This window comes from Rutidosis leptorrhynchoides, unplaced genomic scaffold (assembly GCF_046630445.1).
Source record: "Rutidosis leptorrhynchoides isolate AG116_Rl617_1_P2 unplaced genomic scaffold, CSIRO_AGI_Rlap_v1 contig202, whole genome shotgun sequence".
In the NCBI taxonomy this organism is placed as follows: Eukaryota; Viridiplantae; Streptophyta; class Magnoliopsida; order Asterales; family Asteraceae; genus Rutidosis; species Rutidosis leptorrhynchoides.
The window spans coordinates 1,280-73,368 of record NW_027266451.1 but is presented as its reverse complement, the minus strand read 5'-3'; the positions used below and the strand labels follow the sequence as shown (position 1 = coordinate 73,368).

Sequence of the window (72,089 nt, the reverse complement as noted above, 5' to 3'; positions counted from 1 at the left end):
TTCGTGATACATTGGATTTTGAACAAGAGCAATAGCTGATTGATTGTCAAAGGAATAGGAAGAGAAGGTGGTAAACGGAATTTACTAAGAAGATTGACAAGCCACATTATTTCACAAGCAGTTATCGTTAAGGCTCGATATTCCGCCTCGGCTAAAGAACAACTCACTATGGTTTTCTTTTTAGCACGCCAACTAATCAAACTACCACCAAGAAGCAAAAAATAACCGGAAATCGAGCGACGATCTTGATGACAACCTGTCCAATCACTGTCACAAAAAACACGAATAGGAGGCAAACCTGAGTGTGGTAAGGACGAAGCTGGATAAAAAATTCCAATTCCAGGGATCCCTTTGATGTATCGTAAAACTCTGTGTGCTGCTTACAAGTGAGTTTGAGTTGGGCAGTCCAAAAATTGAGATAGCTGTTGGGCCATAAAAGTATATCGGGCTTGGTTGCATTGAGATAAAAGAGACGACCCACAAGCCTTCTAAAGGAAGAAGCAGTCCGTGAATCAAGACGAGGTTCGCCCGACTTGGGGCGGTGAAGCTTCAGTGTGGTTTCCATCAGAAAAGTGACCGACGCTCAGCCCAAATAGCCGGCGTCGTCGAGTATTTCGAGAGCGTACTTCCGCTGGCAGAGGAAGATTCATTTATGAGAGTGCGCAACTTCAATCCCTAAGAAATACTTCAGCTCGCCAAGATCTTTGATGGTGGAGTGGAGATAGAGCTTGATGGCATCGATTTGAGGAAGAGAAGACCTGGCCAAGATGATATCATCAACATAGAAGAATAAAAAAATTGTCGAACTATCTCTTATTTGAACGAAGATGGACTGATCGAAATGGAGGCGCCGAAATCCCTACCGAAAAAGAGATGATGTGAGCTTTGAAAACCATTGTCGAGAAGCTTGTTTGAGGCCGTATATGCTTTTTAATAAACGGCAAGCAGAGTTAGGAGGAGCGGGAATGCTAGGAGGAACTTTCATGTAAATGGCTTCGTTTAGGCCGTCGTGCAAGAAAGCATTGTTCACTTGATGAAGATGCCAACCATAGTGAGCAGATAATGCAATGACTAAGCGGATGGAAGCAATATTTGCAACCGGAGAGAAGGTATCGAAATAATCGACTCCTTGTTTTTGAGTGTATCCTTTTGCGGCTAATCGCGCTTTGTAACGTTCGATAGTCCCGTTAGCATGAAATTTCAATTTGTATATCCATTGACAACTGATTGGTTTCTTTCCAGGAGGTAAAGGAACAATTTTCCATCTATTATTGGCTTCGAGAGCTGCAAGTTTAGTAGCCATAGCTGAACGCCAGTGAGGATTGTCGAGAGCCTGTATATAAGTTTTGGGTTCCTGAATGGAAGAAATATTGAGAACAAAGGGCCTGTATTTAGGAGAGAGCCTGCTATAATTCAGGTAATCCGAAATTGAATATTTCCCTTTTGATCCTTCACAATCAACATTAGTATAATTCAAATGATAACTTGTCAAATAAGATGGTTGTTGTTTTTGTCTAGTAGATCTCCGGAGGTGGGTTGGTTCATCAATCAGGGGGTGTGACGATTGAATAGGAGCTGGTGGACTCGATTTGTAGTGGAGGTGATGGTGATATTTGAGGTGTTGATGGGATTGGATGACTAGCAGGACTTGATGAGAAGGAGGGTGAATGAGGTACTGGTGGGTTGATGAGGAGAGGTGAGTCGACTTCACTTGCTGGAATTGGCAAGACAATGTTTGAACGAGGTGTGTGATCAAGGAAAGGGTCGACGGGGGAGACATTGGTGTTGTAAAAAGGAAAGAAATGCTCCATAAGGTAACATCCCTTGAGACTATATATTACTTTGAAATGAGATTGAACAATGTCTATCCCTATGATTGTGAGGAATAACCAAGAAACACACATGGGGAAGCTCTCAGATCAAATTTTGAACGATTCCGAGAGAGGATAGATACATAACTAAGACAATAAAAAATTCTTAACTTAGAATAATTTGGTGGAGTGCGAAATAGAATTTCATATGGTGTCTTATTTCCTAATACAGCAGAAGGCATACGATTAATTAAATGACATGCAGTAAGTATAGAAATTCTATTTCGCACTCCAAAATTCAATAGGTAAGCAAGAGTGAAACATGAGTGCACGTGCCACTTGGAATAAATGCTGATGTTTTCTTTCCATCCTTGCGTTTTGTTGGGGAGTTTCGACACAAGATAGTTGATGAATAATACCTAATGTGTGATATATATCCTTAAGAATAAATTCAAGTCCATTGTCAGTTCTAATATATTTAATTTTTGCATTAAACTGAGTGTGAACCATATGAATAAAATGTTTGACATGAAAAGAGACTTCTGACTTATTTTTCATCATGTATATCCAAATAAGTCTAGAGTGATCATCAACTATAGTGAGAAAGAATCGAAATCCTCATGTATTGGAAACTTTATACGGACCCCAAATGTCCATATGTAAGAGTTGAAAAATCTTAAAAGCTTTACTATCACTAAGGGAGAAAGGTGGACGTTTTTATTTTGCTAAAGGGCAAATAGTACAAACTAAACAAAGATTTTTATTATTGAGAAATGAAAATTTTGAATTTATTACACGTAATTTTTCATGAAAAAGATGTCATAATCTACTGTGCCATAAAAATACAGGTGACACGTTTGGTAATGGAATTGAATTAGGAATACGAAACGAAACTGTGAGGGCTATGATGGCGGAAGCTGATGGATCAAGAGGAAGAGGACGATTTTTAAAATGACACTGAAATAGAAAGAGTCCTCTTTGGAGTCTAGCAGTGCCAATCATCCGACCCGATTGGTCCTGAATGAAACACAAACAACCAAAAAGAATGAGACGAAGTGAATTTTCGATAAGTAATTTACTTACAGAAAGATGATTAAATTTGAATGTAGGAACATTCTGGTAGGTGATGAGAGAGCCTCTGATAGGTGATGAGAGAGCCTGTGGTTTCAGGAGAGATAGAGTTGAGAAGCCAAGATTTCACTATGGAATTGGCACGACGCCAGTCCTGGAAGGTGGAGTTGGTTGTGGTGATGGTATTTCACCATTGACGAGACCAAGTTCAATTTTGATTTCAAGGCTGTGGTCATGAAAATTATCCATAAATGATAGTTAAATTTGTGAGAAGCTCACTGACAAGGTTTTAATTTGGTGATTCAATTGATGCGACAAATAAAGGATTGGCAGGAGCATGTGAGATTTCGGAAGAAGAATCTTTCGTCGTGTTGGGAAAAGTTGACGATCGAGTTTAGACTGATATCATTTAAAGTAATAAATGAGTTGATCTGAAGATCTTAATATTTATTGATGAGATACTTTATAATATACATGTAATTTAGACAGAAAACTAACAACTAAATAATCCTAGTTTTAAGCATACAAGAATAAACTAGTAATTAGTGGAGTAGTGTAGTACTCGTGTAAGTATCTCTGTGTAGGACTCGTGTAAATATCACGTATTATCTATATCTAAATATCATCATAAAAGTGCGCCAAATAATAATAATACATCATAAGAATATTGTATATAAAATACGTACATTCTATATGATCTTTAATAATGATTATATTTATTATTTTCAAGTATAGACAAATATTATTAGCCTCATTTGATCAAATTGTTGTATTTATTTATCACGAATAATTAACTATAATATATGAGCGAGAGAGAAAATAGTAGATGTAATGGAATTACAAAAGAGATAAAATTATAAAGCTGAGAAAATTGTAAAATAGGAAAGGGAATATCCAGAACATCAAGTCCAATCAGAATCCGATTAAAATAGATCACGTTATTAAATTTTTGAGTGACGAATCAGACAAGATTCATCTATAAATACATCACAACTTTTCACATAAAATTTTGTCATAGACAATATTCTTTGAGAGAAAATTAGAGAGAGAAAGAAATTTTCCGTTCGGATCTCTGTTTGTTGTCATAAATTCATCGGCTCAAAAAGTTGAGAACATAAAGTCGAGAGTATTGGCCGGTCCTGTTAAGTAGAATATGAATTCTAGAATAGGTAGTTGATCTAAGTCTAACTTTATTAGGAATTAGAAGTTAATGATACTAGTGTGCAAACGGGATAAATTTGTCACTAGATAATTCAGAGGCTTTCTCCCTTTATTGTAAGAACTTCTGTTCGGTTTCATTACCTGCAGGATAGGTGTTTGTTAACACACCGAATTACGATATAAATAAAAGACGAAAAGTGTTTGCATTGAAATATCTCGTGTCAATCTCTAGTTATCTTTTATTGCGTTGAATCTAGTTTTGAGCCAACAAAACCCACAACGTTTATATGCTACAACAATTTAACAATTGAAATCAAATCATTAGCACAGATTGTTTTGACACAGTTATGCAATAAGAATACTGATAGAATACATATTCGACTCAAGATTGTTTCATCACCTCAATTACATTTTTGGAATACTGATCGAATCCATATTTGACTCAGGATTGATCCATCACATCAATTACTTTTTTGCAATATTGATCGAATCCATATTTGACTCAGGATTGTTTTCATAATCCATCGGTGTAACCACTGGACGAGTTGTTCCTCGCTTCAAAGCTACAGTTGTTATTCGAATCAAATTTAACTCATCCACCGCAATATCATTAAGATTGATTCACACTCATAAGTTTCAAATCTAATATCTCAATATCTAATATCATTAAATTGACATAATGTTTATGTATGTCAGTACTTCATCATCAATTGAGTTAATTTAACTCCGACATAATTATTATTGATTCAATCTCAACTCTCAACTCAAACTCGCATTTTTAGTAGACAATTACATCACAAATAATTTATTACACAAATAGTTCACCAGATCGCAAACTATTCTTGATATTACTGGTTCAGTATCAACTAAATTGTATCGAATCAGCCGACACTAGTTCAGCATCATCAACTACACTTAATCAAATCAGCTGCCACTAATTTAGTATCAAATCAACTGAAGTAGTTCATTACAGTCCCACGCTAAGTCTCGATTTCTATCACAATCCAATTTACCTCACACAAGAGTAGCATCAGATCATAAACTATCGCCGTAAGTTTTAGTTCAGTAAGGTATTGAGAGCAATTTATTTATTATTTATATCTCTAAATAGAAAAATATTAGAATAATGATTTAATATAAAAACTAATCTAATGACTCATAATATGCGATATGTGAAATAAAAAATCTTGAATTTTGAATCACTATATTAATTTTCATATTAAATCACTATCCAAAACATTATTCTTCTAAATATGTATTCATTGTATTATCAGCTTTATAATGGAAATGGACAAATTAAATAAATATAAGCCTAAACAATAACCATTTGCGTTTCTTTCCAATTAAATGGATGGAGTATATAGGAAATTAGAGAAAATTAGTGTTATGAATTTATTTATTTTTATTTATTATATATATTGTAATTAAAGATTTTTTTTATAGTGTATAGATTATTTTAAAAAAGAAATAAAATTAATTGTCTTAAAATAAATTTAAAATTAACGTTAATGCAACCACACTACTTAACCACTTTATAAAAACTCTTCTTCCTCCTAAATAAATAAAATTTATATATTTTCCCTCTAAATTTTTTTCCTACGTGAAGTAAGACTTTCCAGCATACTAATAATAATCCATTTTTATTATTCTTTTTTTTTGTTACTTGCAATATATTAGCAGCTTCCAAAAATAATTTAATTTTTTGCACATTCAATCACTATGGTAGAGAGGGGTCAACGTATGAAACCAAAAAACTTTAGAGGAAAATTATGGAGATTTTAGAGGGAAGTATGAGAAAGGAAAAAAATATTGAGGCTGAAGATTTGGTTAACGTAGAAAAAAAATTAGAGAAAAAATAAATAAATTTTATTTATGTTTTATTAGGAGGGAAGAAGAGTTTTTGTAATGGTTAAGTAGTGTGGTTATAGAGTTAATTTTAGATTTATTTTAAGACAATTAATTTTATTTTCTTTTTAAAATAGTCTATTTAATTTTTATTGTGTGTAGTTTTGCACACTATAGAAAAACTTTTTTACTAAATTGATTCAATACAAAATGAATCATGAAATTCGCAAGTTAAACACATTGAATTTTTTTCTTCTTGAAGTAAAACACTTAAGAGTTGAATGATGAATCATGCGTCCAAGTATTTGTTACTTGAAACTTAAAAAAAATTAAAAAAAAGTGTTTGTTACTTGTGTATATTAATTATTATCGTCCAAAGCTCTATAAATACATATAATAGAAAACATCAACACACATGACACACCCAAAGAAACAACAATAATATTTCCATTCACAATAGAATCCCCGCCGGCTACAAAAACACCAACAATGGTGACGGAAATAAGTTCTTCTGATCAGTCCCAATCAAAACGGTGGTCGTTTTGGTTCAAGAAAACAGGTCATTCGACCACATGCTCGGCTGGTTCAAGAAACTAAACCCAGAAATAAATGGCGTCACAGAAAATCAGTATTCTAATCAAATATCCACTTCGGATGCAAACTCAAACCGTTTATTCTTTGGGGACTCCTCTGGCTATGTTGTACCTGACCCCGGACACTCAATCCAGGACATATACGAGCAAGTGTTTGGAATTCCGTGGAGCGACTCGAACTCAAAAGCGGTCGAACCGACCATGAATGGGTTCGTACAAAATGGGGAGAGGAGAGAAAAGGACATGGCCGAGACGGTCATGAATGGGTTTAGACCGGAGAAAATCCCGGTTTATAAGGAGTTGGCATCGGAATTCGGGATTTGTGATAGGTGGTTCGCTTCCGTCCTGCTTCGACTCAGCCGAACCGGTTATTCGTACACTCGGCTACTTCGCATGGCTCACGAGCAATGATACGAAAAAATTGGAACAAGGATTGCCACAAAAGACTATTTTCGATTCATTGGACGAGAGTGGGTTCAGCTTCGGGATTTATTATCAGTATCCTCCAAGTACTTTGTTCTACAGGTATGTAGCCATTTTGGTTCTTGATTTTCAATTTTTATGGTCTTTTGATTGATCAATTTATTTATGATTGAGTACATGCACTAATCATGTCAACATTCATTTGAAATAAACTTTCTATGATGGAGATTGGGAAAAGAAGAAAGACAAAACTTAACTCATGCGTTGACAAAAGATTATACAACCGTCCGCCATTAAAATTTGACATTTATTAATTTTTAATTTTATGCATTTGATTTAGAATTTGTTTAATTTTCTTCCACTAACATTCACTAATCCATCTTATACATTAGTACAGAATAAAATATATAATATTAATAAAACATATTAAAAAATCATATACTAAACACGTCACTAACAGAAAAAAGTTTAAAAATCGACAAATACCCCATGTCAAAAAATTTAAATGGATATTGGTTTTTTCCCAAGAAGAAAAGACTAGATAACATTTTTGAATTTATAATTATATTTTTATTTACAAGGACACTTGAAAGAGGACATTCTTCTACCAAATTGTAAAATCATCTATTATGGAGCTAAAAATCTTTATAGGGAAATGGATTTTTAGTTATTAGTATTAGTTTTATTTTTTGGAAAAATCTACTTCTACCTGTTCACCTAAAGTTTTTTCTTTATCACTTTGGCACTTTCAAAGTCTTAAAAAATTTTATAATAAAAGAATAATTATATTTATTTATTTAATTATTTGGCAAAAATTAGCCTCCAGCTGTATTAGCATCCCTATTTTATTCTAGGGAGCTGATTCTCATTTATTTTCATTCTAACAGACAATTTTGTATTTCCATTCATTGTATATAATTCGAATCGGTTGTCAAATTATAAATTGATGAGAGTTTGAAATATGGGTTTTGTTATGATAACTATCTATGATCCATTATTTATGCAAATTAGTATAGTAATTTGAAATCTTATCTAGGAATAAGTTTTAGGTTATTGGCTGTAGTTCACTGATACGTAAGAAAGAGGATATATATGTCCAAGCCTATTGCACGCAAGTAGTACAAATATTATGGGTTGGTTGGTATTAATGATCTATCTGCCTCGTTAGGAATATCAATTATCAAGAGATGCATTGTACCTTCCATTTCTATTTAACATTTCATATTAAATAATGATTAAAACTAAGAAACTAGCCTAAAGAAAAAACAAAGGAATTGCATTAAGTAATTGCACTAGCTCTTCTTGAAATAAAGATCTAACTAATTTATTTGTTTGGTTAATTAGGAACTTGAGGAAATTGAAATACGTGAAAAACTTCCACCAATTTGATCTAGACTTCAAGAATCACTGCAAGGAAGGAAAGTTACCAAACTATGTGGTAGTAGAACAAAGATGGTTCGACTTGTTGAAGATTCCGGCCAACGACGACCATCCTTCTCATGATGTCGGCGAAGGCCAAAAATTTGTGAAAGAAGTGTACGAGGCATTAAGAGCAAGCCCTCAATGGAATGAAATGTTGTTCGTGATTATCTATGATGAACATGGTGGCTTCTACGATCATGTTCCTACTCCGGTTAATGGAGTCCCCAGTCCTGACGATAACATCGGTCCGGCTCCCTACAACTTTAAATTTGATCGACTTGGTGTTAGGGTTCCTGCTTTCCTAATTTCTCCTTGGATCGAACGAGGGACTTGTAAGTTACGCAAATTTTCTTTCTTTTGTGTACTTTTAGGAGGTTTCCTAATACTATTTTTCAACTATACCATTTTTTTAATTATATATTACTAATATAATTCTATCTTTAAATCTCTAATATTCTGTCCCCAAAAATCGTACTCACAATCTCCCAAAAGAGTAAATGTCGAACGGTGGACCACTGCCTTGATCGCAACTATACCAATTTTAACTAACCATGTTTTGATAATTTTTTATTTTTTTAATTACGTAGTGTTACATGGGCCATCAGGCCCCTATCCAACATCAGAGTTCGAGCACTCTTCAATTCCTGCAACTGTAAAAAAGATTTTCAATCTCAAAGATTTCCTAACAAAGCGTGATGCTTGGGCTGGCACATTCGAGACTGTCCTCAATAGAAGTACCCCGAGAATGGATTGTCCAGGTATGTACATGAATATCGCTAATGTTAATCGTATCAAATTTAGAATGATTCGCCAACCACGACATGTTCGATTGGCTAAGGCGTCCGCCTTCTCTCTTAAGGTTGAAAGTTCGAATTTCATTGGGAATATATATATATACACATGCACATATATATAATAGAATGATTCCATATAAGATATTGACGAATACATAGGTGTAAGTTCCACAATTATAATGTTACCTATGATTTCTTATGTTGCGTCGATGTGAGTGATTGTTTACATTTAAGTATACCGTACAGCGACATTACCAGAGCCAGTGAAAATGCGAGACGTGGAGCCGAAAGAAGATGTGAAGTTGAGTGAGTTTCAAGAAGAGCTAGTGCAATTATCGGCAACGTTAAAGGGAGACCACAAGAAGGAAAGATATCCGGAAAGATTGGTAAAGAACATGACAGTGGCAGAAGCTGCGAAATATTGTGAAAATGCTTTTAAGAAATTTCATTATCACTGTGAAAGAGCCAAAGCCAGTGGAGTTGACGAAGAAGTGATTGTTTCTGTTCCTTGCTCACCTGATAATCATCAAAATGTAATAATTTGGCCAGAAGTTAACCAGCAGATCAAGCCGAAATCCAAATCATGGGTTCATAAGATATTTTCTTGTGCGGTCTGTGCCAACTTAAATTAGTAATTACATTTTAAGGATTTGCATGTATGTTATGGTAGCTATATATTACTCCTAGTTTGCATGGAAATATTATATTGCGTGGGTACTTGTATTGTTTAATAACAATTTATATACTTTTAACTTGTTCCATTAATGAAATAATCAGTGGTGGAGCCTTAGACGTAGTGGTTATCGTATCTATTAACACCAGGGAAAGGCCCCCGACTTAATTAACTTTAAAAGCCTTCCCATCTGTTGGGATTTAATTTTATAATTAATGACAAAAGATGGACTGTTTTGCGGATGAAGAAAACAGAAGGACCAAAGCTTCAAAAGTTTAATTTTGCATGGACCTGTATGAAAATGCTGGAAACATTGCTGCAATCAGTAGATGGATGGCTGGAGATTCTTGAGTGGTTGTGGCCAAGGAACTTATTTGCATATATTAAATAAAATAAAAAATTAGAATTTGGTGATCGATTCTTTAAAAAGGAGAAAGCGTGATTTTTTTTATAAGTACAAGCTTGTAATCGAAAATCAATCAATGAAAAAATTTGGACTTTTTATTTTCTTCAAGATGTAGACTCTTAAAACTTTTATTTTATGTTTTAGTTATGAATAAATTTGAATTAGTAGTAGTAACTAGCTTTATCTTTATGTTTTAATCAAAATTTATGTTTTTCTTCTCTATAGTCAAATCATAACACCACTACAACATCTCAAAGTCTCTGTTTTTGTTTTGTAAAACCCAAAAAACGTGTTTCCTGGGTAAAGGTTCACTGAATTTTCGAAGGAGATGAAATTCATGTCCAAAACTCTTCAAAATTACCTTTAAATCCCTGTTTTATTGCAAAACATAACCTTTGGACATAAAAATCGATTTATGGGTTTTAGGAAGATAAAAACAGAAGCCTTTGAAGAGATTGTCATGGAACCTCTAACAATGATAAAGGATGAGATTTGATTGAAAATTTAACATAAACTCATACTACACTACACTAAACATTATTCAATTTAAAGCTTAATTAAAAAAAAGAATTTGAAATTTAAATCTACAGTTTTCCAGATTTCAAAGCATCGATATTTTTTATTAAAATCAAGAATTAAGTATTATAAGCTAAAAAGATGACTTTTATGGTTAAAATGACTAAATCCTCACTTTTTTAAAGGAACCAATAGCAAACAAGGTGTATTTCTAGTTCCAGGATTTTGTTTGGGCATCACATATTAATTCTCAGCTGTCCATCACGAATTGCACCTGTTTTCCTGCGTTTTTGACCTTTTAGTCCCTGCAAAGCTGCAGATTTTCAGTTTGGTCCTCAAATTCTTCTTTTCTTCATAACAGCCACACTTTCGTCTTTAATCACAAAATTAAATCCAACAATTCTCTCCTAATTTTGTGATTAAATCATCAATGAAGTCCTAAAACCTTTCTGCAGTATGTACCATAAGGTCCTTGACAAAATCAAAATTTTCAATTTGGTCCTCAAAATCTTCTTCTATTCAAAACAGCCCCCCTAGACGAATTTTTTTCCTTAATCACAAAATTAATCCTAACAGTTGTCCCCTAATTTTGTGATTAAAGTACCAATCTTCCTTAAAATTCTAAAATGAAAAAAATTATCAAAATAATGAATAAAGCTAATCATTCTTCTCTTTTCTCTATACTAATTTTCTTTGACTTTCTTGCATTACACTACTTCTTGAAAATAAAACTACACTAACAAAAAGAAAAACTTTCAAACTCTTTCTCAAAACTCTCAATTTTTTATTTTATGGAAGCTTGATTTTTGCTCTTGTTTAGTTCCTAGGATTAATCCAAGACTTTATATACCTCTATAAGAAACCTTAGAAACTCAAAATCCTAAGAAAAGAAGAGCAATGGATTTCTGCATAAAGTTATCAAAAATAATAGTTTGGTTCCTGATTTTACGAAGAAGATAAAGTTCGTGGAGAAAACTTTTAAAAGTTACATTTAGACCCCTATTTCAAAATAAAAACAGAACCTCATGAAACATGATTTATGGGTTTTACAAAACAAAAACAGAGACTTTGAGATGTTGTAGTGGTATTGTGATTCGACTATAGAGAAGAAAAGAATGGATTTTGATTAAAAATATAGAGATAAAGCTAGCTACTACTATTAATTCGAATTTATTCATAACTAAAACATAAAATAAAAACTTTAAAGCTTTAAGAGTCTACATCTTGAAAGAAATAAAAAGCCTAGATTTTTTCATTGATTGATTTCCGATTACAAACTTGTATTTATAGGAAACAAATCACACTTTCTCTTTTTTAAAGAGCCAATCACAAAATTCTAATTTTCTATTTTACTTAATAGATGCAAATAAGTTCCTTGGTCACCTCAAGAATCTCTATCCGTCCATCTATTGATTGCAGCAAAGTTTCCAGCATTTTTCATACAGGTCCCTGCAAAATTAATTTTTTGAAGCTTTGGTCCTTCTATTTTCTTCGTCTGCAAAACAGTCCCTCTTTCGTCATTAATCACAAAATTAAATCCCAACAGTTCTCCCCTAATTTTGTGATTAATGTACCATGAAGTCCTTGAGAGTTTCCTGCATTTGTACCATTGAGTCCTTGAAAAAATCCAAATTTTCAGTTTGATTCTTGAAATCTTCTTCTCTTCAAAACAGTCCCTCGTAGACGAATTTTTTCTTAATCACAAAATTAATTCTAACACCATCCAGTGTATGTGTACGCGGCAGCATGTGGCTTTCTTTGTTGACATACCGGGCAATCTCTCGGCATTTGACATGGTCTTCTCTATAAGTGTAGCTAATTAAGACTTCATCCATTTTGACTTCACCCCATAATCTTCAGCTGATCAAAATCACTTCATAAGCTTAGCTACCTGTAGGTTATTAATGGATATCTGCTTATGCTTTAAAACTGTCGGATATTGTTTTTTTACTTTTAACAACATTCCTCCATACCAAACTATATAAAAACTACTTTCCTTTATTAAAATAAACTTCACACCGAGATCAATTTTTTTTAACACAAAACCATGAAATGAGTGAATCCAAAATTATTACGTACTTACTGTAAACTCGATGCAACAACACAACTGAGTGATTTAAACACAAATTAATGAAACTGAGAAAAGAAAAACTAAGTTACTGTTCAGTTAGTGGCTGAGAGAGAGTAAAGCAAGATCAAAATATACGCAAGCAGCCTGATCATACCACGTGCAAAAATGGAGCACACATTCATAATTAAGAATCACTAAATTTCCAGTTAACATCTACAAATTTAAAACCAATATAATAATATACGCAATGCCCTATATTTCTTTAAGAAAATATGGATGGTTGGATTGTATTGATCGGCTTTGAATGCTTGTTTATAAATAGTGGTTTCTCCTATTTGCAAGTTGCACAATTGAATTGAGTTAGAGAGTCTTTCTGACTCAGATTTTCGAAAATTGGGATTGCGCCACGTTAAAGATATTTACGGTTCAAAAAATCTGATGTAAAATTATTTATGGTCACGATTTTATAAGTATGGGAACGTTTTTTTCACGACTGAAAAATCGTGGCGTAAGATATTTTTCGCCATATTTTTTTGACAACGATAAAAATATATGGTGTAAAAATACAATACACCATGATTTGGAAGACGTGCATAGTGTTTTTGTCTCCACGGTTCCAAAACCGTGGCAATAGGGATGAACAAGATTAATTAACTTTTCAGGTTCCCCATATCATCTTGAAAATACAGGAAATCCACAGTTAAATCATCTCGACCACAACTCTCTCTTTTCACTTCTGAAACCCTAATCCTCTCAAATCCCCTCTTTCTCTCACAAAATTCACTTACTAGAAGCGATGGTTTTCTTCCACAAAGCTCTACTTTTCGTTCAAAGATACGATTTGGCTCTAAACTTGTCTGTTAATTTCATGTTTTTTTTTTTCATTTAAAGTGTTGTGGATGAATGATTTGATGACAGTTTATTCTTTTGCATGATTTTGATGAGTAAATAGAACTTTTGCATATAGTTTCTATTTAAAGAATGGAAAAAGATCTCTTTCCGGTTAGTGTAATAATTGACATTTTTAGAAGTATTTTGATAATTTGATTTACTGTCATGTTGTTTGATTTGGATCGAAGATTACTCTATTATTAACTGTTGTTGGTATAAGTCCTCTGCATTTATTCTCAATAAGCTCTGTTTTGCTATCGATAGTGTATTAATTCGTGTGCTTATGCGCTGTTACTCATGAATCATAAACATATGTTGGTAATTGGTAGTTGTAGTTGCTATATCTTTATGATCTGTTGGTTTACTCTATTTTCATATCACAAAATGGTACACCATTTTGAGATGACCATTTCACATTACCAAAAAATATCTGTCTCAACAAAGATGCTGTAGTAAGATGAATATAATTTCATCACCATTTCAGTTGTTACACTTATATAATTTATATAGAACCTTTTACTTATGTTTTGTATTATCTCATTGTATTTCAGTTATTGCCAAGGGGCTTGGCTAACTAAAATTCTAGGCAGTGAAGCTGCAACACGTATTCTCCTCAGTTTACCATGTCGATGACCCTATCCTATCCATTTATGTCATCTTCAAAGCACTGAAGGGATGAGTACTAGATTACCCACTACAAAATTCTCAGAATTCGTCAACGGACATGGGTTGAAGGCGTGTTTCAGCTTTTGGTTCGATTTTTTGGCTGTGAAGAGTACAATTTAATTGCTCGTGTTACAATATTTGAAACGAGTATTAATAAATTTTTGGAGACTCCTTGGCGAATGGGTCATCCAGAATGATTTTGACCTGAACTCTATTAAGAGAGATCTTGACGGTAATCTGTCGCGGTTTTCGATTAAGGCTTTGAAGGATCTCTTCTTCGATGTTGATGTGACCCAAAGACATGTTATAGAACAAGAACCATTGGTATGTTCTTAACATCTTTTGCATGAGTGATTATATGATCTGTTACGTATATATACCATAGATATTTGTTTAATATTTCTATTTGTTTCTCTTTTCAGGTGCTCCGACCTAGAGTGCTCCAACGATTAGGACTTACTTTTGATCAGGTCTTTTAAGTTCGACTTCTTTCCAGGTCGAAGGTTTATTGATGTGAGCTGAAGGTCGGCATGGAGGACAATCTTTCCAGCAATATGTCACGCCATGAGTGGGGATTAATTTGTAAGGACGAGGCAATAGCAGTAAGGGACAGATTTAAATTGCTATGGATTGGAATGACCTTAGATCCGTACATGGTCTTCTTCGCTAAGGTTATAAGAGTAGGTCAGTAGGCCGTTTTCCAGTATGTCCATCAAGAAAATTAGCTTTTTTTTTAATGGAGGCAGCAGTCGCTACCTCAATTCCATTTAAGTGCAGAGGCATTGGGGTAGGGTAAATTAGGAAAAAGGATGGGAATATAGTTGATCAAAAAATTGATCCAAAGGTTGGATCAATAGTCATCAGCGCATTCCTAGTTACCACAAATAGCCACCGAGTGAAAAGTCATTAGGGAAAGGTACAGGAGACCTCTATCCACTTTTCCAGGAGAGGCAGCTACTCCTTGCCTGTTACCCCCAAATAGTCATAGAATTCAGTGCAAAGATGGTGGATATCTGACTCTGTGTGACTTTAACTAAGTACCAACATTCTGAATTTCGAATTTTATTTTTATTTTTGAAGCCCTTGAGGTTATTTTTGTTTCATTATAATGTTTTAATTGAGTTCCATCTCTGATTCACATTTCTTGGTACCGACCTTCGCATTTTTCTTTCATTTGCAGCCATGCACTCGCCATTGCTAAGGTCAATTTCAGTCGTTGAAGCTGTTAGATCGTTCAAGGCTAGCCATCCAGTTGGTTTTGATATTGTATTTACAGCTAAATCTAACTATATTGTACCATATTTGGTAAGTGATTAATACTGCTTTCTTATTTTTCATTATAATATTTTCATTTTTCTATCATCGCAACCATGCGAAAGCAACGATATCGTGGAAATATCAAACCGAATAGGTCAATTATGCTAAGAGAAGGTATGGCGATGGGTGGTAAAGGGTGCAGAGGACAAGTGAAGTATTGGCGTACATTTGGAGACATCGTCCCAATTTACGGTACTTCACATTTCGAATCAGTAAACTATGTGATGTTTCCAAATGTACGTCAATACTCCATTCCGGTCCCTGCGTTCTTTACCATTCATCCCAATATCTTCCATCGCGTAATTGGCCTAATCGAGAAAGTTTGCATCATACGTCTTCAGTTTCTTCATTGCCGTTGGCCAAATGTACTCTAATATTTCACTCGATTATAACAGGCCCATGCCGTTTGTAGGTATTCTTGTACGCCAGTGTTTAGGTTCTCCACAACCAGAAGGGGTCAATTATACACGTTGATCCTTGTCTTGTTAAGGATCGATGAGCTTAACTCCTTCGTCTTCCAACAAAAGGATGAATGGGATGAACATGAGGTCTTAGATTAGCTGGAATCAGCTGTAAGTTTACACCTTCATCCCCACATGTGTTTTTCCAGTATCCTTTAAAATAAAAGGATGAATGGAAGGAATGAGTAGGAAGCAACACAGGTCATGGAGTCTGAAGGAAACAACCCAGATTCTGAGAGAATGAAGACTAACTTTGGTGGGGTGTAATTTTGGTTCTCCACCAAAGAAACGAGCTTGGTCTGATGAAGGTGTATCAGAAGTTTCTGATACATTGGTTTCTTCCCAGACTTGTCGAATAAACGATGAAGAATAATGAAGGAAGATCCCAGAATTATGGAAGAAACGTTGAAGAAATATAATAAAAGGAGAAGATCCCAGAATTTTCGAAGAAACGATAAAGATATATAATGATGAACTACATGTAGTTTTTATAACCATCAATAGTCATCAACTCTTTTCCAGTTACCCCAAATAAACTTTTTTATCTTATGTAACCATCAATAATATTAGTATATTGAAAGAAGATCACAATTGTCTTTTAATATAATGAAAGGATTTGAGGTGTTCTAAATTTTGGATTTCTGTTCTGAATTTGTGTCCCTTTATGATATTTTATTATTGGAATTGAAATCAAATTGTCTATGCATGTGAAGGATAATCTAATGTAGGTTGGCTTCGAGATGGAAACTCGATCGATTTTTCTGTGCACCATATGGCCACAGGTTAAAAACCGTAGAGAAACTGTAACAAACCGTAGGGTATATTTTCAAAAAACCATGACGTTTGAACAAAAAAAACCATGATAGATATTTTCAAAAAATTTTCCTAACTTAAAATGTGTCACGCACGCCAATCAACAATCCCTTTTCAATATTAATTTAAACTTCTTTTTTATTCAAAAAAATAATTCATTTCTCTCACAAGTTGGTACAAATATTTCTATGAAGAATGAATATTTTTCCTTTAAAGTTAGCAATGATTTATGTATTTTAATTGTTAAGGTAATTTTCCTACTTTGTACGTAGTATGTACTAAACATTTGGTGATCTCTGTGTTAGGCTAGTTTTTATTACTTCCCGTCTCTCTCTTAGACTTCGATACTCTTCTCATTCATTAATATGGAGCGCAAACTTGGCCTAAGATTCCATCCAACTATTGACGAGTTGATAGATCACTACCTAAGAAATAGAGCCATCGTGAACCATTCGAATGAGCTCGACCAAAAAATGGTCACCATTGAAGATTGTAACAAGCTTGAATCGTGGGATTTACCCGGTTAGTGAGTTAATAATTTTGTTCCATATATGTATTTGGTGATCATTTTTGGAATAGTTTTGCATTAATTCATTATTTTCTTCTTAAATATGTATATATATTCAGGTCTTTCAGTTGAAATATCGTTGGAGAACCACTGGTTCTTCATTTGTGAGCTGTAAAAAGATGTAAAATTTCGTGACAATTTTAAAAGGACTATCTCTGGAGGTTATTGGAAAGTCACTAATAAATATAAAAATTTCAGAACTCGAGGAGGTGTTACAGGTGTAAGGAAGATATTATCTTACCATTCACCAAGAATTTCTTTCAAGAGTATCCAAATTCAAATGCGAACTCAAATCAGAGACTCAATCTCCATAGATCGTCCACGAGTACATAGCAGAGTTTGAACCCTATATGTATGGTGATGCATGGCTATACATATTAATTTTATTCTTAATTCTACTTAATAAATATATATAACTATATATATGTATGTACTCTGTAGAAGAATTATGTTGTTTGGAACCTGCTGAAGAAGGAAGGGAATGGAGCTAGAACGAGAAACTCTGAAACTGCAGCCAATATTCAATATGATCATGGGAGAAGAAGATCCAATTCCAATTGAGTGAATATTATATTAGAAATTTGATTATTCTATATAGAGTCTAAAATCATATAGCATATAGTTTGTATAAGTATTATTGTTGAATTATTATCTAGCCAGATTAAAGACACAACCTAGTGGATTAATTGTTTTACATGATTTGCATAAGACATTTCGATTTTGTGATAAGCTTTACTAGGTAGCTTCTACTTGGAAATCACATATCTAATTGTTTGTTTTTGCAGGTACAAGAATTGACAATTGATCTTAATTTGTGAGCTGAGAATACATGGATTAACCTTTTGTACATGATAAGGTTTACTAGCTTATACTCCATGTGATTGCACATTTTGTGATTAATCTTTTGTGATAAAGATTTACATTAATAAATTAATTAAAGATATGTAAATTATTTTATTTTTATTTATATTTTTATTATTTCTATTAAATTGTGTTTTGGATTTAATAGTTATGAATTTATTTTTGATAGAATAGTTCTACAGAAAAATGTGAAACAAAGGTGGCTTCGGAATCGGGACCATAATTCTGTGGCTCGAATATACTATCACATTTTAAAACCGTGGTAAATATTTCTGCAAAACCGTGACGTATCTTGGGCATGGTTAAAAAACCGTAACAATCTAAAATCACAGCCAGAAAAACCGTGACATAAAAGAGGATGGGGAGTTAACTTGATGGATCATTTTATGCTACGGTTTCTTAGAACCGTGGCAGAAAAGGAAAAAAAATCACAACAGCAAATTTCACGGTTCAAAACTGTGACTTATTTTTTTTACCACGATCTTTTGGCATTAGACCACGTTTATCGGGCCGTAGACGTATCGAAATTTTCTACTAATGTTCATTTCATTCTAAGAATTTCATTGTATAAACAATTATTTCTAAAACTAAGCAATAGTCAAGGACAATAAAACGGTGCATCTTAATTTTTTTTAACAGAACATTTGTTATGTTTGTAATAGTATAGGGTTTTTCAATTTTATTGTGAAATCATTCAGTACACAATGATGTTAAATGGATTTTTTCTCATTTTTTTTAATAAAAAGATGAAAGGTAATTGGGCCTACTCAAAATGTGAGGACGTTTCATAACTTTGTAAAGAATGATGCTCTGTATTTAATTTGAGAGCGAATAAAAATCGAATCACATCAATCAAATCAATCGATAAATTTAAAATTCCAAAACGAATCAAATCGAGCTTTGTAAACCTATTTGAAAAATTCTTATTGAAACTTCGAACAATTTTTTTTTTGCAACTAGCGTCATTTAAGAGTGGTGGCGCTGTATCTAATGATATTATATCAATGGGAATCAGCATTGAAATAGAGGAGAAACAAGATTGCATTGTTTACGGTGAAGAAAGCATGCCAAAAAATTCGAATGTTCATGAGATTGACGATTTACCAAAAAAAAGATATTTCCATAACACATCTCTACTTTTTATTCTAAATTTTATGGCTATAGATTGATATGTAAGATGTTGACCCAATTGATTGATATGCTTCCTTAGCATTTCTAAAGAGGACTCCCCAGCCCTAGTATCTCCTCCCAATTGAATTCTTTTTCTTTCCTCATGTTCATATTTACTCCACCTCCTTGAAATATATATAATGGCTAATCCTATAACATGTATATATGATGCTTGCGGCCTTAGATCATCTACACATGGGCATTCATTTACTCCCAGATCCCTCAGCCAGTAATGGTCGCATTTCATAATATCCATTGCCAGGTTTAATAAGACAATAAACCTCCCTTATTTATGATTCCGATCTTTTTCCTCTCTCAAAACTCCATTGACATTGTTTACCGATTCAAAACCATGCACCATATATACTTGAGAACTTGGAGTTTTTTTTTTCTTTTTTCAAATAGAATTAATTAGTTAGATCTATGTCTATGCATGGTGAAATGGTATAAAAATTTCAACATAGATGTTAGTTAGAATTAGACTATTAACGCTTCCAAATGTTCCAATACATAAACCTCTCCCCACATCCACATATCTCTATTATATATCTTCATCTCTAATCTTGTTTATATATAAATCTCCACAAACTCTCATCCTCGATTTAAGGTTCACACAAAATAAAAAACAATAATGACGTTGATTCAAGATACATTACTCTCATCTTCATGAATCATGCTATACATCAAAATTCTTCTTCTCTAGGCTGCAATATGCAGCCAAACGTTTGATTTCCATCTTCTTTTTTAAAAAAGTTTGTTAACGAGCAAGTTGAATGTAAGTAATAATCTATGTTTGTGGGTCTACGTTTGGCGTAGATACTTGATTATTGAAAAAACAATATCGGTCACGATGTTGTTGCTTCTTATAGTCTTGATTCGGACCTTAACTCCTAGAGAGAGTCCATTCGTTCACCTCGGCATTTCTATCTATGAAACCATAATCTTGAGCTCTTGATTTATAGGACAACATTCGCTCGCATATAGAATAACGGTCTCACTATTATTTTATAGGTCATATTTTTTAGTTGACTCAACATATACTGATACCAGTACCGCTTCTCCATGTGGGTATGAAGTAGTATTATTTTTTTTTAGAAAAAAATCTTACTCCTACGCATACACCATGTACACATATTTGTGTGCACATGTAGTCACGCTGCTACTTTTCATGTTTGGAATATTAAAACTGTCAATTTTGAAACCTTAACTTCGTTTAAAAAAACGTCGTTTGTACATTATTCTCCAAAAAAAAAAAACTTCGTTTGTACATTCATTAAAACAATGGCGGAGTTAGAAAAAATAATTTGTGGAGTCAAGATTATATTAGTAAAATTGTTAAAAAATATGACGGAAATTTTTCATATATTTACAATTTAATTTATCTCATTTTTCGTCAATTCAATTAAAATATTGATATATTGCATGAGTCTCAAATTTAAATAATTAATTGTTCTCTAAAAAATAGATATATTGGACTTTTTTATAAGAAAATATATTTAGTTGTTTAAAATTTTTACTCAAAACTAATTATTATTAATTAAAACTATCTATTTAATATGGATTTATATATAAATAATTAGGGGACTAAATCATTTTTTCCCAAAATTTTGGGGGTCAATTCATACACATAGCTCCTCCAGTGCATTAAAAAAAACTTTGTTTGTAGGGGTCCGTTTGTTTCCGTCTTTTATATTGTTGTATCTTTTATTTTTTGTGTAAAGTACCTTTGACTCTCTAGTTAACCATCCCCTTGAAATTTCATTAATTATATTAAGCTTTTGAAAAGTACTGGATTAATTTATTTGCTCCTAATGCTAATAAGTCATAATCGATCATCATACAGAAACTAGTCAGGATCAAGGCAAAACATGCCAGGGAATGGACCGATTTTTCATTCAGTTGATGCAGAAATAGAAAATCATGAAAATGTGACTTGGTCTCACCTGAAAATATCGGGAGTACTTTCGGCTGGCTGAGGAGTTCAGAAGGCTTTTAAGGAGTCATAGAGCGAAAGAAGAGAAATTAGAAGTAATTCTCTGTTCCAGTACAGATAAAGAATAAGCTTATCTAATGAAATTCTCTATTGCTCTGGATGGAACATTATCGATACACTATTCCCGTTACCAAATAGCATTATCCACTACCTGGCCGAAGAATCCCTTAGGATCCTGAAAGTGCTGAATTGTAAGAAACCGGATGTCATGGAAATTCCCTTGCTACATTCTTTGTATAAATGGATATTTCTCTAGCATTCTTCGAGGAAAATTGGTCAATTATCATTGCCCGGATTGACAATATAATGTACACCATTTACCGAAGAGTACTTCCAGATATCAATGCGAGAGCAGTCCAGTTGATTGGAATCCATCCGCCTAGTGATGAAGAACACAAGAAGATGGTGTCCGTGACGTATGCAAAGGGGAACCGTACGTGTATCAACCTATGCATTGGTCGACTACTTTTATGCGAAGTATAGAAGCTATAGCATTGACACTACCAGGTTTGGACTAATCTTTATGCTAAGTTCGTGTTTTGCATAGTTATCTGATAAAAAGAATTGTCTTAGCAAGACTCGGCTTATCCGGTGAAATTCTTTAGTCCACAGATAAAAAAGAACGATTAATTACATAAATAATGTTGTTTCTTGAGACGTAGACCGAATATGTGGTTGAACAGAAAAGGTAGACCAAAAATACATTTATCGAGTTTTCAAAACTCGATCTCCTGTTAATCACTTGAGTTTGGCTGTAATTAGGCTTATGGAAAACAAAATCAAGTTTTCTTTTCCCAAACTTAATCATTAAAACATAAATTAGTGTCATGATTGGGTCGTGATTTTTTGATGAATACAAGTTCGGGTTTTTGAAAATCGATCATCCAAAATCGTGTACCAGAAACACGATCTTGCTTTTGTCATGACGACTTAAACACATGTCGTTCAAGGGTGTTGTGGTGGATTGCATGGAGATGAGAAATCTGCAAATTCGAAAACTAGGAACCCGAACTTGCTTTGGGAAAAACGTTCACCTGCAAACTCGCAAACCTGAAACTCGAACTTGCATTTTTTTACACGAGCTCGACACTTGTCTATCCCCTGGTGAGTTGGCGGATTATATTGAGATAAGAATCCGAGTATATAGAACCCGATCTTGCATATTCGTGTACTTTCATTCCATTCCATTGCCTTCCTTCCCACATCTCTCTCTTTTCTGTCTCACCGAAATCAAGTCTTTCTCCCTCACGTCTCTCTCATTTCATCTCAATTTATAACTCTCTCAAAACAATCTCTCTCATCGAAAACTCTCACTCTCTCAAAGCTTCCTCCCTCTCAAATTTTTTTTCATCTCTTCATTTTATCTCATCACACTCTTGTTCTTCTTTTTTTTTTTCTTCTACATCATTATTAGTAATTTGTAAATAGATTTTACATGTTATACTATTTAAAATTAAAAATGAAATTAATTTAATTTTTATATTTTTTTTTATCAAATGATGTTGTGTATGGTGTTACATATTACGAAAAATTCTTATGAATTAATTGGTTAATTCTAAATAAAATATTAGTTCAGAAGTCTTTCTACATATCTCAGAATTGTAAAATGAGGAGTATATATATTTAAGTCAAAAATCTCTTTTGATATATATGTAAATCACCTATTTATTTATTTATTTACTAATTTGGTACGTATAATTGTATTTAAAGCTGTGTCAAAATGATATTCACTGGGTGAGAATGTTCAATCGGAGATGTTCAACATTTGAAACTAATTAATTAATTATTAAGTAATTATAATTGTTATTCTTTTGTGTTAAAAATTTGAATTAGTTACCCAAAAATAGTAAAAGGTTAGAATCAATTTGACTATTATTGTTAAGTAGTGCTTTGTAATTTTGGTTAACTACTTGGTTTTAAGTTCAAAAGATTTCAATTCTAGATCATTTTATGGGTGTATTGTTTATGAGTATTTAATTAATTGAATATTTAATTAATTGAGTAGAATATATATTATTTATGTAATTTTGTATTTAAGAATTCTAAATCTATAACGTTTGGACTCAAATGAGACTTCTTATATTTTTTAAATGCTTTATGTTAATAGTCTTTTTTTATTATTTTATTGTATTTTATAAACCTAATAAGAAATATATATTCACGTTTAGGTTATGGAGGCGTCTACGTCAGGTGGATCCCAAAGATCGTCGTGGGTTTTGTAGTGACCTGAACTGCCCACTCTTCTGTGGACGCAGCCGCATCAGCGCTCCGCGCATATTTTTCATTCCGCCCCCATGTACAACAAGGAGTTGGTTTTAAAAAGGTCGGACAAGATTATCTGGGATTTAGTGGGGGAGCTAGATTACTGTCCGGACATCGTCTGAGAACAGATTGACAGGCTAGGGTTCGGTTTGTTCTCGAGGATCGGTAAAGTCCTATACGACCATCACTTAATTACGGCGTTGGTCGAGCGTTGGCGGTTTGAGACGCAGACATTCCACTTCACCATGGGAGAGACCACCGTTACGTTACAGGACATGGAGGTCCTGTTAGGTCTACGGATAGATGGTGATCCTGTGACAGGACCAGATGGGGTACCCCAGGATCCACCCGAATTCTGTCAGAGGTTGTTCGGCTTCATTATGGATATCAAAAAGTCGAAAGTCTCGCTTAGTAGCCTACATGAGCACATAGAAACTTTTAACCAGTCTGTCCCGCCTATACAGCTGCAGGCGTTTGCAGAGGGCGCGATGCTTCGTCGCGTACTTGCTTGCCGGGTACTTGTTCTGCGATAAGAGAAGCATACATGTAGAACTTTTCCTACTGACTCAGTTTGAGAATGAACATATCTGTGTACCCTTAATTCGGACAGCGCCCTTCTGGCGCATACGTACAACAGGTTGTCTGCAGTTGCACAGTTTGAGGCTAGAGATATTGATGCATGTGGGCTCCTCATCCATACATGGACTTGGGAGAGGATCGTTAGGATTAGACCGAAATTCCGTCGTGGTCATGTAGCGCCAATTGTTGATCTTCTATTGGCTGCGAGGTGCTGTTGGACCGATTTATCATTTCAATTCCTTATTGGAATCAATTTTTTTGTCTCCCAATGTTGTAATATAATGTATTGTCATGTAATTTCTTGATGCAGGTTGAGTAGGCGGCTGAGAAAAACTCAGGTGGCAAGCCGCAGTCTTGTGGCACTCCGGGATCCGTTGTCGTGGTTGGGCCCTGACGAAGTAAGTTCATATCAAATGATATGTGGGCGTCCGTCACATATCTCCACTTTTACCATATCGTGGAGCCACACCAACCAAACATGGTAACGCGATAGTTCGGGTTGGTGCAGTCTATTCCCTCCGACCCTCTTCTTGATCGAGAAACGCAAAATCGTCTTCATGCTTTGAAGAGGTCATGGAAGAGTAAGAATTGGGCGGAGAAGCATGCCGCATACCTTGACCATTAGAACATGCGGGCATGGTACGTCATCTGCGGTACTCCTGTTGGGTACCTAATGGTAGATGACGACTATTTCGATTGGTACAATAGGCGAACAGTCCAATTCGTTGAAGATCCTGGTCGTCGGCACCATAGGAGTGGTTACCGTGGCCACACATCTGTTGTACGATCCATGGTGCGTATATTTTAATTACATGAATACTAGCATTCAATTATCAATAAATATTATGTCTTATTTTATAATTGTTTGCAGTTGGGGATGTTTGGCTGAATATTTGGGAGAAACTTACGGCGGAATGATGACGATTCCCTCTGGACTGCGGAACAGATCACGAAGACGTGTCTTGCTACTGGCACGCAGATCACTGACCTGACAATCGGGTCTAGCCAAGGATACACACAGGTCGACTCATCACAGGGATACGACTTGCCCCATGCTAGGGTACGCGGGGGCCGCCACAGAGGACAACGAGCCACAGATGATGCTCCTCCACAGGCCGAAGCACCACCTCCTCTACCACCAGAGGCGTTTCCTCTCTCACAAGAGGAAATTCACACCCAAACAGCTGGTGCTACATCTCAGGGGTTCTTCATAGGACTATCATTTGATGTTTTTCGATCCGGTTCAGGCACGTCCGCCGCTCAATCTCAAAATCCAATATTTTCAAACTACACTGCATCTCGAGATTTTTCTGTGCTCTTAGATGATCCACAGTGTCTATCACAACCAATTGAGCGGGTGTTTCTCGAATTCTGGCGTCGCTGTTCCACGAGCAGTGCTTATCCGGGTATAACCCGTCAGCCAGTTTCAATCACCGGTAATCGATGATACGAATCGTGTCGGTTTCGGGGTTCAGCTACCGGTTTAGGTTTTGAAATTTATGCGGGATCGTCTACACACTGGGGTTCTTCATCTTATAAGGCTCAGCCAGACGAGGGCCCGATCAAAGATATTCTTGGACACGCTTACAACTTGCGTGAAATCAAAAATCCCCCCAGGTATCCCAAAAGTTGTAGTGATCCTAGACATATGGGACGGGGCATCAACATTGTTAGTTTTTCTTTTACTTTTTCCGACCACATATTTACTTATAAAATATGATTTTCATTTTGACTTGCCAATTTTTTATTAATAGCATAATATTGTTATGTTAATTTAAGGAAGCTCATGCCCAGATAATCAAATTCCCAAACTACATTGGTAAATAAAAAATGAAAGAAATAAACAATCAAACAAGAACGACATGTACTACTGTATTTATAAATTGTAAAAATAAAAGTCCGATCATTCGTCGTTATCATGATCATCATCGGATGACGGATTTCCATGCAATCCGTATAGGTCGTAAACCATGTTTGTCGGCAATCTGTCCTATGGCGGGTGGCTTATCTTACAGCCAGTGATGATATGATCGTATCTGCCACATCGACTACACGACGGTGGTCTTCGGCCTTTCATGTTGGCGTAGTCCATTGCTCATTTTTGTCTTAAAAATCTCTTCCGACCAGGACCGGAATGATGAACCATCCGACTATCATCCGATAAAAGCTGCCATTCCAGATTTTGGGGCCACAACTCATCGTCCACGGGATTTAAATCACCGCTGAACTGCTGCTTTCATCTCTTCATTTTGTAGTACGGAGCAACTAAATCCATGGGATCATACTCAATTACGGCCGCAACGGCCATTTTCATGCTAACAAGGGATCTGGTATGTCTCCCATTTTTTGCATGTGCATTTGCACTCTCCAAATCGAATCATATGTTTTTCCTCCGGACCCAGGACCACGTATTGCAGTTCTCACGGAGTATTTAAATTCATCTAATATGATTTTTTTCACCGTGTGCTTTCTGGCTCGCAACCTATACCTCTCATACGTCTCCTTATGTATCGGTGCAAGGACTTTGCCCAAGTATTGACTTTTTGTCCGCTTGTCGTAAAAAATTTTAACAGCTTTTTCGTGCGTTGCCTGGACGAAGGCTCTAATTGGCAATAGACGGTCACAACGCAACAAGTTGTTGTAACTCTCTGCATTGTTCGATGTAGTTATGCCCCACCGGTAGAATCTGTCTTCGAATAATGTCCATTTCTCAATCGGCAGTTTATGAAGCCCCGTACGAGCGGCTTCACTTTTATTTTACAAAGCCTCCCATGCAGCATGGTACTTACGCCGTTGAATCTCTGTACCGACGGTCCAACTTAGAGTTTTCACCCCTTTTGTTTTTTTATCTTGGACAATAGATTTGCTTGTAGGTGCAATATACAATACCTGTGCAAAAATAGTAAATTAAAAATTATCAAATGAAATTGATATGGCAACCTAGCCATTCTAGAATTTTATCAATACCTATGAACTCCCCAACCTGAAAATTTTTCATCAAGCTTGTCGATTGCAGCTAGGATGCCCTTATGACTATCTGATATGATACATGTGACCCTACGCCTCAAAAAAAATTTCTTAAGGTATTTGAGGAACCATTACCAATTGTGCGTAGATTCCTCGTCTACGATGGCATATGCGACGGGCACAATCCTTCCGTTTGATGTCTGGACCATCGCAATAATCCCCTTTTCCTTATATGCACCACGAAGATGCATAGCATCGATAGTAACTACTTGGAGACTGTGGTTAAATGTCGGTCTTGTAGCTCCGAAAGACCAATACACGTACCTGAATAAATATACAAAAGTAAATATGTTGTGTAAATTTTTTAGCATATGAAAAAAATGTAAAATCACGGTTCAAACCTAAAAATCTTTTTCGTCATATGTACACGTCCGTCCACCTTATGGAACTTCCACCGAACCTTCGTTCCATCATTAGAGTCTTCAAGCGCTTTCATGTAACTGGGTAACTCTCGGAAATTTGACTCCCAATCTCCGTACACCATTTACATCGCTATTCTCTTACCGTCTGACCCTTTTTTCTTTCCAATTTGAACGTCGTATACTCTTTCGACGTCCCGCTGAATACTCTTTATCTCTTAATTTGGACTTTCTCGTATCGCGTCCGCTATGACATGGGCAACATGACTTTGTGACACATTCATGTCGTTGCCTCTGGTATTTACTCCGTGGCAATTGTGTTCAGGACACCATTCAACCACTTTCCAAAAATCAGTTTCGCTATTCAGGAAAACTCAGATCCTCCAGTTGCAATCAATACCTTGACGTCGCTCTATGAAATAGTCAGGCTTGCGCGTAAGGCATTCTGCAACCCATATTTTCTTGGTGCTCTCCTTTACGTAATAGCCTCTTTTCCCGTTAGGTAGACCACCTCGCTATCGCATCATTAATCTCTTTCTTTCCCTTACTAAAATTTGTTTCGATCGTTATGGAATTAGGGTCGCTAGAGTACTTAGCTGGTGCAGGTGTCATGTGGCGATTTGATACGATGTCAGGTCCTTCCATGTTGCTATACACGTGATAAGTAGGTCGTACATGTGTTACAATAGGCTGGATGTAATCCTCGTCTTCAGAAGATTACTCGTCGTCAGAAGTCTCCTATTCTTTGCAATCTTCTTCCGACTCAATCAACGGGAGTCGGACAATTCTTCCTCGTCACTCTCTACTCCATTGTCATCCTCATCGTCACAAAATGTCTATCTGAGACCTACTTGACTGTACTTCGGTATGATATCCAGATATTTCTGCGGGAGTTTGATTTGAAGCGATGGAGATGAAGACTTCACGACTAATTGTCAGAATTCGATATATCCATGATAGTGAATCGTTATCATGGATCACTATAGGAGCTTGCCTTTTTCCATTGCCGTCCGTGTATATAAATTTGAGATACAACTGCACCGACTCTTCCATACGAATGCCGACATTGTTATACATTAATTCCAAAAATTCATCATAACTCATTATACGATCAATTACACATTGTGAGTCGGCCATACCGTAGCACACTAATTTATTATCCACTACAAGTAAAGAATTTTTTCAATACAAATTCAAATAGAAGAAAGACATATTGTGGTCGAATTATTGGAAGAAGATTGGAAGAAAAAATGCTTAAAAGAAAGAATGAATAATAAATGATTTGCGTCTGTTAGAAGAAGAAAAATGGTTATGAATGGTTTGTGCTGAAGGTCGGAGTTTTTATAGCGGTATGATACGACAATTCAACAACAATTCAATCATACAATGACAATTCAAGTAGTTCAACAACCATTCAACGAGCTAACACGTGTGTATCTAATTTTTCAACAAAATATGTGGTTCCTAAAATTCGAGCTTCACCTAAGATCGAGTTGCGAGATCGCGAACTTGAAAATTTTAAACAAGATCGAGTTTGAAGAACATGTTCTTAGTGTTTTTTTGCAAGATCGAGCTTATGGAAGTCGAACTCGAATTTTTTTTGCAAGATCGAGTTTACGGAAGTCGAACTCGAATTTGTTATAGCATTTTATAGCAAGATTGGGTTCTTGGAATCCGTTCTTCATTTTTTAAACTAAAAATCGTGAACCGAAAACACGATCTTCATTTTTTAAATTTTTTTAATTCACCAGAAAGGAAAATCGTATTTTGAGAGTGCGATCTTACAAACAACATTTTCGTGTCCCCAAAACACAAACTTTTTAATCACAATTTAACAAGTTCACGTTTTGAGAACCTGAAATTTCTATTCTACCTCCACCTCTCCGTTTCAATCCCTAAAACTATAGTGTACTCTAAAAAAAAAGGTCATGTATGCAATATACATATATCTTATTTTTATCTTTGACTTAAGTTGAATTATTTTATGTTATATCACTATTTATAAGAGGAATCTAAAGCTTCCTAGTTTACGAATCGTCGTCTATATTCTTTTTTCCCCTATAATTCTAAACATCAAACGTCATAACTTTTTAATTTTATCATTTACTATTTCCATCTCAAAATACATTAAAATCATTTTTTAATGTACTTTAATAACGTTTTGCCGAATTCAAAGAAGTTACATTATATATTATTTATGCGTTTTGTACTTTTGTCAACCTTTCATCTTCAAACTAATGGTATTCTAAATCCAAAACTAATATATATATATATATATATATATATATATTATACTGAAATTTTTGATACAATTTTATTCATAAATTATCAGTATTTATTTTGAGGAGTAGAACCTCCGACCTGCTTAAAATCAAAGGACTGACCGTTGGATCCCTTTTTTGTTGGCAATACATTAATATATTTATTATGTCAAAAATCATTAACCTAATTTTCATCTGCTAACGGTTATGTTTAGAGGCATTTTGTACTAGCGCTATAATTATGATCTAGCGCTATAATTATGATCATCAGAGATCATTTGGACATAAAATCATTTATTTTCCTCTTCTTATCTAATCTTCAGATATATTGTTTAGTTTAGGTCTTATGTAAGTTTCATTTTACAGATTTTTATATTTTTATTAAAGAAGACAGATCATTGCTGCTAATCATGAAATTGTCATTATAAAATCGTTAACCCATTATCCATCAAAATTCAAAGAGCATGTTAATTTATCTAATAAGTATGTGTTCACCACTCTTATAAATTTATAAGTAAATACTGTATTTAATTGTAAAATAGAATAAAATACTTCTACCGTAAGTTTTATTCTAAATATAGTAACTTTTAAGGTGAAAAATGTTTCCGATTATTTCAATATATGATTTAATGGTCTATATTATAATAATACCAGTGGTTCGTAATTCTAAAACATCGCTCAAAACCAAAAAAATAAAACATCGCTCAAAACATGACGTCTACGTGTAATAGTGGTAAAATGGATGATGATGACTTAAAGCACTAATAAACAATAATAGTTGTATGAGTCAGATATGGAGTAATTATATGTAGATGACATAAATGCGATATATCCACCTCTCAATAATTCATAATTCTAAAATATTAAACGTGTGTAGTGCATGTTACATATTATAATCATATAATCAAGCTACTACATGTATAAATAGCAACATTAATTCTTAGGTTTTCAATCAGGATATAAATTATTAAGTATAAGAGAAGAGAAACATATATAAGCTAGTAAAGATGAGTAGCAGAGTGGATAACTTCCAACTTTCGACTGAAGTGGTCACTCTTGAGAAAGAAGTAGGAAAGTTATACGATGAGAACTCGAGTACATGGGAATATGTATTGGGAAATCACATTCACCATGGCTACTACGAACCAAACGCTCCCATTGCCGACTTAAGGGAAGCCCAATTCCGGATGATCGAGGAATGTCTTCGTTTCGCTGGTGTCCCTGGTTTGTTCACTACACACATCTTTCGTGTTGTAATAAGATAATTTTAATCACATTATGTTTTTTCATTCTGAATTTTAATAACCTATTTAAGTATATCCGGATTTCTTGGCTTGCAGATGAGCCAGAAAAATTTCCGAAGAATGTAGTTGATGTCGGGTGCGGATTAGGGGGTAGCTCTCTTCACATGGCTAAGAAATATGGGGCTAAATGCCTTGGCATTACCTTAAGTGCGTATCAAGCTCAAAGGGCTAATGATCTTGCTGCTGCTCAAGGACTATCCGACAACGTCTCCTTCCAAGTTGCTAATGCTTTGAAGCAGCCATTTCCTGACGGCAAATTTGATCTTGTTTGGTCTTTGGAGAGTGGAGAACATATGCCTGAAAGAGAAAAGGTAACTGCATGAATGCCTCAGTTTAAACATCTTCTTATTTTTTGGATGTTAATTTAATTTCTGCATAAATTCTAGGGTTTTTTTTTAATCATCTCTAACATGGCATATTGCTCTATTTTAGAACAACAAAATTGAGAAATGTATTTCATCAAAGTTAATTAGAAAAATATTATTCTTAAGGACAAATTTGACTAACCACGAATTTTAATATGATTACCTAACAATAAACAAATTAACTGAATTAATCATACTGATTACAAAAAATTGTATACAAAGAATTAAATGTAAGTACACTCTCATGCTTTTCAACAGTTCGTTAGCGAATTGGTGAGAGTCGCTGCTCCAGGAGCCGCGATTATCATCGCAGCTTGGTGCCATAGGGATCTGGCTCCTTCTGAAAAATTCTTAAAGCCGAAGGAGACTAAGTTTCTAGACAAGATAAAGAATGCTTATCATCTCGCAGAATGGTGTTCAGTTGCTGACTATGTCAAATTACTAGAGTCCCATCCTGTTCAGGTAAATATTAAAGTTACCTTCCGCAACATAATTAATTAATGTGCATAGTGTCTTATCGATGAAAATGGCATTAATTTCATGACTCGCAATTGACAGGATATTAAGTCAGATGACTGGACTCGGTACGTAACCCCATTTTGGCCTCAGGTTATCGGAAAAGGATTAACGTGGAGGGGTTTTTCATCGGTGTTGTTCGGCGGTATGCAAATCTAATCCATTTCTTGAAATATTATGTAACACCTCTATCCTACAGAGGTTATATCATTTGGTCTACACTCTACATTTTGATAGTACTGTTAATTATTCTTACAGGTTTTAAGACCCTTCAAAAATCATGGCCAATGATTTGGATGATTCAAGGATACAAAAGAGGTGTTATTAAGTTTGGTATTGTTACATGTCGCAAGGCCAAATGAAAAAGACCGGTAGCAAGATGCCGGAGTTCGCTCACAATATGATATATAAGAATGAATGATCATCTTTCGTCTTCATATAAGTAATATATACTATTGGATGTTGTTAAGAATTACTTGTCGGCATGAAATGTTGAAATTTTCGTTATTTGTGTAATAATTTACAAGCATCTCCTTGATACTTAGTTCGCGTGTATTTGAATGTTTATTGATTTAATAAAAAGTTGTGAACGATGTTGCATTACTTTATCGAGTAATTTTTTTAGTAAGAACTTCCTAACTTAACATGTAATCTCACATATATCCTGATTACCTTGTGCATTATAAAATCATATGAATTTGCACTAAACACTAGTATATGTTTAAAAGTACATTCAACCATGTTAGCGCTGGACTCTACAATGGCGTCGAATATTGAATTTGAGGGACACACCGACTCATTTGCTGGACAAATTGACATAAATGACCTAGTCAACTGTAACTTGAATGAATTTATAAGGGGGGCCCAACTGCGGTGAAGTTTGCTATACATCTTTTTGGTATATATCCATGTACATCTGGTCCATTTTGACGATTTTACCTTTCATTTCATTTATTTGATGTTTGGAATGAAGGACAAAATTTGTCCAAAATAAATGAAATGTACATGGATGTATACCAAACATGTGTCGACCAACTGTTCATTAATTCAAAACTTGTTGGATTGTAATCGTCTGAGTCAAATATGAATGAGATATTGTACTTGGAAGACTTGTCGCAGTGGATTTATACTAAGAAAGTTTGCTATTTAAAATATCGTTTAAATGAAAACGTTTATTTAACCGGACCTATTAAGATATTAAGTAATGATATATAACGATCTTTTAGTCCTAGTCCATAATAAATTAGGAGGTACATTACAAATGAAATGTTCCTAGCATAAAATAATTATTTTAGAGGGAAGAATAAATTAATTTTACTTTTTTTTTTTTGAAGTAAAAATTAATTTTACTTAATAGGACAGTAGATGAGATTTTTTGTTGTTGAAGTTATAATTAGAATTATGTTAGTTAAAACTTTAAAGTAATTCTGCATAATATTATATGTTTATAAAATTAAAGTAAGTTGATTCTTTGTTAAAAAAATTAATGAATAGAGAAGAATATATTATTGTATAATATATTATTGTATTCTGGAAAAAAAGAAGTAAGAAAAAGAAGCCAAATTTTTATAAAATATTTGTGTAAGGGAAGAATCGAACTCAGATTGCCATGTTTGTAGGTTGCGCTGTGCCAACTTGCTGATTACGCGCATCACATACGTGAATGGGAATTAAATGATGAAATCATCACTTATTCGGTTTGATCCATTAACTGATATTAAGTGGTTAAGTTTTAATAAAAACAAATGCACTTAATATGTTTATAAATCTGATTCATTCGGATTAAAAAAAATTAAGAGGTTCATTAAGTGTAAATAAATACATGCTTAGATTAATTTTAAATTTTGTTTTATAACAATTAACATTATTTCTGTTTTTTAATAGTTTATTTAATTTTGATTAAGTGTAATTTTTCTCTTATAGAATAAAATACGTAATATATGTGTCTGCTAAACTATATTCAAGAAAGACAAATCAATTAAGATCTTCAAAGAGTAAACATAAAGATGCTGACTGATATTGTACATTTATGTTTAGATCAGAATCTCATAATTAACTCTATAAAATAATTATAGGAATGATATATTATATACTGAAATTCATTTATTTCTTCCTTTTTTGACGTTCTGAATGAGATTCAAACTTTCAACTTCAAAAAATATGATATTGTTGAAAATAAGTTTGCTAAAATAAATAAATTGGAATAACAAATTGAAATCAAAATTTCAGATAGTTTTACTCAGAATTAAAACTACAAATTACTACACCCAGACCAAGTTGTAGTAGTAAATACATACTAATCCTAACCAAGTAACCAATGGTAATTGTGACATCTTACCTATTAGCCCACTACCCGCAGTCAAAATTGATGGTTTTATGTTTATATGCATCCTTAATTTCTTGTGTTTATTTATTTATTTTGTTTGACAGAATTATTGGTTTGTATTTAGTCTTATATATAATATTATCACCAACTTACAAAGTTACAATTAGCTTCTCGTTAACACATATATAAAAGCAACAAACCCCGACTTCAACGCTACTACATATTCTACTTTGAACATTTCCTGATTGATGGATTTTTTCCAGAATCATCCTCAAGCCAAGAAAGAAACCAAGCTAAGGTGAGAAACCGATCAAGCAAACTAACATCAGCCAAGAAAATTGAAGAAGAAAATTCCCATTAAAAAAAAAAAAGAATATATCATCTCGACATTTTGAGAAATGGTAAAGCGAAAAGGAGATGTTAGGATATACATTATTTGGAGCTTCTTCTTTGGTTGTGTTATAACTGGTGGTATATTTCTTATCCTATACCTCATCCTTCCGACGACAGAAGCTTTCGCTTGGTACGCTGTTGCCGGATTCATTCTTGTAGGAGTCCCATGGGCATTCTGGCTAGTGGCATACCTTTACAAGTGTTGTTTTCCATCATCTTATGATCCGCAAATAAATGAAGATAATAATTTCCTAAACAAAGTATCTAGCGGCCAGAACAATAATTTTACACCATCGACCGGTGGATCCCCTAAGGTCATGTCGCCTGTCACAACATCGTCGACCAAGAAGGATCGAGAAGAAAAAGGGTCTAATTCCCCAGCGCTGTCTTCTAGTGGGCCTCGTCATGTGCAATTCGGCGCTGTGATGGTGATGGGGAATGATAGCGTTGGTGGCGGGGCACAAATTGATCGGGAAGCGATGGCAAGGCAAGCAGGAATTATTGATGACGATGATGACGAAGGAGAAAGTGAAAAGAAAGATCAAGATAAAAAAGAAGGGTCGACCCAAAGTAGTGTATCTAAAGAAAATGATGAGCGATTGAGATTGACGGTTGCCTCTTAATAATCAAAGTACATATTCCTGTCATACATTCAAAAGTTATGAATATAGAGAAGATTTTTCTGCACACACCATCTAACTTCACTTCATTGCAACGATTTTAATGAAAGTGTGCCAATACGGAGGAATTTTTATTCGTCCCTCAAGAGAGAATGCGGCTATACACACACGCGCGTAAATAGGTGGATATACTCGATCAAGAGATGGGGATGTTTGATGGAGTGATTTTTTTCAAATATTGTTGATCAACATGGAGGGACAAGATTTCAAGAAAAAAATCATTGAGCGACGAGTCCATGTTTTTAACATTTTTTTTCCTTTTTGATTTTTCTTTTCACAAGCATTTTTTCATGAGCCTCTTCTCGTAACAAGTAAGGACCCTTCAACGATTGAAACCATCTCTCTAAACTCTCTCTCACACAAAATCCTACTTGCCTCCTTCTCTTTTCTCGTCGCCGCAGCCGCCCCTCCTCCTGCGGCAAGGAGGGCACTTTTTCCATGTAGATGTTTTATTTCTCTCCTCCAGCCATTCTTTTCAAATCTGGTTCTTTTCCTTCCTCCTAGTTCTTCCCTCCTCTGTTCTCTTGTGTGTGGCTGCCGGACATGACGTCTTTCGGCTCCTACGGTGATGGTTTGGCTCGGGTGATGCGTGTGGAGGGGTTTTTGTGGCGTGGTTCTCCTCTTCCGATAAATCAGTCAGCACCTCTTCTTCTTCTCGTTATGCCTCCTCGTCGCATTTAAGGGGGGAGCAAGGGGTCTGGTAGGGATCACGATCCCCCCAACGTCGAGAAAATTTCTTAAATCATAGGTATTTTCTTAAAAAAGATTAAAACTTATGTATAAAATTATTATTTTCACTAAACATGTACATAACATAACTTGGTTGGAGTGGTTAAGGCTTTAAACTTGTGACAACTCACATTGTAAAGGGCAAAAGTAACCGTTTGGTCCCTGTTTCAAACGTTTCTGAACTGTTTCGTCCCTCCAAACATAAATCGAACCAAATGGTCCTTCGAACGTTAATTTTTGAACTCGTTAGTCCCTCAACCCTGACGGACGTTAATTTTGGTCGATCTGTTACTTTTAGCCAATCATAGAGTGACACGTGTCACTTACGTGTAAAAGAACGCCACCGAGACTTTTTACATGTAAGTGACACGTGTCACTCTATGATTGGCTAAAAATGACAGATCGACACTTTATGTTTGGAGGGACGAAATAGTTCAAAAACATTTGAAACAGGGACCAACGATTCAGAAACGTTTAAACCAGGGACCAAACAGTTTAAAAATGTTTGAAACAGGGACCAAACGGTTAGTTTTGCCCTTTAAATAATTATATAAAATGTGCTTCGTATTTATTGTTAAAATAATAATATTAATGATATTATATTTATATTCACATTTGTAATGTCGACTGTTACGAAAAGACGTATCGCATTACTTTGTTTTGGCTCTTTTGTTTTGTGTAGAAACTGATTATACTCATAGAGAGAGTACCATATGTCGTCAAGTTGATAAAGTTTCATATTTTTGAATTTTTTTCAATTCAATTTTACACTCATTAATCGATTATTCGAGTTGTCTATTTCAGTTCGAAATGTTTTGGGTTTGCCTTTACTCGTATCAAATCGCTAGTACCGAGTCGATTTGAATCAAAACCACATTGACTAGCCTGGTCCGAGTTCCGAGTATAACGAGACTGGTCGTTTTTAAGATCGAAATCGATCTTCGCCACATGTACTCATAGATATGCTTCTAGACAAAAACTACAAAAAAGATACTACACTACTATAAATTAAAGTGATGTGAAATGAGACTAAGAACCGACACTAAATGAATGATTAATTATCAAACGAGTATCCATTAATTATAAATATATAAGTATTGAATCAATTATTTTATTTATTGAGAGAAAATTATTCATGTTTAGGATTGGCAATTTAGATTCAATCTGATCCGTTGTGGATTGGATCTAAAAGTCTGCGGATCGGATCGGATACGGATATAGAAATTTATTATCCGAAAGATCCGATATGTTATTATATTATATTAAAATAATATAATATTATTAGTATTATTATTTTAACAATAAATACAAAACATAATATACATAACTATTTAAAGGGCAAAAGTAACCGTTTGGTCCCAGTTTCAAACGTTTCTGAACCGTTTGGTCCTAGTTTCAAACGTTTTTGAACCGTTTGGTCCTTAGTTTAAACGTTTTTGAACCGTTTGGTCCTTATTTTAAAAGTTTCTAAACTGTTTCGTCCCTCCAAACATAAAGTGCCAATCTGTCACTTTTAGCCAATCATAGAGTGACACGTGTCACTAACGTGTAAAAAAATGTCACCTAGACTTTTTACACGTTAGTGACACGTGTCACTCTATGATTGGCTAAAAGTGACAGATCGACCAAAATTAATGTCCGTTAGGGTCGAGGGACTAACGAGTTCAAAAATTAACGTTCGAGAGACCATTTGGTTCGATTTATGTTTGGAGGGACGAAACAGTTCAGAAGCGTTTGAAACAGGGACCGAACGGTTACTTTTGCCCATTGTAAAGCTACGTGGAAGTCGATGTGCTATAGTAATTGATATGTACTATCCATATCAACAAGTTGCAACTTCTTTTCGAAAGTTGCCACCGCATTTGGGGAGCCCTGTCGTTACAAAACTTATATCCATTAAATCTTGGTTCCATTCTTGGAAAACACATTTTCTCCTTTTTGAAGTTGATTTTTTTTTGGAAGTTTTGTAATTATTATTTAGTCCACCCCATATCATTTTGCTGGCTCCGCCCCTGGTCACGTCTCCCCCTGTCGTTCCTCTTCATCGTGTTGCTGTTGGGATTCTTTTGATTGCATGTGTCGTCGCCTCTCCTTTCTTGGCATTAGTCTTCTCCCTCTTTGAAAATCCGCTTATCTCTCCGCTTCTCTCGTCAGATCTCCCTCCGGTAGCCGCGTGGTGGTGTTTTGTGATGGCTTGTCAGAGTATGCTTCTATTCATTACATATCACTCTCGTCGGTCTTCTTCTCCCCTCTAGTTTACTTGCCTGCTACCTGAAGTAGTTGGTAGGCCATTGCGACTTTCCTTTGTCTGTGCTGAAGGTTTTTTCGATTTCCTTCTTCGGCTCACATTTCTTGGGCCCAACTTGTTTACTTGTTGGGCCTTGTTGTTTTGTTTTCGATTTGTGATTGGTGGTTGTGGTTGTTTTTGTAGCCTCTATTTTGGTGAATTTCGTTTCGTAATGGTTCATAGCTAATATCCAATGAAAATCGTGTTGATCGGTCTATCGTCTATGATAGTGTCAACATTTATATTCGTTATTTCCATTATTTTAAAATTCTCCTAAATTTTGGATATACTTATTATGAGCTAATGCTTAGTTGTCGATTGTCGCAAGTGACAATATCAATTATTCTGATAATTATAGTTTGTAACTAATTTTTGGATGTTAAGCATAGTCAAAGTTTTTGTCTTCGTATGAGGACAAGGGAATTTTAGTCCATAATTTTTCTATGTTTTTCATCTTTATTTCGATTCCCCTTAGCTCTATGTAAAATTGTCGAAATCTACGACCAGCTGTTGTATTCTCCTTATTATCGAAAGAAAACTACTATCAAAAGAAAAATGACCCTTCAACAATATGTGGTTATAGGAGTATACTGTAAAACATAGAGGATTGGCAAATGTCTTCCAGTTAATCACGATGGTATTTCTTCAATTGTCTATAAGATGTCGAGGTGGACAATCCTTTACTGGACTCTTGACCATTGTGGTCGTCGTTCGCAATGGCATAGGTAGAGTTGAAGTTCAATAGGTTCAACAGGATTTGATTTGCATTTTTCTTTAGATTCAATTTATATTTTTGAGGGTAGATTTTAAAGGTTTTCAAAAGTTTAGGGATATTCATTTGGAGACCCCTAAAACATATGTGGTTCCACCATTAGGCATTTGTAGCTACTATCTTTTTTCTTATGGTTAAGACATCGTCTCATTCATCGAGAGAAATTAAATATTCGAATAATTATATACGTTAAAAAAAAACATCACTAACATGCCATCGTAATGATCCTTGGACGGTCAAGTTAGCTACAAAATAGTTCTCAATGTGGTAAATACGGTTTCAAGAGTACTCTTATATTGCCGATCAAAACGTAAATTAATAGTTAAGATATTTATTTTCTTTGAAAAATCATGAATTCGATTTTTGGGGAGAGAATTTTGGACGAAAAAATAATACTCTTCTACTGTACATAGTACCTGACAAAAATGTCACTAATTCCAGTCGCTAATATATTCGACAACTACTCCCATAAAACAAATCTGTGTAATGAAATAGTAGATAAATACTACATCTGATCACACAATTTTTCATTGAGACTCGTTATCACTGTCAATCTCTTTAATTTTACATTTAATTTTTGAGTTTTTAAATATATTTAAAATAGAATTCAAACTTCTCATATTGACTCAGAGGAATTGAAAAATCTAGCATGAATGCGTTAACTTTTTTTTTACCAGCAATAATTGCAAGATTATATATGTTTCCCTTTCTATCATTCAATTTACAATTAGAGTATGACTTAGTAATAGATTATATATACTAAAGAAATAATAGTATCCTTTTTTATAAAGTTATTATATAGAAGGGGTAGTTGAATATCATGTTTATAAATACATTGAGTTGAAAATTATTTGAGAATGAAGTGAACATATAGAAGGAGTAGTTGAATATCATGTTTATAAATACATTGAGTTGAAAATTATTTGAGAATGAAGTTAACGCAAAAATATATTATTTACAAAAACATACTATTTACCTGAGAGAGTAAAAGGTGAAATATTAATATTGCCTGAATTTTTATGGTATTGATAATATTAAAATAATGTCAACTAGAATATGACTTAATAATAGTTGAAGCGTTTTTTCTTTTGAGAGATTATGGATTCGACTCTTGAGATGGGTAGATAAGAATATATGTTAAAAAATTAATAATATTAAAATACTTTCCAATTTGAGATTGATCATTTCACTATTAGAAATTAGAAATTAGAAATTATCTTTATTTCCTTGATCATTCACGGATATGATTTTAGAAATTAAAGGCTTTCTTTAGATCGATAAAAATAGTTACGTTCTTTAATTAACTAGTCAGTAGGCATGTCCGTTGGACGGAAAGTCCGTACCTTTAATAATAAATAATTTAAATATATATTAAAAAAATTATATAATAATTATTTGCATTAAAAATTATTAAATCTATGTCAAATATTATATCAAAAGAAAATTACTTTAACTTTAAATTAATTAGAATTATTTTGATTTTATTTCAAAATCTACAATCCTATTAGAATTAAAAATTTATTTGTTTGAAAAATAAGATATGTCCGTTTGAATTAATAATAGGAAAACATATAACGGATTTTTATTAAGAATAATAGTTTAATAAAAAAAATTGAAAAAAAATAATATATATTTTAATTTGATTAGGAATAATTTTTTTAGCAATATGCCCGTTTGAATAGGAAAAAAAGAAGATGTGTCCGTTTTAATTAGGATTAGAAAAAAAAATATAATGAATTTTAATTAGGAAAAATTATTAAATAAGAAAATTTAGAAAAAAATATAGTGTTTTATAATTTTATTAGGAATATAATTTTATTGTCTTTTGATTTCCTAATTAGAATAAGAAAAATCATGGATTTAAAATTGTAATTTGAAACCTAATTAAAGTTAAAGTTCTAAATGAGGAATATAGTTTAATAAAAAAATTAGAAAAAAATAATATATATTATTATTTGATTAGAAATAATTTTTTTAACAATATGCCCGTTTGAATAGGAAAAAAAGAAGACGTGCCTATTTTAATTAGGAATATGAAAAAAGAATATAATGAATTTTTATTAGAAAAATTGTTTAATAAAAAAGTATATAGTGTATAATAATTTTATTAGGATTTTTTAAAATAATGGATAGGAAATTGATTAGGAAACAAATTATTATATTAATAAAAAGTAATTGGTAGAATTTTATTAGAAATCATTATGTTTTTATTGTATTTTGATTTCCTAATTAGAAAAGGAAAAAAATAATATCATTGACTTAAAATTATAACTTGAAACTTAATTAAACTCAAAATTCTTATATACAAATATCAGACTACTATTCGTTAATAAAAAGTCATGTGACGGATGTTGATTTGACAAGAACATTTGCAATTAAATTACAATTATGACAAATTAAAAAAATCTCTTTATTATCTATAAAATTAATCCATATTAAAAAAATCCTTTATGTAAGCGATTTAGTGTCAATATGAAAGTATTATGTTGATAACTAAGTAATTTTGACGATTTAGCGATGCTCTAAGTCATACTCATAATGGTGCATGGTTTCTTTTTTACATCAAAATATTTTTTAGAAGTTAAACTCAGTTACTCAGACTTCAATTTTCAGCAGATCAAATCATTCATAACTATTTCCTTCATTCCATTTTATTTGTCTAAAAATATATTTTTAAAAATTTCAATATGTTTGTCCATTTATAAAATCAATGTGAAATTTTACTATTATATCCTTTATCCTATATCTATGGTGACTTAGATTTAAAAATTACAAAATTAATTATTAGAGATAAATTAGTCAAAAAAATATATATTTATTCACTATTTGTATAAAATGCAGTTTTTGGACAAATAAAATAAAATGGTAGGAATACATCGAATAATACACTTCACATCTGACTGAAAATGCGCCAAAGTATGAGCAACAACTTTGCCGGCTCTCTTAACATGTTTAAGATAATTATAATGCCAACTTTATTTCTACAATAAAAACACCATATGATAAAAAAAAAATACTTATATTAAATTATGGCTAGATGTAAACTGAGATATGAGAATAATAAAGTGAAAAATATGTATCAAGAAAATAAATAGGATTAATATGAAAAGATAAGTACTATCAATGTTATTTTACAATCTAAAAATAAATATTTACGAACAAGAATAAGTATATTATAAATAAGTAAATAGAAGAATTCACAAGTAAATAAAATAAATAAATATTTTCATAAAAATTAGTTGTTATGTTTTAAATTGGATAGTTAAAATAATTTTTTTTTTTTTTCGATTTTGTGGACATTTAAGAGAGTAGCCAAATGTTAATAAATTTTTTATCAGTAAGTTTAAGATTCTTACCATCTTGGGATTCCGTTAAATATGAAAATTGTGCATAAATAAATAACTAATGAAGATTGTCAAATCCATCATGATTCACCAATATAGTGAAATTGACCGTGAAAAATAATCAACTAAAACTTTTGAGAAAATAATTAATGAAAGAATAATTCTATCATTAGTGATATTGATGATCATGCATCAACTTTATATATGTAATAATTCTATTATCAATAGTAAATCAGAAACAAAATTAAAGAAAATGGTTTTACGTCACTCAACTCTCAAATCTATTTCGAATTCTAACTTAATGTAAAAAATAAATTATATATTGAAATAATTGTAAAACAGAAAGTCAATCAAATATCGTGTTAACAATTTAAAAGTGGCACATAATTAAGACATTCTTTACTAAAGGAAATATGCAAGCTGGTATGGCGGTGGGGATTCAATATAGTGGCGGTGAAGAAGGCGGGGAGACGGTGGTGGTGATGGAGAAGTGGTTGGTGATAATGACAAAGGAGTGGGAGGGTTGGCTGAGGTCTAATGACATGAGGATAAGTATATATATTAAAAAACTATTAGGAGTGGAAGGACTGGGGTAAAGTGAGCTATGTTGACATGGCGGGAGAGATATAAAATCTCATTTGCTTGTGATGGTGGTGTGGTGCAGGAAAGAGGCAGCCATTGAGGCGACATGGAAGGTGCCGCATGGGGTGAAGGGAGGAGGGGATGAAAGGAGGAGGTGTTAATACGAGTTACGTTGGTTTGGTTAGCGGGAGGATCATGGATGTTTGCTATAATGGTGAGGACGTTGGTGAAGTAATATTTAATAAAATTTAATTAGTATCTATTATTTGATTTTATTTACAAATTTGTCCTCCAAATTTTGATGGTACACAATGAATTCATTATTGAAATTAGAGTTTTCAAATTGAATGAGTAGGTTAGGTCGACCCAAAATGTAATTGGTAAGAAAATTATCGTATTATGTCATATTAAGTTAAAAAATTACATTAATTATTTTTAGAGGAGTTTGAGAAAATGATCTACAAATAAAATTATATATTATATTTTTGCACATTTAATTTATACAGTAGAATTTTAAGTTTATAAGAAAATGTGTAACTTAAAAGTTTATCAATTTAAAAAGATACATCATACTTTATATCGACATAAAAACATCAATAAATAAAATAAATTAATAAATTTAGTTTTAATATTTTTTAAAATTTTTCAATAATAATTTATATCAATATTAATTATTCCAAATTATATTTATAACTAGTGCTTTTGCATGAATCCTAAAAAATAAATATGTGCTTGAGAGGATTTTATCAACTAAATATGCTCTTTTTTTATCACAATATATATAATTTTACAAAATTTAATCAAAATTAAGAAAAAATCTCTTTTGATGAAAAAGTACTTAATAAAATAATTCCAAAAAATTATAATGATAGCAGTAGTGTGGGATTGGTGGTGGTTGGAGATGGTGATATAGTGGTGTTGGTGGTGGCGGTGGCGGGTGGTGTGACACAATTAGCACGGGAAATGGTGGTGATGCTACTGGGTGGTGTGATACGATTAGCGAGGGGAATGGTGGTGGTGTTGATGGGCAGTGATGACCATGATGCTGGTTGTGGTGGTGATTGGTTTTGGTGAAGTTTGCAGGTGGCGATGGCAAATGGTGGTGGCAAAGATGTTGGTGACGAGTGGTGGCAGATGGTTAGAAAGGTAGGACGGTAGATATTTAATTAAACTAATTATCTTAGAACATTGAAAGGGTAGAGAGAGATTTTTTTAAAAAGAATTCTCAATATAATTAAGAAAATATCAATGATACTATAAATTCCAAAACAATATGCATTCAAATAATTTAATATTTATTGAAAGTCAAATCAATTTTTATTATGATTTTTTTTAATATAATAATTTTCACAAAAATTTTTAATAATTAGAATTACAATATAATTTTTTCACATAAAATTAATAACATTCGTACGAAAACGCCCCCCAACAGTAGTATGTGGTAATATATTGATAGTGAATATAATTGTCTATTTTTTTTGACAATTGAGAGACTATATAACATTTTAGACAGGTCCTTCTATTTATATAAATTATTTGCACGAATCTTTATAATTAATTTCGATAAAAATTAACTATATTTAAAAAATAAAATTAATTAAGAGTCTATCAACAACATTAAAACATAAAATTACATAAATTAATTAATTAAACAGTACTAAACATTTCGTGCAATGTACGGACCCGAGAAAAAAGTTAATCATTATATATTGTCCTTTGAGTGACCCCTGTCTGTCTCTCTATATCTCCTCTTCGTCTGTTTGGAATCAAAACATTTTCCTTCATTGTTCAATCTAACGATTTGATTCGTTCATTTTCCAAGATCCACGTACGCCATTGCTTAGTATACTCTTTGTTGCTGAAGTATCTCATTTCTTTTTCACATATAATTCTGCAGATTTGATGTCTTGTTTGTTTTAGTGAAGACTTTGCAACGATATCAAATCTTAAACTATACTGTATTGTGAAAAATGCCCAGCGTGGAATTATGTTGAAATTATATTGTGCTCAGGAATCGTATCGGATCTTATTGGATTGGATTGGATTGATTTGATTTGATATTCTGGTTGATTATGAGCTGACGAATCTAAATCTCTTTACATTTGATTTTCAAGGTAGCCGCTCGAAGAGTGTCAAATCTGAAGATCTCGATCGTAATGAGTAACGAGAATGGCTCTGTAATCAGTAATGGAGATGTGAAATTACCTTTTAAGATCTTCGTAGGTTACGATCCGCACGAAGATATTGCTTTTCAGGTCTGTAAGCATTCTGTCCAGAAGAGATATTCGATTTCTGTCGAGATCATGCCCATAATACAAGCCGACCTTAGGAAAAATGGCCTTTACTAGCACGAACGGAACAAATTGGAGAGCACCGAATTCTTGTTTACTCGATTCTTGACCCCGCACCTTGCTAATTACCAAGGTTGGGCGATGTTTGTGGAATGTGACTTCCTCTACTTAGCCTATATTAAGGAATTAAGGGACATGGTCGATGATAGTGACGCGATAATGTGCGTCCAACACGATTACACTCCGAAAGAGGCGACGAAAATGGACGGGGCCGTGTAAATAGTGTATCCTAGGAAAAACTGGTCTTCTATGGTGTTGTACAATTGTGGTCATCCCGAGAACAAGGTTTTGACACCGGAAATTGTAAATACGCAGATGGGTGCTTTTCTTCATAGGTTTTAATGGCTTGAGGATGAAGATATTGGTTCTATACCGTTTATTTGGAATTTTCTCGAAGGGCATAACAAAGTTGTTGAGAATGATCCTATGACGGACTCGAAATCGATACATTATACTTGTTGAGGACCGTGGTTCGATGCTTGGAAGAATTGTGAGTTTGTAGATCTTTGGTTGAAAGAGATGGATGAATACTTGAGGGAGAAGAAAAAAACAGATGAGAATTGAATTATGGAACTAGGTAGCTTGGTACAGTTGGATTGGATATGAATTTGTACTTTCATTGTAGAGCGAAAGTTTATTCTTTATGCTTCAATCTTTACTTGTATTCTTAGAATCAGGGGCATGGTTTCACGGATAACTTCAATTCCTCTATGGTTGTTATCTAGGAAAATATAAATGCTTCTCCGTAGTTAATACTCCCTTTATATCGCATTTCATGATGTTTTGTTTGTTTTAGGTTCATCCAAATATTATTGTGTAAATTTAGATGTAATACAAAATATCATATATCAGATAGTAATAAACATTTGGGGGTATTGTTCCACGGAAACAGATAAGGAACGCATATTCTGTTTTCCGAGTATTTGTGGATTTAAGGTTGAATAAGCAGAGTTTGAAATGTTTATGCATCTGTTTGTAGCTCTGTATTCATATCATGGATGTGAAATGTCAATATTTCACTCGACGAAAGCAACACTCGAAACCAGAAAACAAGAACAAATTACAACCATGAGAACTAGTAGATGAGACATGACATCAAAAACAAAACAATAATTGTTGAATCTGATTTGAAACACAAGATGTTGCAACCCTGGATTGTTCCACGGAAACAGATAAGTAACGTATATTTTATTTTTGATACAACATTTTTATTTTGTAAGCCAATGTATAGAATTTTTCAAGTTAAAGATTTGCTTCAATGTCTAACTATCCTAAAATATCTCCATCACATACTAAATTTTGCAATACTAAATCAACTTCTTCCTCCTTTTCTTAGTTAAATCCACGTGAATCAATCTCTAAAGTATTTTTATTTTATTTTTCGTTTTTGTAAAAATGTGATAATTAAAGTTTTAATTTTTTTTTTTTTTAAAAAGAAGAATATATGTGTGTGAGAGAGAAGAGAGATGAAACAAGTCAAAATCAAGACAGATGGGATGAGGGCTCGAGTACACGTATTATGCTGACATGGTCCACGTCTACGCAATTGCTTCGCTCAATTTTGTTAAATTTTCTTTCCACCAATACTAGTAATTTAATAAAATAAATAAAAAACAACGAACAATTCATTTATTTAAGAAATTAAATTAAATAAAAGTAAAAATAACCATCACTGCTCAAAAGCCGCCATTTCTAAAACCCTCTCCTTCCTTCTTCTCCCTCTTCTTTCTCCTTCACTCTTTTGTTTTGCAAAATAGAATAGAAAAGAGTGACCAAATCAAATTCTATACCTTTTGTATTAAAATTGAATAAATAAATGTTTGTTTATATCTCGAAGGAGGAATTTAGATTGAAATCCCTGCAATGAGGTTTGTATCTTCTCTTCCGTCTCTGCAAATAATTCTATTATTTGTTTTTTTAGGGTTTTTGGACGTGGGTCAGTCTTGATTTTGTGATATATTTCGTCTTTGGGGTTGAATTTGATGCTTCATTTTGTATCACAAACGATGTCAGTTTTGGATTGTTTCAATTTTTGCAATGCATTTTTATGCTAAAATGGGTTTATTGGAACTGGAGAAAGGTTGTATTTATATACTACTTAAACATCCCGTCGTCATTTTGGGTTGCTTGAGCCAATTTTCCTTGTTTTGGTACTTGGAACTTTATGTATGGTGTAAAGGTAATGTTAGCTTCTTGTGTTACTTTGTAATATAATGTTTACATCTGTTATGTAGATAGCAATGGAATTTTGGTGCATTGTCGATGTAGGGCTTACTCCCTAGTTCTTTCAAACATTTTATTTGATCTAAAAAGATGAAACCAAAAACAAATGAGCCGTCAAGAGGTCAGCAATACAGAGATATTCAGGGTGAGAGGCCGAATTGGATTCTTATAGCAGGTGGTGCCTTGTTGAGTACATTATCAATTCGTTTAGGTTGCAAGCTGAAGCAGGCAATTGAGACAAGGCAACAAGCCAGTTCTAGTAACAGCTTCAAAGGTTTTTGTATTATAGAAATTTTTATTTCAACCGGTTGGTTTTTGACTATTACTGTTCCTAACATGGAATGTTTGTTTGATATTATGGGATTGCAGCATCTAAGAGAAGCAGATCACCTGCTTCTTGTTCCAAATCGGACATTTATTCCTATGCTCAAGATGACGATGGTAGCTTCAACTGCGTTTCAGGCATGAACTTTGTTTTTCACGTGTAGTTTATAATGTGTGTGAACTATCTGATAATTAGAATACAACTACGGCAAGTTTCAGTAATCCTGGTAGATCATATTTCCATGAGATAACTAAGTTGTTTTTTGCTGTAAAAATTGACCTTTTAGTAAGAGCTACCAGTTCGGATGTTACTTATATCACATTAAGTGCTTCTGGTTTAGGTATGAATATATCCGCATCATTTCCTTTGGTTTCATAAATTATGGAATTTGTTGCAGGAAATGAAGGTTCATCGGAGGTGAAGCACCAACCTAATGGTCAAATGCTGTCTGAACCTGACGTCGCTCTCCCTTTGGTGGTGGTTACACCTGAATTCAACAAGGAAAACAGTATTATGTGGGCATCGTCTCCGGATTGCCTTGAATTACCTCGAAAACCAGTCCACCATTCAAATTGCTCGGACTCGCCATGCGTGTCTGAATCTGGTTCTGATATCTTCAGCAAGAGAGAAGTCATACAGAAACTGAGGCAACAGTTAAAGAGAAGAGATGATATGATTCTCGATATGCAAGACCAGATTACAGAGTTACAGAGTTCCGTCAACTCTCAGTTGGAGCATTCCGTCCTTTTGCAGTCGCAACTCGAATTAGCTAACGGGGACTTGTTTGAGTCCGAGAGAGAGATTCAGAAACTGAGGAAAGCAATTGCTGATCATTGTATGAACAGTAAGCCTTCAAACAATCCGGCTTGGCCATCGGTGGCAAGAAATGGGCATGGGAATGGATTTCGTGATGGGGACAGCAATTACAGCAGTTCACCGGAGAAGGGTAAAGGAGATTTGGAGAAGATTGAGATGCTGAAGAGGGAAATAGGGGAGTTGAAGGAACTTCTTGAAGGTAAGGAATTCTTGTTGCGAAGCTACAAGGAACAGAAGTCGGAGATGTCAGTGAAGATGTTGGAATTGCAGCAGAGATTAGATTCTCAGCTTCCTAATATTTTGTAGGTATTGTTAGGGTTTGTTGATTCTTGCTCCCACGCTCGTTCTTTCAATATTTAAATTTGTTCTTTCCGCCAAAATGTGCTCTGTTCTGTTTCTTCTGCTTGTTTTCAAACTGTGCTTTTCCAATTTTTACCAAGTGATTCAAATGACTACTGTTGTTGATGAAATCGAATGGTAATAAACAATCAGTAGCGGAAGTGCAGGAATCAGTTGGTCAATACTTGCACTCTATACACAGAACAAAACAAAAGATCCAACTAAAAGCTTTTACTCATTGTTATGGACTTATTTATGGAGTACATTTGATTAATATGAGTTGTTTCACATCGCATAAGATAGAAGCATTCCACTGTAATAAATTTTGATTCTGATAAATATAATACCGAGCAACTATCTTTTCATTCCAAAACTCAAAAACTGCCATTTCGATGTATTTTGAAAGATGTCTAAAGATAACTTGAAAGTTCTAAGCAAAGATCCATTCCACGCTCTTAGTAACTCAAAGAGTGCCAGCATTAATCAAGCCGAGGTTGTCCTGAAATTTACACATAATACATATCCTAGTTACCTACACACGAGTTTGCAAACACGCGAGGGTTCAAACAAAAACCTCCACATCCTCCCACTACATTTATAATAAAGAGATTAGACCGATACAGAACCATTACACACACCTTCAGCCAGGATAGATTAAAGCATTACGAATCAGGAGGGTAATGTGACTTGACAGCCTGACATAAAGTCTAACTCATTTGTCTGGATTGCGGACTTTTTCTAGTTAGCGACAACGACATTTAGCGGCTGTTGAGATCAAAGTCACCAGCTTCACGCCATTCATCTTGGTTGCTGGTCTCTCCGTTATCGTTCTCCTCGTCATCGTTCAAGAAATCTTCAGATGGCTCCTTCTCGTCTCTCGCACCATTGTTTCCCCATCCATTCATCATCATCCCGTCTGGATTAACACTGTGTTCCTGTTCTCCCATATCATGACCGATCGCCATATTGTTGCCGTGGGACCCGATAAGAGCGTTTGCCCTAATTGGACCTCGCAGCATATCAGCATGCTGCGAGTCGACTCGAGCTTGTTGTTCTGCTTTAGCCATAGCCATTCGCATCTGAGCCTCCCGATTAGCCCTTTCCCTCGCCTCCATCTCAGTTCTCAATTCAAGCATTGCACGCTTCTCGTCTTGGAGAAGAACCTGCTCAATCATCAACCTCTCCTCAGCTCTGAATTCTCCATTACCTCGCTTGCGAGTGATAATGTTAAAGGCAAGGGCCTGTTTTTCAAAAGTACAAGTGAATTCAGCAACTTTGGCAGCAATGTTGTGATCCCATTGCTGTGATCGAGATGGCATCTGGCCTGTGGTGTCAGAATCAAGGATTCTATCATCCTCCTCTGCTTCGTAATCTGCTATCACATGGTAAGGAAGCAACCTGAAAAAATGATTCTGGAAATGATGAGAAAAGCATGATAACTCCAGATTAGATATAATATCATTGCATATTCTCATAAAACTCTAGAGTCTAGAGCTTCATATTATCTTTTGCTTTATATAAAAACATCCAGGACTTCATGTGATTTATTCTGCTGTTCTATCGTGTTCTGCTGTTTTGAAAAATGTGAGCACCTAAGAAACGAGATCACTACCCACCCTGAAACTTTTCATGGAAATCTCACGGGCTCAAAATGAACCAACTCAGAATTGCCAAGAGCATTGTGACCATATCCACAGGTAATCACTTAAATGAAACTAGTGCTGAATTCAGCAAAACCAAGCACAACAAAAACAGCCCTTTCAAGAATTATATGGGTATATAACCAAACATGACAAAACATGAATGCTTAGGAACAGAGTGTACAATTTCAGGCAATAATGTCTTTACTATCTATACCACTATCGGGTCACTAAGAGACGTGTGTCACATGTCTACGTGGTTCTTAGTTGGACCTGCAGGAAACAGGGGCATGTTTCTTTGCCCATATTCTCCATTCAAAACACTCTTCCAACAATGACACACATTAAGTTTTCAAGTTCAGAGGTCCCAGCCTGATTTTTCAGGAGAACAGGTCAGCTCACAATACTTGTCTGGATAAATCCCTACCAAAAACCAATAACCCAGTTGATTGAACTGAGAAACATGCCTGAGGATGGCGACTATGATCTAGAATTCTAATTCTTTCATTGCACATTATATTCACTCTGTCAAGTTCAACCCTATTGAACAACTAATGAACACATTACACCAATATTTGCAAACATTAAATCTAATTCCGTGAAGGTGAAGAGGAAATATGTTCGCAGCTCTCTTCTCTACTGTCAAAGCATTCTATATCAAGTGCGGTGTACATAAGTGCAGACATTACAGCCAATAACTTCCAGCTGTATAGAATTTAATGAAACTAATGTCTCTACAGAGGCAAATTCAAGTGAAAATAAGTTGGGTGGTAAAAAACTTGAAACAAACCACTTTAATCACCTCGCATGTAAGATGCATACAAAAGCAGTTTGTGAAAAAGTAAATATAAGATAGACATATATACAACAAAAAAAACATCAGTTAATAAAAAAGCTTTAGAGTCGCAAGAACTCGCACACTCTGTCGAAAACACTCAAATTCTGGACTACAATCATTGTTCTTAGCGTATGACAGCATAAGGTAATACCATGTACACTGAAACCAAGCCATAACAAAAGTGCAATAATATTCCAGCTAAGTTGTCAACGATGAACAGTTGGCTCAGAAAAGTGAATCTCAGAAGTACCTATCACTGCTGTCTCCACACATTATATTTCAAAGAAAAACCTCAAATATTCTCTCTCCACCAAGATGAAGCAAATGGTTTTCTAAAAGCAGTACGTATAGTAGCAGCCTATCAGGACTATCTTCACAGTTAAGTGAGTGAGTTGATGAAAGCAACAAAAATTCCTCTGGATACTTTCAACCATACTTGAATAGAGAGACATTAATCTGTCCAGTATAGGGTCCTCTAGGCATTTTTCATGCCAAAATATAAATTGGAAAAGATTCGATCATAAAAATACACACAAGAAAAATCCTAGAATGCCAAAGGACTTCAAAAATAACGTGGACAATGCCAAATGTCAAAAGCGAAAATTTGTTTGCATTCATAAGCACAAAAGAAACGGAAAACATGCCAATGTTTTGAACTCAAATACCGCACACAATCCCTCACAGAGTGGAAGATCTGCCTAAAAAACCACCAACACATCATAATTTATACATACAAATATTCTATCACCATATTCTAGTACCTTTAACATAATCATACGGCATAATTATAAATTCCAAGACAACAACATAATAAAATCTAGAAAAGAAAGGTATCCCAGATTCAGAAATTGGTATATCTCAACAAATAAAAAATAAAAAACAAAAAAGTAAAGAAATGGAAAATAAAGAAATAACCTTTCGCATGCGTCTTCGAGAGAGGAGAAAGGTCTTTTAATATCGGGACGGCAAACACGCCATGCGTCCTGATACGCCATCTGTAGCTCAGCCTGATTCAGCGAACGCATAGGCATCGGTTTCTGTTGCTGGGGCAAACTAGGGTTTGATTGCGATGGTTGCTGGGACAAATTAGGATTTTGATGTTGTTGTTGGGGTTGTTGAGGCTGCAAATTAGGGTTAGGGTTTTGAGGGAAATTGATTGGGCGAAGATTAGCCGCAGAAGGAGGAGGGCGTAAATGCGCATCGATGTTGGATGGAAAGCGTGCCATTGCAGCCATTTGTTGTTGCTGTTGAGCTGCTGCTGCTTGTTGTTGTTTTTGGAGTTGTTGAAGGAGAAGAAATTGTTGCTGATTTTGATGAATCTGCTGTTGTTGTTGCTGCTGCTTTTGTTGTTGTTGTTGTTGAAGAAGGATTTGTTGAGCTTTTGATTCGTCCATTTCGTCTTCTTCTTCTTTCTCTGTGATCTCAACTTTCTCACAGTCGCACGCAGCAAAATTTGGAATTTCAATTTTATCATCGTCCCTTGATATGTTGACGTGCAGACGGTCTGATTTTGATTCGGTTTATTTCGAATACTTTAATTTGATTTGGATTTGTTCGAGTCGAAGTTTGAAAGTCCGTCTAAAGTTTTTGTTCGATGTTGTTGAGCACGTTATATGACGCAACGAGTTAAGCATAACATTATGTCACGTATTTAGTGTTTCTCTCGACTAAATAGTGCGATATTTAACTAGAATTGTCCCTGCAAAGTTAAGTCAGTCTTTAGAATTTTAGCGAAAGCTTTTGAATAGTTTAAGAACTCGGAAAATAAACTAGAATGTGAGAGAATGAGCTAGCTATGAAAATGCTCTCTATTGCTTAGGAAATGTGTGTTGTATGTGTTGCGTACAAATGAGGGGGGGTTCACCCCTTTATATAGCCTACCACTACTCTAGAGGATTCTATACAAGAAGATTCTAGAAAATATATAAGAGTATTTTAGAGAGTCTAGAAGCTCTTGAACCTGTAGGAAGCATTCTACAATTGTGTGGAACCTTCTGGAGAAGTCTAGCCCAAGGGCGGAGCCTTCTAGAGTCTTCCGGAGTCCGATCCTTCCGTAAGCTTCCGGAGCCTTCCCGATCCTTCTAGCCGCTTCTAGAGTATTATGGGCCTCTCTATTCAATTTCGTACCTTTCCAGATCCATCTCGAGCATCCGGATAATTCTGGAGCATTCCGGATAGTCGAACACGCGGAATGTGATATTCTCCCCCACCTAAATTGGCAATGCCCCCATTTCCTTGAGTGACTTGTTTAGGAACTCGACGATTCCTACCTCGGCGGGCTCTTCTCTTCCTACACATTGCCCCCACCAAGTGTCCGCCCAAGTTTCCTTCGATGCCGCGTCCCTTATAGCCTTGAGTCTCGGTAGGTTGCTCTTTCCCCAATGAGCTTGCCGCGCTTCTGTCCCATTGATGCGTCACCTTTGCCACTCCATCGGACCCTTCCGGCTTGACCCCCGTCTTGAGTGTTGGCTTCCCATCGCCATTATGATGACCCTTCATCAACCGTATAGCCGACAACGAAACTTGCTTCGACTCTTCCCTTATAATCGGAACGATGCATCCTCCCTTATCATATATGCACATCACGTTAGCAAATGGCATAGGAACGGCTTTGATCTTCTCCAAGAACTCAACCCGATGACTAACTCATAATCGTCTAGCTTGGTCACATGCATATCCTTCTTTCCCTTCCATTCGCTTACACGAAGCTTCACGTCGTGAGAGATTCCCACAATCGGTGTTGGATCCGTGTTTACGGCCTTCATCATGACGTCCACTTTCTTATATTTGAGCCCCAACTCTTTAGCGACATTGTCTCGGATGAAAGTGTGAGTAGAACCGGTATCCACCAATGCTCGGATGGTTCGGCCGGCAATCTCTGTATCCACATACATCGACTTGCCTTCCACCTTCTGGGGGCTTGCTTTCAAAGCATTAATCTGTCGGAGCGCGCTCATCCTCATCGGCTCAAAATCATCCTCTCTTGCGCCTTCGCACCTTTATCGGTCATAACCATCGCGACGAGTTTTCCCCTAAGAGGACAATGAAGGGCTTTGTGCGGACTCGTGCATAAGAAGCAAACTAAAGCCTTCTTACCCGATTTGTTGTCCGTTCGCGCTTGATTATTCTTCAATGGCTTAGCCTAATCTCCCTTGTCAACACTCCCTTCGCCATGCTTCGGATTATCCCATGCTCCCCCACCATGCATCGGATCGTCTCCCGAACTCTTCTTCTCTAAGTTTCGGTAGTTACTAAGTGATTCGGTAGCGGCAACGGCTTCTGACAACCCCTTAAATCCTCGACGCTTGAGTTCCAGTTGAGCCCATCCCGCGAGACCATCCATGAACATAAAGGCAGCGTCCTTCTCTTGCATATCCGACACTTCCAATAAGAGCTCGGAGAACTCTTTGATGTACTCCCGGATTGTCCCCTTTTGAGTGAGCTTTCGAAACTTTGCCCGAGCTTCATTTTCGGCATTCTCCGGATAGAAATGCGCCTTAAGCTCCCTCTTGAACTCGTCTCATCATTTTGATCGTATAGATGCCCCTTGGACATCCTCGACCTTCCGACGCCACCACAACATAGCTACGTTGGATAGATATAGCGAAGCCGTATCGAGCTTGGTAGCATCATCCATGTACCCCATCGCTCGAAAGTATCGCTCCATGTTCCATAGGAAATTATCAATTTCCGGTGCATTACAAGCCCCATTGTATTGCATTGGTTTTGGAACTCCACCCTTGCCGCTGGTAGAGTGATCAATGGCTGGTTCCCATCGCGCCTAGCAGCCTTCATCCGGTCCACCTCCGACACCAAGTCAGTTACCGTAAGCGAGAGTCTCCCAGAGCTCCCTCGAGGCCTGCTACCCGATCTTGAAGCCGCACACTATCTGCCGCAACATCACATTTTTCCCACGTAGCGCTTCATTGTCTCTCTTAACCTCATCAATCGCCTCCTTGAAAACGTTGTTGCCTAAAAGAACTTCTTCACGGAACTTCTTCAGCCTCTCTTCGACCTTTCCTATGTTGGAACTTAGACTCAAACTAAGACTCTTGAACTCGGATTGTAGATCGTCAACCCCATGAGCGATCCTCTCACCGAGATCCACCATATCCCGTGAGTACTTTTCCAATCCTAATTCAATTACTTGGAACCAATCTTCCCCTCCGGCTACAAGTTCCTCCAAGCTAGCGAGTCGTGCACCAATCGTGGGATCGACGGAGCGGTCCCTCTTGCTCTTGGATTGCTTCTCCATATTCTTTCCACAACTTTATCGTTGTTTTCGGCCATTGCAATAACTAGACTCTGATACCACCTATCACGTACTTTGTGTTTTCCTCGACTAAGTAGTGCGACACTTAGTTAGAATTGCCCCTGCAAAGCTAAGTCAGCTTTTAGAACCTTAACGAAAGTCTTTGAATAGTTTAAGAACTCGGAAAGTAAGCTAGAATGTGAGAGAATGAGTTAGTTACGAAAATACTCTCTATGGCTTAGGAAATGTGTGTTGTGTGTGTTGGGCCAAAAATTTCTGGCTGCTCCATTCACAAACGAGCCTACAACGGCTGGCTCAAAACAGGCAGCTCTTCAGGAGTTCTAGAAGTGGAAATTGGCACGGTTTTGGAGATCTTTCCTGAGGATTTTGTAGCAGTCCTCTTCCTCTTCGAATTCTTCCTTTCTACAATGCTCACAGGTACCTCAGCACTATTTCTTCCAACAGCCTTACAGCCTCTTCAACTTCTTTCTCTTCATTAGCACATGAGCCATTCTGTTGCTCCCCCTCAACTACTGCTTCAGCAGCAACTGACTCCCCCTCGGCCGGAGCATCCTTCATGGCCGGAAACTCTCCCTCACATCGAGGGTTCTCAGCAACATTATCATTAGCATTCTCTTCATCCTCTGTGTTAGCAGGATCTTCATCAACCTCAACGTCAATTTCAACATGATCCTCTGGGTAAGCAGGATCCTTCTCAACATCAGGCACACTAGTGCCTTCTTCTTCAACCACATCTTCAGAAACAGGACTCACAGTCCTCTCACAGCTCACCAATTTTACAAATTCCAGATCATCATCTACCTCAGAGATTCCAATGATGACAGATTTTCTTCCTAGCCTACCGGAAGAGGAAGGAGATTTACTTACTGGAAATAATGGATGCACAATCATGGCTATTTTTGGGTTTTCCACCACCATTGTCTCTACTTCGTCGTCAGAGTAATATTTGGAAAAATTCACTGGTGTTTGCCGTGAGGAAGCTCTCTGCGGCGGCGATGGTGAAGTTTTTGGAGACGAAATTACAATCGGCGTCGACGGGTTTGAGCGAGCGCTCGATGAACCCGGTATGATCCTTGACGAGCGTCTGATTCCTTGACACTTTCCTCCTCTGGTTCGTGCCATTTTTGCAGATTTTGAGTTTTAGGGTTTGAAGGATAATGCTGATGCTTAGGGTTTGTGAGAGAGTTGTGTAGCACAAAAACGGAAAGAGTTTGCAGTTAATACTCTAAAATTGCTTTTCTTCTACCTCTGCAACTTCCCTTTTAATTTTTAAAAATTTCGTGGGAAGATCATCTGCTACACGCCAAAAATCACGGGCCAATATTCAAGGCTTTGTCTTCAATGGAAGGGGTTCACCCCTTTATATAGCCTACCACTACTCTATAGGATTCTATACGAGAAGATTCTAGAGAATATACAAGAGTATTCTAGAGAGTCTAGAAGCTCTAGAACCTGTAGGAAGCATTGTGTGTGGAACTTTCCGGAGAAGTCTAGCCCAAGGTCGAGCCTTCTAGAGTCTTCCGGAGTCCGATCCTTCCGTAAATTTCCGGGGTCTTCCCGATCCTTCTAGCTACTTCTAGAGTATTCCAGACCTCTCTATTCAATTCCGTACCTTTTCGGATCCATCTCGAGCCATCCAGATAATTCTAGAACATTCCGGATAGTCGAACACGCGGAATGTGACAATTCGATACTATGATGGTTCGTGCGAACAAAGTGTTTCATATCGAAGATGGGTTTTAAAATGATGTGAATATTGATGATCGAATTCGAATCTTACAGAGGATGTAAATGCAACAAATAAAAGTATGAGGGAAGATTAGTTAAAGCCGTATAGAATATTTGTATATAATGATTACTGATGTTTATTGTATAGTGTAAGAGTGTTTAATCATAATAATAATTGGGGCTTATTTATTTCTGGTGTATAACCGCTCCCTAAACCTTCGACGTCGACGATCGGATTCCTACCGTCGAACATGGTACTAGAGCATGTCTGATTGGAACAGATTATTTGACAAAATCCTCTACTTCCTTCTCTTTTTTCTTACTTGTTTCTGCAAAGTTTTTGATTTCTCGAAATTGGTGATTTGCAATGACGAACGAAGCAGTACAATCGACGACCATGTCCCATATCACCGCGCCCACCATGGTTGGCTTGTTGGCAAGGCAGACTCAACAGGGTATGCAAACTTATACTCAGAACTATCAAGCTTCAGTAAATCATGCTTTTACCTCGGCACCACGTGAACACCTGCCTGTGGCGCAATACACAGAATTTGCAGGTATAATTCCTAATTCATTACCTATGCAAATTACTAGTCTAGATTTTGGCTCTTGTATTGTTGATACGAGTGCATCAAATCACTTATGTGTCTCTTATAGCAGTTTTCTTAGGTTGTCACCACTAAATGTCTGTATTCTGGTGTCCTTGCCTGAAGGACATGTAACTAAAGTCCTCGAGCAAGGATCCGTACCGCTATCTTCTGCCTTCACTTTGCATAATGTGCTCTACGTGCCTTCATTCAAGCATAATTTGCTTTCTGTTAACCAGTTAGCTTTACAGCATAACGTGGTATGTTTTTTTACTCACGACTATTGCATAATGCAAGACCTGAAGACTAATTCGGTCCTTGCTGTTGGTAAAGCGATAGGAAAGCTTTACTATCTCGATGCACAATCATTCACTCAGTCTACCATTCTTTCGTGTCTTAGTCGAAAATCTTTAGATGCGTTGCCTATCTTTAGTTCGGTTTTCTTTAGGAATTCAGTAATGAATACTGTAAATCATGTGGCTGATATACATAATTGGCACATGAGGTTAGGTCATCCATGTCCTAGAGTAATGAGTCGTGTTCTTACTACTGTTTCGCACAACAAAAATAATAAAGATGTTATTTGTGATGTATGCCCGTATGCAAAACAAACCAGGATGGTTTTTCCCTTAAGTAAATCAAATATTAATGTTGTGTTTGATCTTATTCACTGCGATTTATGGGGTCCATATAAGGTTCCAACTACCTCTGGTTGTAGTTATTTTCTTACGATCGTAGATGACTTTTCTCGAGCTACTTGGGTATTTCTCATGAAGTATAAGTCACAGGTTCCAGCCACACTTGATCAGTTTTTTCGCTTTGTCAAAAGTCAGTTTTCTACCTGTATTAAAGTTGTCCGAACGGACAATGGTTTGGAGTTCCTTGGAGCACAGTCTCGGAACTTATTCAAGCAAGCTGGTTCTATTCAAGCAAGTCAGTTTTCCAATCTGGTTTGTCAAAACGTTATTGGGGTGAAGAGTTGTTGACAGCCGCTTATCTCATTAATAGAACTCCTGCCTCAACTTTAGCTTGGAAATGACCTTATGAAGTCCTCTAACAAGCTACCTGATTATGATTCCTACACTCATTTGGTTGCCTTTGCTATGCAACTAACATATTTCCAACCAAGGACAAACTGGATACTCGAGCTTATAAAGGTGTTTTTATTGGTTATGTGCCTGGTCAGAAAGCTTATAGAATTCTACGGTTGGACAATTCATTGGTGATCACTTCTCGTGATGTTGTATTTCATGAATCCGTGTTTCCTTTGTTGGCAGATCCAGCGCCACCAGCAATTACTCCAATGCCAATATTGCTCCCTGAGTCCTCGGAGGAAACCCTAGCTACTTATCCTACCGATAAGCCAGCTTTTATTGATCCTTCCACTGAAGGGCTAATGCCTCCTTCCCCAAATATACCTTCCATGTCATCCGAGTCTCCACCCATACAAGTCGATAGGGTCTCGAGTCCAGCTCCAGTATTGCGACGAAGTAGTCATCACATACAGCCCCCTAGGCGATTCTCTGATTATGTCACAAATGGCCTTAACATAGGTAATTCTAGTTATTCTTGCTTTGCTGGACTTTCTTCTTTGTTACCTAGGTTTTAATATTCTGTTAGTTATGTTAGAGTTTTTGCACACTTGTCATCCATGCATGAGCCACATTCTTTTTCACACTAGGTTAGATGAAAACTGGATTAAGGCCATGGATTCTGAATTGAATGCCTTGATTAGTAATGATACATGGGATTTAACTGTCTTACCTTCTGGTAAGAAACCAATTGGTTCGAGGTGGTTTTATAAATTGAAACTTAAACCTGATGGTAGCATTGATTGCTACAAGGCCCGGCTTGTTGCCAAGGGCTACAATCGAGTTGAGGTTATCGATTATCTTGAGTATTTTTCACCTGTTGCAAAAGTCGTTACTGTACGTATTTTGCTTGATGTGACTGCTGCATTTACCTGATCGCTGCATCAACTTGATATTAATAATGCATTTTTGCATGGGTACATTGATGAGGTGTTGTATATGTTGCCTCCTGATGGATTTCCTTTACCTAGTTCTGATTTGGTGTGTAGATTGAAGCGTTTTCTGTATGGATTGAAGCAGGCCTCATGCCAATGGAACTCAGAATTTTCTTCACAACTAATTGCCTATGGTTTCACTCAAAGTTCAACGGATAATTGTCTGTTTTCGTTTCAACGTATTCCGTTTTTCTGCTGTTGCTTGTCTATGTCGATGATGTGTTGATTACAGGAAATTCTGAAGAGGCACTTCTTGCTGTCAAGGCCTTTTTACATAGGAAGTTTACTATAAAAGATCTAGGTGATGCCAAGTACTTTCTCAGCATTGAAATTGCAAGGCCAAATAAAGGAATATATTTAAGTCAGCTTAAGTATATTCTTGATATTCTTTCGCATTGTGGTTTCTCTGACTGTAAAATTGCTGCCACACCACTCCCGCATGGTTTTATTTTTCGGGCATCTGACACAGAAGAAATTGGCCCATTGTTTGCTGAACCAGAGAGATATCGTCAGTTAGTGGGTCGCTTGTTGTACTTGGGTTTTTGCCATCCTGATATATGCTATGTTGTACAATAGTGGAGTCAACATATGAAGAAGCCTCATCAGATTCATTGGGATGCTGCTTCTCATGTTCTTCGTTATTTAAAAGGATGCCCCAATCGTGCCTTGTTTTACTCAGCCACCAATGATTTTTGTTTGACAGCTTTTAGCGATAGCGATTATGCCAAATGCAAGGAGTCTTGGAAGTCTCTCACTGGTTATTGTGTTTTCCTTGGTACTGCATTGATCTCTTGGAAGACCAAGAAGCAGAAGACTACAAGCCGGTCATCCTGTGAAGCCGCATATCGTAGCATGGCATATACTGTGTGCAAATTACTCTGGATTTCCTGTATGCTGAAGGAAGTCAAGGTTTCTTTTCGCAGCGCGTTCCGTTATGGTGTGATTCGAAATCTGCTCTCCATATTACACGCAAACCGGTGTTTCATGAACGAACCAAACATTTAGAAATTGATTGCGATACAATTCGTGATCATTACAAGTCTGGTTTTGTACTTCCACAACATGTCTCTACTAAAGATCAGCTGGCAGACTTGTATACCAAGACTTTGTCCTCTGTTTTGTTTGATCGATTTGTCTCCAAGTTGGGCTTGGTTGATCCCCCACAAGTCCAACTTGAGGGGAGATATAGAGGATGTAAATGCAACATATAAAAGTATGAGGGTAGATTAGTTAAAGCTGTACATAATATTTGTAATCTACTGTTGTTTATTGTAGAGTGTAAGAGTGTTTAATCATAATAATAATTGGGGCTTATTTATTTCTTGTGTATAACCGCTCCCTAAACCTTTGACGTCTACCGTCGAACAAATCTATCTGTGACGATATTCAGGGTGAGCAACATGTTACAACAGTGTCGTATATCTCATGATGTTGTAGAAACGAAAAATAAAATCATGATTTTAAAGAAATGAAAATAATTTAAGAAAAAATAGTATTCTTTAATGTGTTTAGAATTGAATGTATATGCGAAGTATGAATAATTGAATCTATAATATATTGTTTAATATTTATTTTATTTATATGGTTTATGGTTGCTCATATGATTCTATCAAATATTTAAAAATATTTTGTCTCATCTCTTTATTTAAAATTCCGATTTTCGAGAGAATACTTTATTTTGAATTTTTAAGATAGTTTTTATCTCATCTTTAAATTTATATTTCTTGATATCACGAGAAAATACTTTTAAGTCGATGAATAATTGTCTCTTGAATTTGTAAAAAATTAATTATAATTTTACTTATTTGTGGCAATTATAAGAAGGTCTTCTATCTCTAATTTCATGTACTCTCATTATATGCTGTCAAGCCTTGTTTTGGAAAGTAATTTATGACTGGTAGTTTTAGAGTGGTTGTCGGAACAGTAAAAAAACATGCAGTATTAGTAATTCAACGTGGCAAATGACTCTCTTACCTTAAAAATATGGGATGATGCTACATCCACGTAGAAAGACTAAATTCACGGAGAAACACTTTTTGTTATCGGATTTTCCGTCACTAAATGATATCAGTAAATCCTGTCACAAAAAGTGTTTCTTCGTAGATTTAGCCTTTTTCTCCGTGGATTTAGCTATTCCCATATGTCTTATAAACATGTGATGTCGGTTGGTAATTTTTTTATCAAAACCAGTTTAAATAGATAAGAGATGATTATTTGCAAATTCGTACACAATAGGGATTTTGTTCATGGAAAATAATTGATTCAAGTTTGGATGGTACATAAGAATTTTTGCCAGATTTTAAAAGAAGAGATGGAAGATAATTAAAAAACTTAATTAATTACTTGTTACTTTTCTTGAAAATTAATAATTACTTATAATTGGAATAGTATTTTTTTTTTTTGGTAAACGAAGTTTTTATGCACCAAAGGTGAACCGCGCAAACGAAATATATAGTATTACAAAGTATCAGGAAACACGGCTTATACATGAGACCATATAGCTACTAACCTATCAAAAATACTATTCTTTACACAAGATGAATAACACAAAACATACTCTCTTATACAACCAATCACTTTATGAAAATTGACTGGTCTTTGTTTAAAAATTCTATCATTCCGCTCCTTCCATATAAAATATATAGTGGCAGCCAATAAATGTCTTCTTAACACAGCTAATTGTGATTTTCCAACAACTCTTTTGCACCACCAGTACAATTCCCGATTTCAATCTCTTGGCGATCTAACAAATTGTCCAACACACATCACCTCTAACCATATAGCTTTGGAAAAAGAGCAAGCAAAGAATACATGGTCTCGAGTCTTAGCTTCCCTTCCACACAACACACATAAATCATCCTCAAATATACCCTAGTTTTTCAATCGATCACAGCTAATCGATTCATTACAGTTAACCAGCAAACAAAACTATGCTTAAAACTAGGGCCTTTCCCCACACTACTCTCGCCCATCTAACTTTACGCGATCGACTACGTATAACATTATAAGTAGAAGAAATAGTGTATATACCTGATATGTTTAGGGTTTAGCTGCTTTCCAGATGATTTTAACCGCCTGAGAAGATACTCTAACCGATCAAACCAACTCCCAAGCCTCCACAATATCATAGCTAATAGGAAACGGAAGCTGCCACTGTCCCTCAACATAAACTTGACTTACTCTACTGTCTCGGGCTACATTAGCATCTTTAAAATAGATGGATGGAAATAGATCAACAAGGGCTCCATTAGGAAGCCAAGGATCAAACAAAAATTAAGCTTCACTGATACTCAAAAAATTGTTTGAAATCTACACGCAAATCTAAGAGGTTCCCCATGCTGTACTAATATCAGGTGGCTTATGCAAGCCCCAAAAGCTTAATCTTCTCAACCTTGTTGTGTAATCCAAGTAGTCCAAAGAGAAATTTTTTCAGCTAGAATACCCTACAACTATTTTCCTATAGCAGCCCTATACCAGAGAACTAGATCCAACACCCTTAAATCACCTTCCACTTTTGGTTTGCAAACCATTTTCCAGGCAACCAAACTTCTACTAGAAGACTCTGTTCCAGTCCATAAAAAACCTCGACACTTCGCATCAATAATCTTGACTATTGACTTTGGTAATCGAAACGCCAAGCACCAAAATTCATGTAAGTTTCTAAGGACAGAGCATATAAGAATCAAGCGACTAGTATAAGATAAATGCTTCACTGCCCAGTTCGTTAATGGTGCCGAAACCGCATCTACAAGAGCCGAACAATGTCCTTTTTTTTTTTTTTTTTAGTTTTGTTGATATGAGCAGCACTCCCAAATATCGGACCGGCAAACTACCTTCCTGAAAGCCACTAACACATAGCAGATTTTGCTTTCTCTCCTCGTGCCCCCTACTGAAAAAAATATTAGTCTTCTCATCACTTACTTGAAGCCCTGACAAACTATAGAAGAAATCAAGTTGAGCTTTAAACCAAGTTACTAGAAATTCTTCTCCTATACAAAACAAAAACAGATCGTCCGCAAAACGTAAATGGTTCAACTTTAAAAATTCACATTCCTTATGAAAACGAAATTGAACCGGAGGAACCAAAAGCATCCTGGACAATAGCTCTATCACCAGCATAAACAAAAAAGGAGAAATTGGGTCCCCTTGACGGAGGCTCTTTTTCCTAGGGAAAAACCACTCAACACACCCATTTATCATCAAAGAATAATTAACATTTCGTACAAAACACATAACCCATCGAATAAACCTTCTTGGAAACTTCAAGCCAGTAAGAAACTCCTCTAAAAAATCCCAAGAAACTAAATCGTAAGCCTTTCTTACATCAACTTTAATAGCACACAACAAGCTCATGCGCCACTAAAATGTTATCAGTAATAAGACGACCAACCACAAACCTTGACTGAACTGGACTAATCAACAAAGGCAAAATACGAGAAAGTCTAGTAGTTAGTACCTTCGAGATAATTTTGTAGATGACAGTACAACAAAGCAATCGGCCTATAGTCTTTAAGTCCTTGAGCGGTTGTTGTTTTTGGTATAATCGTGAGCATTGTATCACAAAACTTCTTTGCTAACTTCCATGTACGAAAGAAAGCCAGAATGGCCTCTATAAGGTCAGGCCTCAGCATTTGCCAGTGATGCTTGAAAAGAGCGGCATGGAACCCATCTATCCCTTGTGCTTTACGAATATCAATACCCCACAAAGCTATTTTAACTTCATCAACCATTACATCACTTTCTAAACACATTGCATCCGCTTCGGACATAAAAGGACCTGCATTCAGAATGCCCAAATCTAGCGGTGCCGACAATGATTATTCCGACCTAGCAATTCACAGTAAAATTCTACCATACATCTACTAATAGCCCCTTGGTCAGTAAGGATTTCACCTGAAAGTGTCTAAAGGTTACGAATCGCATGGCGAGCTTCCCGAATCTTTACTAACTTGTGGAAAAAACTAGTATTAGCATTTATGAGCCTAATCCAATCGCACTTCGCTTTTTGTTTATAGAACTGTTGCTCCTATTGCAATAATGATAGAAAAGCAAACATAGCCAGTTTTTCTTCCTGAATCAAGTTGTCATTCAAAGGATCCAATTGTATTCTCTGTTGTATATCAACCAGAGTAGTTTGCCCCTGCTCAACCCTCTCTGATATCCTTGAAAACGCCCTTCGATTCAAAGATTTCCACTGGAAAATTTCAGGCCCTATGGACCAGCTCCTCATAAGTAGGATGAGACTACCACATTGTAAAATATCGAAATGCTTTCCTTTTAGACCTCACAAATGTCTTTAACTCCACAATAAGTGGGGAATGATCAGAAATCCTGATACGACATGGGGGTTTTTAGGTAATTTGGACCGTGCCGTTTGTGAGGCTTCGTTCCCTTTGTGAGGCTACGCGCCTGGGGGCACGAACACCACCGGCCTTGCCCTCCCGAAGAGGCCTAAGCGCCTAAAGCCGAGGAGACCTACGATCTCACAACTGTACTGGTCGTTTTCAACGCTGATAGTCCAAGTCAAACCTAAAGATCTCACATATATAAAGACCCATTTCAGATGTCCAAAGTAAGCCAAGACTTATGCTTAGGGACACACAAGAGATTTAAGGACACTTTACACTCTCTGTAGAAGTCGGACACTTCCCTCTCTAGACTTGATATCCACCACGTAGCCGTTCGGCTTCGCGGTGAGCCTTACTAGACTCGGATAGGCCGTAGACGCTAAAATACTTCTCATCCCCCATTCTGTCCTAAGTCTGAAACCTAACTCGAAGACTGATTGGAAAGAGGCGCGTGCTCTCCATCTCTGACTCGTTTCACCCTTGTCAAAAAATTGCCGCCGACTGCGGGGAGTTGGTGAAAAGTCACCTTTTTAGCATCTAGTCTTCATCGAGTTTTCCAGGTTCAAAATTGTAGTTGCCTTTTCGAGTAACTTTCTTCATTAGTCTCCCAAATTTGCTGCTGCTATCTCTTAAGCATGAGGTCAGAACCGCCAATGCCGAATCTGATCCGGAACTAGAAACCGCCCCACCTGCCCTTTCCCCTACGATCGAGAACAGTCGTCATTGGATTTGAAACCGCAGATCTATTTACACTCCTCTTAGGGAGTGGGAAGACACCAACTCAAGGATGAGAGCATCTCATCTTGAACCTAGCTCAGCAAAAGTTGGGGATACAATACAAACATCAGTCGGATGCAGGTGGCCGGCCCCAAGACCCTCTTCAAAGAGGAAGGCTTGTACCGAAGCCATTGTGCAAAGGCGTTTGGCACAACCTTCGGTTTTTCGGAGGAGGACTTGGAAGGTATTCAATTCCCTTACATAAATCTATTGGTCATCTCGATGTGGATAGCCAATATGCGTGTCAATAAAATATTAGTAGACGACGGCAACTTCGTCAACATTCTCTACTATCATGCATTCAGTTCTACGAGCTTGATGGACACGCACTTGTCACTTCTGTCAAGGCCGATCTATGCAATGAACAAGATTGAAATCCCTGTTAAGGGTTAGATCCGATTTCCTGTGACCCTCAGAGCTAGAGCCCGCAAGGCCTTGCAAATGGTTGACTGGCTGGTTGTGGAAGGTCTTACAGAGTACAACGCGATATTCGAAAGAAAAGGGATATCAACTTTCTCCGGTGTGGCATCTCTCCTCTACCAGGTCATTAAATTCACTACTTTCGGTGGTATTTGCACTGTTCTCGGTGCCCAAAACGAAGCTAGGAAATGCCACATGATCGCTATAGAGTCGAGAGAGCATAAAGGACTGACCGACCCACTGAAGCATGCCTCCTTTGTGCGACCGAGAACACTCGTGGTGCCAGAAGTCCCACAAAGAGCGTCCAGACAATCCTTAGCGGTGGATTTTGAGGCTTGCGACGATTTCACGATACCTTGAGCCCAGCTGGTTGAAGATCTAGTGCAGATCCAAATTCACTCGACCGACCTCGAAAAGTTCACCATGACAGGCTATGAACTCAGGGGAGATATTCGAGAGGAATTAGTGGAATTCTTACGCTCAAACATTGATGTTTTCGCATGGACAGCCGAAGACATGCCCGACATCGACCCTTCGATAATGGTGCACCGAAGACGGTGAAGCAAAAGAAAACGGCATATGCCTTGGATAGACAGGTCGCAATTGCCAAGGAGGTACACAAGCTTATGAAAGCGAAGTTCATCGAGGAGATCAAGTATCTCAAATGGCTTTCAAACCCCGTTATGGTGAAAAAATAACGGGAAATGGAGATTATGCATCTACTTTTATGACCTCAATGCGGCATGCCCTAAAGATGCCGTTATCCGATGTACCCAAAGTCTTCTTTGTCACGGACATGGATTTATATTGCTACGTGGCCATGCCCTTCGGCCTCAAGAACGCTGGAGCCACGTACCAAAGGTTGGTAAACAAAATATTCAAGCCTCTCATCAGCCATAACATGGAAGTCTACATTGACGACGTGCTTGTCAAAAGTGTCCGAGCTAAAAACCACGTGCATGATTTAGCATAATCGTTCGCCATCCTCCGAAAGTATCAGATGAAGCTGAACCCGACAAAATGCGCCTTCGGCGTAAGGTCTAGAAAATTCCTCGGCCTCATGGTATCCCTGAGAGGAATTGAGGCCAATTCGGATAAAATAAGAGCTGTAATGGAAATGGCAGAGCCAACCAACATCAAAGCAATATGGAGACTCACCGGCAGGGTTATTGCTCTCAGCCGTTTTATGTTCAGAGCCGGAGATAAATGCCTCCCAATCTTCAACGCCCTAAAAAAGGCCTTTGAATGGACCCCCGAATGCCGAGAAGCCTTCCTAGAATTAAAGCAATACTTGGCTTTACCTCCCCTCTTGGCGAAGCCGAAGGAGGGAGAACTATTGTTTATTTATCTCGCCATCTCATATGTGGCCTTAAGCGTCGTTCTAGTAAAAGAAGAAGGTCGGGTCCAAAAGCCTGTGTATTACATCAGCAAAATTCTCCAAGGAGCTGAGGTCCGCTACTCCCGAGTTGAGAAATTCGCATTGGCTTTGGTTACGGCCGCTCGAAAGTTGAGGTCGTACTTCCAAGCGTACCCTATTCGAGTGCTCACCGAGCAGCCCTTGAGGAAAATCCTCCACGACATCAAATCCAATGGCCGCATGATTAATTGGGTAGTCGAGTTGGGCGAATTCGACATATCTTACCACTCTCGGCCGCCCATCAAATGAGGAATAATGGAGAATGTTCTGTGATGGCGCTTCGAACAAGTCGGGGAATGGAGCCGGAGTAATCCTTTACAACCCAGACAGCTTCAAGGTATAATATGCCATGACACTGAATTTTGCCACCACCAACAATGAGGCTGAATATGAGGCATTACTTGACGGCCTCGCCCTTGCCCGAAGACTCAGAGCAAAGAGAATCCGCGTCCATAGCGATTCCCAATTGGTGCTCAACAAGATATCCAGGGATTATACCACTCGAGAGCCGAGAAAGGCTAAGTATCTCGCCGCAGTAAGAAACCTACTAGATCAATTCGAACGATCATGGGTAGTCCAAATACCAAGAGAAGAAAATGCCGACGCTGATCTCCTGTCAAAGCTCGCTTTCGGAGATCTCGAGGAATTCGACAGGGTCGTCTACACCGAAGTGTTAGACTTGGCATCTATTTACGGGCCCTTAGCGGCCCCCATATATTAGCAAGTTAATTGGATGACCCCTATAGTGGAGTACATCTCACAAGGCACCTTGCCGGATGATCCAAGCGAGGCTAGACGGTTGACATGCAGAGCCGCCCACTTTAACATCGTCGATGGAGCTTTATACAAACGCTCACTCTCCTTACCATTGCTTAAATGTCTGACACCAGACGAAGCCGAATGCGCACTCTAGGAAACCTACAAAGGGACTTCCAGGCAACACCTAGGAGAAAGAGCACCGGCTTTGAAGATCATCCGCCAAGGATTCTTCTGGCCTACTATCCAAAAAGACTCAGCCCAGTATATGAAGCGTTATGAAGCCTACCAAAAGGTTTGCGTCTATTCCCAACCTGCCGCCTGAGAACCTCGCGTCGATTATGTCGCCGATTTCCTTCAACGTATGAGGGATCGACATCGTGGGTCCTTTTCCACCGTCCATCAATCAGAAGAAATGGATAATCGTAGCCGCATACTATTTTACCAAATAGGTTGAAGCTGAAGCCGTAGCCAACATCAGCGAGCTCCAAGTCGAACGCTTCGTATGGGTCAATATAATAACCCGCTTCGACCTCCCAAGAGTCCTCATATCCAATAATGGAACTCAGTTCGCAAGCGAACGATTCATGAGCTTCTTGGACTACTACCGCATAGAAGGTAGATTCACCTCGGTGGCGCATCCGTCCGCCAACGACCAGGTTGTGCTCAACCAACAAACTGTTGATGAAGGGGATAAAGAGAAAATTATAGGAAGCAAAGGGAAAGAAATAGTCGGACCAACTCCTCAAAGTACTATGGGCATACCGGACCATTTGCAAAACAACAACTGGAGAGACACCATTACGACTGGCTTTCAGCACTGAAGTCGTAATCCCACTGGACGTCGAATTTCGTTCGTTATGGATACACTGCTATGAAGCCGCCACCAAAGATAATGCCAAAACCGGCTCTAAGGATATTGCCGAAGGACTCAAGCTCAACCTCGATCTAATCGAAGAAGTGAGAGACGCCGCAGCCGCGCACATGGAAGAGCAGAAGCTCCCGGTAGGCAGGTCCTATAACCGCAAGGTACGCCGCCGAGCATTCAAGCACGAAAAATGGACGTTTCCCAACCGAGTGATGCCGCCAAGAAGCTGAGCCCCAACTGGGAAGCCCAATATAGAATAGCCCGAGCATCGCGACTCGGCTTCTACTGCCTCGAGACCATGGTTTGCGAGTCCATCCCGAGAAGTTGGCATGCTACCAACCTCCGCGCATACTACTAGTAAAGCCGGAAGATCAACCTTGGCTTCTCTTGCCTAAAGGCCCTCCATTCGGCCCTTTGTGGCACGTTTTGTAAAAACTCATGTCAAGGCACTGAACCTACCAAACAACTATGCGTAAGTCCTACGAGTGGCATCATTCGCATTATTTTTGGAGAAGAATGGTGAGGACCAAAGACAGGACGAACATAGACCAAGAGTCTTAGTCCGCTCGACCTACACCCAATAAGCCGTGAAGGGCCAAACTAGCCTCGTTGGGGCCCCCATTACTAGACAGTTGATTGGAAGGATACAGGCCAACATAGACAAGGGCAGTCCCCCAAGAGTCTGACGCTATAAAACGTAGTCTTAGCCGATCCGTCATGGAGTGAGACCTCGTTCGCCCAAATGGCTAACCTAAGTACCTATAAAGTACCCAAAAAGACCGGGGAAAAAGATACAGCGGCCGGCAGTTGATCTTTTCTCGCCAAAGTTGATTTAGTATGGACAACATCGCCTAGCTTGGGGTGAAGCCGAACGAAGTGGTCTGGACTAGCGACTGATCATTGAACTTTTGGGCCCTTTTATTAGGCCGATCACGTTCAAAGCGAAGCGTAGGGCATCACTCGAATGAGAAGTGGAGTTGTCGGTTAAGAGCCAAGTCCACCCTGGCGCCTCCCTTCTCGACTAGAGTGATGTTAAATTCTTACTAAGCCCATCATAAAGAGCAATTGCAGATAAGACGCCGGTTAAAAGGTACGCCCACCCCGGCACCTCTCCTTGTTCGGGCAAAGTGAGAATTCTGAGTCATAAAATAAAAAGGTCAAGATGTTGGTTAAGAGGTTAAGCCACGTTGAACACTTCCTTCCATATAGGACCAACCCAGTAAGTCCTAAAACAAAAAAGGTCAAGTCGAAGGTTAAGAGTTACGGCCACACCAACCCTTCCCTGTATTTAGGCAGGGACCATAAATTTTAAAGGATGAGATCTTTATTACACTGACAAAAAAGCAAATACGGATAAGACGTAGGTTAAGAGGCGCGCCCACGCTGACGCCCCTCTTTGTTTGGACGGATTTAAAAATCAGACTACAAAAGGTCAAGATGTCGCCCCTCTTGCTACTTTCTGCCAATCTTGTTTGTAGGAGGCTTGGCCGGTTTCTTCTTGGCTTGGGCAGACTTCGGCCACTTCTTCGGCCTCGACTTTTGACTATACTACTTAGCCTCAACGGGCATCACTGAGGCAAGGGAACAACTCCTCTTCCTCTCAGGAACCTCGGTTGGAAGCTCATCATTGGCCTTATACATCTTCCTTTTCCCTTTATCCTTGGAAAGAGTACGGCCATGGTTAGAGAGCCCAACAGCTTCATCCCTCTCGTCAGCAAACATCTCCCTATTAGCTGCACAATATAAAGGGCAAGCAATTAGCAAAGCTTTAGACGAGTACCCCTTTGACAATCAAGTGTCTCAACGCCGCCTCGATGCCAAGACTGCACCAGTCGGCCATCCAACAAAATCCGACCTTTGCCCAGGCCCTAGTGTCGAAACGTGAATAGTAGTCGGATCCCAATGATGGCAGACCCCGACATCATTCTTAGCCCCGACACGACATTCCGAAAGCTGATAACTTGTCGAACTCCTGAATTGCCCCTTAAGAACCAACCCCAACGCGTCGAAACCCTATAAAAGAGTCCTCTAGGTTTTCAGCTTCA

General features: G+C 36.4%; 5 protein-coding genes and 1 pseudogene across 5 annotated transcripts; 4 read left to right on the top strand and 2 right to left on the bottom strand.

The window, feature by feature from the left end:
• The first annotated feature begins 2,133 nt into the window (after positions 1–2,133).
• On the top strand, positions 2,134–9,752 carry LOC139881840 (non-specific phospholipase C4-like). The gene is given in 7 exon segments (XM_071866244.1): positions 2,134–2,161; positions 6,408–6,821; positions 6,824–6,877; positions 6,880–7,006; positions 8,249–8,658; positions 8,914–9,084; positions 9,367–9,752. Coding segments are annotated over 7 exon segments (1,590 nt in total).
• Positions 9,753–31,021: 21,269 nt separating this feature from the next.
• On the top strand, positions 31,022–32,561 carry LOC139881839 (gamma-tocopherol methyltransferase, chloroplastic-like). The gene is made up of 5 exons (XM_071866243.1): positions 31,022–31,238; positions 31,355–31,629; positions 31,942–32,145; positions 32,242–32,344; positions 32,458–32,561. Exons 1-5 carry the CDS (start codon positions 31,022–31,024, stop codon positions 32,559–32,561), a joined length of 903 nt encoding a protein of 300 aa, XP_071722344.1.
• A 12,907-nt stretch (positions 32,562–45,468) lies between these two features.
• LOC139881838 (protein CDI-like) lies at positions 45,469–46,227 on the top strand (annotated as a pseudogene).
• A 1,749-nt stretch (positions 46,228–47,976) lies between these two features.
• LOC139881837 (uncharacterized) lies at positions 47,977–49,333 on the top strand. Its single transcript, XM_071866242.1, has 3 exons — positions 47,977–48,348; positions 48,407–48,551; positions 48,609–49,333. Exons 1-3 carry the CDS (start codon positions 47,977–47,979, stop codon positions 49,331–49,333), a joined length of 1,242 nt encoding a protein of 413 aa, XP_071722343.1.
• A 791-nt stretch (positions 49,334–50,124) lies between these two features.
• Positions 50,125–53,238, bottom strand: LOC139881843 (uncharacterized). Its single transcript, XM_071866246.1, has 2 exons — positions 52,760–53,238; positions 50,125–50,764 (listed from the first exon to the last, which is right to left on the bottom strand). The coding sequence occupies exons 1-2, from the start codon at positions 53,236–53,238 to the stop codon at positions 50,125–50,127; spliced, it is 1,119 nt and encodes a 372-aa protein (XP_071722347.1).
• A 10,316-nt stretch (positions 53,239–63,554) lies between these two features.
• LOC139881836 (uncharacterized) lies at positions 63,555–65,227 on the bottom strand. The gene is made up of 5 exons (XM_071866240.1): positions 64,915–65,227; positions 64,708–64,786; positions 64,292–64,623; positions 63,964–64,203; positions 63,555–63,700 (listed from the first exon to the last, which is right to left on the bottom strand). The coding sequence occupies exons 1-5, from the start codon at positions 65,225–65,227 to the stop codon at positions 63,555–63,557; spliced, it is 1,110 nt and encodes a 369-aa protein (XP_071722341.1).
• Positions 65,228–72,089: the final 6,862 nt, after the last annotated feature.

Bases quoted from the DNA above. Each gene is read 5' to 3' on its own strand.
- LOC139881839 (XM_071866243.1), top strand. From the start codon at position 31,022: ATGAGTAGCAGAGTGGATAACTTCCAACTTTCGACTGAAGTGGTCACT. The intron at 31,630-31,941 runs GTAACTGCATGA...GCTTTTCAACAG, and splicing joins ATATGCCTGAAAGAGAAAAG to TTCGTTAGCGAATTGGTGAG. The intron at 32,345-32,457 runs GTATGCAAATCT...TTATTCTTACAG, and splicing joins TTCATCGGTGTTGTTCGGCG to GTTTTAAGACCCTTCAAAAA.
- LOC139881837 (XM_071866242.1), top strand. From the start codon at position 47,977: ATGAAACCAAAAACAAATGAGCCGTCAAGAGGTCAGCAATACAGAGAT. The intron at 48,349-48,406 runs GCATGAACTTTG...TCTGATAATTAG, and splicing joins TAGCTTCAACTGCGTTTCAG to AATACAACTACGGCAAGTTT. The intron at 48,552-48,608 runs GTATGAATATAT...AATTTGTTGCAG, and splicing joins ATTAAGTGCTTCTGGTTTAG to GAAATGAAGGTTCATCGGAG.
- LOC139881843 (XM_071866246.1), bottom strand. From the start codon at position 53,238: ATGGACGAATCAAAAGCTCAACAAATCCTTCTTCAACAACAACAACAA. The intron at 50,765-52,759 runs GTTATTTCTTTA...TCATTTTTTCAG, and splicing joins CTCGAAGACGCATGCGAAAG to GTTGCTTCCTTACCATGTGA.
- LOC139881836 (XM_071866240.1), bottom strand. From the start codon at position 65,227: ATGTCCGAAGCGGATGCAATGTGTTTAGAAAGTGATGTAATGGTTGAT. The intron at 64,624-64,707 runs GTTTATTCGATG...GTTTTTCCCTAG, and splicing joins GGCTTGAAGTTTCCAAGAAG to GAAAAAGAGCCTCCGTCAAG. The intron at 64,204-64,291 runs GTAGTTTGCCGG...CGGCTCTTGTAG, and splicing joins TGTTAGTGGCTTTCAGGAAG to ATGCGGTTTCGGCACCATTA.